The sequence below is a fragment of the Stegostoma tigrinum genome, chromosome 15 (genome assembly GCF_030684315.1).
Source record: "Stegostoma tigrinum isolate sSteTig4 chromosome 15, sSteTig4.hap1, whole genome shotgun sequence".
In the NCBI taxonomy this organism is placed as follows: Eukaryota; Metazoa; Chordata; class Chondrichthyes; order Orectolobiformes; family Stegostomatidae; genus Stegostoma; species Stegostoma tigrinum.
Genome location: NC_081368.1, coordinates 34,860,599 through 34,925,843, shown reverse-complemented (window position 1 = coordinate 34,925,843; position 65,245 = coordinate 34,860,599). Strand labels below are relative to the sequence as shown.

General features: G+C 41.2%; 2 protein-coding genes and 1 pseudogene across 4 annotated transcripts; 1 reads left to right on the top strand and 2 right to left on the bottom strand.

Moving 5' to 3' along the window:
• The first annotated feature begins 11,230 nt into the window (after positions 1-11,230).
• On the top strand, positions 11,231-28,563 carry mcts1 (MCTS1 re-initiation and release factor). The gene is made up of 6 exons (XM_048544758.1): positions 11,231-11,365; positions 13,916-14,068; positions 20,420-20,517; positions 24,143-24,276; positions 27,903-27,970; positions 28,345-28,563. The coding sequence occupies exons 1-6, from the start codon at positions 11,355-11,357 to the stop codon at positions 28,424-28,426; spliced, it is 546 nt and encodes a 181-aa protein (XP_048400715.1). The 5' UTR covers positions 11,231-11,354; the 3' UTR covers positions 28,427-28,563.
• On the bottom strand, positions 19,254-19,481 carry LOC125459080 (small nucleolar RNA U3; annotated as a pseudogene).
• Positions 28,564-37,906: 9,343 nt separating the features above from the next.
• c1galt1c1 (C1GALT1-specific chaperone 1) lies at positions 37,907-42,791 on the bottom strand. Of its 3 annotated transcripts, XM_048544815.2 has the most exons (3): positions 42,524-42,715; positions 41,451-42,437; positions 37,907-40,881 (listed from the first exon to the last, which is right to left on the bottom strand). In XM_048544815.2, exons 1-2 carry the CDS (start codon positions 42,623-42,625, stop codon positions 41,481-41,483), a joined length of 1,059 nt encoding a protein of 352 aa, XP_048400772.2. In that variant the 5' UTR covers positions 42,626-42,715; the 3' UTR covers positions 37,907-40,881; positions 41,451-41,480. The 3 variants fall into 3 exon arrangements, with proteins under 3 accessions (XP_048400772.2, XP_048400773.2, XP_048400771.2); XM_048544816.2 differs by lacking the exon at positions 42,524-42,715 and adding an exon at positions 42,730-42,791 and having other exon boundaries at positions 37,907-42,437; XM_048544814.2 differs by having other exon boundaries at positions 37,907-42,437.
• Positions 42,792-65,245: the final 22,454 nt, after the last annotated feature.

Genomic DNA, 65,245 nt, shown 5'->3' with positions numbered 1-65,245 from the left:
ATTTTTCCCCTACTAGTATTTCCTGACAAGAAAGTATACTATCACTTTGGAAAGGAATTTGCTGCTATTTGAATTGATGACACAAGAAAAAAAGATGATGATTTAGACACAAAACAATAGTCGTTAGTAAGAATCTATGCAACTATTAGAATTTTGATCTCATCGTCAAATTGTCAGCAATTGCTGCCAAAAGTCTATGCAGCTCGGATTCCTCCCACTGCAGAGCACTTCCATTTCCTTCTTCTACTCCTTCACCTTTTCAGAAAGGGAAATCATGCTTAACTAATTCACAAGAGTTCTCTGAAGAACAAAAATGGTGAATGGGAGAGGAACGTGGCTGTGAGAGCCACTCTTCGTTTTGAGGTTTCTTCAGTGCTCAACTGGATTTACTCATTCCCTTGGAGTAGTAAATGCTGTTTTTCACAAGTTTTTCCATTTTTTTAAGAATTTCATAAAACAAAAAGGGTCAGAGGTGAGCTTGCAAGATGGACAAAAAAAAAACTGGCTCAGTCATAGAAGACAGGGGTAGCAATGGGCGGGTACTTTTCTGAATGGAGGGCTGTGACCGGTGGCATTTCTCGAGGATCAATGTTGGGAACTTTGCTGTTTGGAGATAAATGATTTGGAGGAGAATGTAACTGGTCTGATAGTAAGTTTGCTGATAACACAAAGCTTGGTGGAATTGTGGTTAGCGATAAGGACTGTCAAAGGATACAGCTGGATATAGATCGGTGGGTGATTTGGGCACAGAGATGGCAGATGGAGTTTAATTTGGAAAAGTGTGAGGTAATGCATTTTGGAAGGTCTAATCCAGATGGAAAATATACTGTAAATGGCAGAATCCTTAAGTGTACTGATAGGTAGAGGGATCTGGGTGTACAAGTATGCGGGTCACTGAAAGTGGCAACACAGGTGGAAGAAGTAGTCAACAAGGCAGATGGCATGCTTGCCTTCATCAGCCAGGGCAGTGAGTTTAAAAATTGGCAGGTAATGTTGCAGCTTTATCGAAGATCAGTTTGGGCACTCTTGGAATATTGTGTTCAATTCTGGTCGCCACATTACCTGGCTTTGGAGATGGTACAGAAAATACTTACCAGGATGTTGCTTGGTATGGTGAGCATTAGCTATGAAGAGAGAGGTTGGAGGAACTTGGGTTGTTCTCACTGGAACGACAGAGGTTGAGGGGCGACCTGATAGAGGACAACAAGATTATGAAGGGCATGGGCAGACTGGATAGTCAGAAGCTTTTTCCTCAGGGTTGAAGAGTCAGTTACCAGGAGCCATGGGTTTAAGGCGTGAGGGGCAAGGTTTACAGATAATGGGCGAGGCAATTTTTTTTAAAAACAGAGGGCGTTGGGTGCCTTGAATTCACTGCTGAGGGAGGTAGTGGAAGCAGATACGATAGTTACTTTTAAATGGTGTCTCGACAAATACATGAATAGGTTGGGAATAGAGGGATATGGTCCCCAGAAAGGTAGGGGGTTTTCATAGTGACAGGCAGCATGTCATGCTGGCTTGGTGGGCTGAACCTGTTCCTGTACTGTGTTTTTGATCTTTTAAGATCAAAGAAAATTAAAGACACCTGAAATAGGAAGGAGACAGACAGTTTTTGGAGAGCGACCACCTGGCAAGGTTGGAGTCTGAGAAACTACATAATGTTTGGAGATGGGCTTTTATGAAGCGACTAACAAGTGCAGAGGGTGACGCATGTATGGAACGATCTGCCAAAGGTAGTGGTAAAAGCAGGTATAATTACAAGACTCAAAAACGTCTGAATGGGTTTACGAATAGGAAGAGTTAAGAGGGATATGGGCCAAACATTGAAGTAGGTCAGATTGAAATGTCTGGTCATTATGGGTGATTTGGATCGAAGGGTCTGTTTCCAGGATGTATGACTCAGACACTGATTAACAAGAGCTGGGGATGAAAGGGCATTTAGATTTCCAGAAGGTATTTCATTAGGCGTCATATCAAAGATTATTAGGGAAAATATTAACTCATGGCATAAGAGGTAGCATGTTAGCACAGAAAGAAGATTTGCTGACTAACTGGAAGCAGCCAGTAAGCATAAACGGGTAACTTTCTGGTTGATGGTCAAATGATGCAATAAATGGAATCTCCCAGGAAATTTTACTTGGCCTTCAACTTTTCACAACTTTGTACATAACTTGGATGGACAACCAAAGGTGCCGTTGCTAAATTTCCTAATGATACAAAGATAATTGAGGAGAGGTACTTAAGGAGGCTACAAAGGGATGTAGACAGTCTGTATGAGTGGGCAAAGATCTGGCAAATGATTTGAACAATGTGAAATTATGTAATTTCATTGGCAGATTAAAAAATATAGTATCTAAGTGGTGAGATTGTGCAGATATTTGACGTGCAGAAGGATCTAAGTGACCTTGTACATGAATCACAAAAGATTGGAAGTTTGGTAGAGAGATTTATTTATTTGTCACATATACCAAATATAAGAATACATAAGTACAGCAAAAAGTACACAATCCCCATTCACTGGCACCCACTTGGTTACAATAACTAGAATGAAAAGATTTAACAGAGCCAAAAAAGTCTCAGAGTCCCAAGCCCCATCTCCACAATGGTGCAAGTGGCACTCCAATTGCTAGGACACTCAGAAGGCCACCATTGCCAGGCAAAAGGCCCATTCTCACTGCCATTGCTACCACCTGCTGCCCCCTCACTGTGCCGCTATCACTGCCACCTCACCATCCTGCTCTCACCGCCAACTACTGCTGCTTTACCCACCCTGCTCTCGCTGTTGCCGTGGCCCACACTCAATCCGCTGTCTCTGGAGGACATGGCCCGCACATTCAGCTCCTGCCGTGTGGTTCCCAGTCATGACCAGGCTTCTTAGGTAGGTAGTTAAGGGGGCAGTGGTGTTGGCAACGTGGACAGGGGTATAGAATTATTGCAGAGAGAACAGAGAAGTAAAGGAAAGGAAAGGGAACTGGCGAGCAGATTACAGCTTCACATGAAGTGACTTTGCTGCAAACCTGAGAGAGACAACAGAATGTTGTCATTTATTGACAAGTGACTTGAGTACAAAAACAGGGAAGTTATGCTTTAGGTAAGCAGGGGATTGATGAGACCATATCTAAAGTCCAGTGTACAACTATTGGTTTCCTTATTTAAGGTCGGATATCAATGCTTTGGAAGCAGTTTGACAGCTTTACTGGAATAACACCTGGAATCACCAAGTTGTCTAAACAGGTTAGTTTGAATAGGCTTGTATCTGCTGAAGTTCAGAAGTCTTAAGAGGTGACTTGATTGAAACATGTAAATTTCTGAAGAGTTTTGGCAGGTTGGGTGTGGAGACAATGTATCCTCTTTGGGAGAATATCAAACCAGGAGGTGTTTTTTTTAAAAAAAAAATCTGGGTCACCCACTTAAGACAGAGATAACAAGGAATTGTTTTCTGGCGGACTAACATGAGCTTTGAAACTCTCTTCCTGATATAGCAGTGGAAGTACAATTTTGAATATTTTTCAGGCAGTGATAGTAACAAGGTCAGCCAAGTAGATCCACAGAATATAAGTCCCCTGATTAATCTGGTCCAATCAGGGAGCCGTTGCTGACAGATATAAACTGGAGTGTCTGACATCTTGTTCACTTGGAGATCTGGCTCTGAAGGTGCTGGATCAGTGTCAAGGACTCTTCATGTGTAAATAAAGTGTGACTTGTTGACAGGATGCTGGTCTTTGTGGAGTTATTTTAGTAGCAATGAGAGAAAAGCACATTCCTGAAGTAACTCACTTGCACCAACCTTCTTTGGATTGGGGTAAGCATTTCTGGCATCATGCAATTATTTGGGAAACTTGATTTGTTCGATCTTGCCACTGAAGACTGGGTCCAATATGTGGAAAGAATGCGTTATTTTATCCAGGAAAATGACATTAGGGCAGATGAAATGCAATAAGTAATTCTCCTGAGAGCTTGTGGACCCGCAGCCTTTTCAATTGTTAGGAGCCTAACTTGCCCTCAGACACCAGATACTAAAACCTCTCAAGAGTTGACAAATTTAGTTAAGAAGTATTACAACCAAGCCTCCTCTAATTCTGAGACATTATCACTTTTACTGGGCAATTCGAGAACTTTTAACAAGATTGAGATGACTGGCAAAGGCATATGACTTTGGGGTTTAACTCTTAACTGAGATGCTGCAAATCTGTTTAGTACTTGGGATTAATGATGTAAACATGCAAAAGTGCCTACAAGCCGAAACCAAACCAGACTTCAAACAGGCACTACAAGTGGCTTTATCTTTGGAAAATGCAGCAAATTGAGCATATGAGTTGCAGGGTATTCCAATGCAATGGATACCATCACTAGTTCAACTGACCTTGAGCAATACCATTTGAGAGAAGACAATTGCATAGTCTCAGGATATACCCTGAACAAAGACCCTAGGTCAGCCCACACCAGAACCCCAAAAGAAAGCCTAGCCTAGGCCAAATGGTTCAAAATTTCTTCAGGATACAGGCTGACAATCTATTGTAGTTGCTACTGATATGCGGACTCAAGACAAAAAAAAAAGTCCCGCTTGACCTAAACTGAGTAAGAGAACTCACAGGCCAGTATCCAAGGAAGTGCACACCTGGGAAGTCCACCTATATCTGGTTTGCAACGGTTAAATTGCTTACCAAAATCCAAATCAGAACCAAATCAAAATAAACATCTGGCTAAATGGTCACTTGGTTCTACAGTGGTACAACATTTCAGTGTTTGCAGAACCAGTCTTAACAAAATTTTGCTCTGGTCTCCAACCCTTAAAAACTTATACGAGGGACCCTTTACAGATTCAGGGAACAACTTTGGCTTTGGTCTTTTATGAAAAGCAGCTGGTTCAGCTACTGCTCATAGCAAAAGGTGGAATTGGTTGATAAAGGTTCACCTAGATTGCCTCAACGTTTTTCAATTAGGAAGTGATTTTCTGAGTGAAGTCCTAATTAAATGTCCAGGGGTTTTTCAGGAAGGTCTAGGGTCTATCAAAGGAGCCAAGGCCATCTAACATGTTGACCAGGAAGAAATTCCACAAATCTGCAAAGCCCATCCAGTGCCATTTGCATTATGGGCAAAAGAAGAGGCAGAAATCTGAAGGCTGGAATGCAAAGTAACAAATTAGTCCAGTTTGCAAAATGGGCAGCACCAGTTGTACTGCTTATGAAGCCCAATGGGTCATGTCGCCTTATGGAGATTTTAAGCAAATGGTAAACGACTTTTTGCAGCTGGATAAATACCCAATCCCTCGCATAGAGGATTTATATGCAAAGCTGGACATGAACCATGCGTACTTGTAGTTGTGGTTAGATGAAGATTCCCAGGAGTATGCCACAACTAATGCCCATAAGAGTTTGTACTAATATACAGTATTGCTATTTAGGGTATTGTCAGCCTGTGCAGTTTTTCAGCGAATGACCGGGAACAATTTACAAAGTCTATCCCAAGTTGTCTTTCATCTAGAGGACGTGCTAATAACAGAAGGTCAATTACGAGCACTTGGAGAACCTGGGCATTGTCCAAAGAAAAAAAAGTGTGTTCCAGGCACCCCAAGTGACCTACTTGGGCTACAGAGTCAACAAGACAGGGTTCCTCCCTTTGTAAGATAAAGTGAGAGAGACCAAAGGTGCCCAGGCTCCCACGTCTATACTGGAGCTTAAGTCTTTCCTTGGGCTGGTGAGTTCATACGTAACCTGGCCTTTATCCTGGCACCTTTGCATCAACTCTTTTTAAAAAAAACAGGGTCAGCCTTGAAAATGGCTGGATAATCAACTCATGGCTTTCAGGGAACTGAAGAAACAGCTATCATCCTCTAAGTTGTTGGCACACTATGATCCCAAGCAAGATCTGATATTGACAGGCGATGCCTCCCCCTATGGCATCAGGGTAGTGTTGGTTCACAGATGGTGCAGTGGAGAGGAATGCTCAAGTGTATGCTTCCTGGACTTTGGTTAATGCAGAGCGTGATTGCACTCAGGTAGAGAAGGAAGGCTTGGCAGTCACATTTGGAGTCCGGAAATTTCACCAATACCTTTATGGATGTAAATTTACAATAATAATGGATCACAAACCCCTGCTACATCTAGTTTAAGAGGACAAGATGGTGTTGCCATAGCTGCAGGCTGAATTTAGCAGTGGGCACCAGTGCTAATTGCAGGTAATTACAATTTAGAACACTGTCCAGGATACCAAGTAGCAAATGCAGATGCATTGAATTCCTTCCGGCTGGCAGACACATGACCGATGGCACCACCACTGGAAGAGTGCCTAATGATTTTAATTTTTCTGGACACGCTTCTAGTCACAGTTGACAGTATCAGACATTGGACACAAAAAGATCTGATCCTGGTAAAACTGAAACAGCTGGTGATGATGGGGGGAAACTAAAGGGCAATCACAAATAGAATAGAAACAATAGTTTCCAGTTAGGGAGCCCTGGCTGACAGATAAGAACAGGAGTGTCAGACATCCTGTTCACTCCGAGAGCTGGCTCTGAGGGAGCTGGATCAGCGTCAAGGATTCGCCACACGTAAATAAAAGGTGATGTTAGTGACAGGATACCTGCCTCTGTGGAGTTATTTCAGATAGGTTCTTGATAAGCAATTAGATTAAAAAGTTATCTGGATAGGCAGGAATGTGAAATAATCAAATCACCTATTATCTTATTGAATTGCAGAGCAGGCTTGACAGGCTGAAGGGCTTACTTTTGTTGTGAAATCATTTGTTTGAATGGTCCCCTTGAACTCCTGCTGTGATTTATGTTTTGATGAACTATGGGTGGGATTCTCACCCGATTTGCAAATCTAGCTAACAGACATGAAAAACATATCAGCTTGTTTTCTCTTGCAACATCTTTAAATGGTGTCCAAGGCAAGTAACAGATGCAATATTTCCATCGACTCCCAACTCAATTTCATAAAATGAAACGACTAAGAAGGAGGCCTTTACGCTCATTGTGTCCATACAGGTATTTTGAAAGGATTATCCTTTAATCCTATTTCTCAACTCGAGGCCGAGCTGTGTAATTTTTCCATTTCGGTTCTCCGTTGAAACTTATTTCATCAATTTTACCAAATCTTTCATGCAGTGCATTCCAGATCTTGACAATTTGTTGCATTAAATAGAGCTCCCCATTTTGTCTCTAGCTCTCCATCAAATCACCTTACATCTGGTATGTAATGGTTCCGACCCTTCCTCTGGTGGGAACAGTTTCATCACATGTACTCAATCAAAACAGTGTAAGATTTTGAAAAGTTATGTTAAATCTCTCCTTAACCTACTCTAAGAAAAACAGTCAGATTCTCTAGTCTGTCTATGTAACTGAAGTCGTTTATTCCTGAACCTTTTCATGAAATGTCCCTTGCATTATTTCTAACTTCTTAATGTTCTTCCTAAAGCATAGTGTTCAAAATAGGCCAGAATATTCCTATCATGCCTTATTTTCTGGCTTTTGTACTTTGCACCTTTATAGGTACACTGTGTTTATATGGGGAAGTGATGGCGTACTGGTTTTATCACTAGCCTATAAATCAAGAGACCCTAGCAATATTCTGGGGACCTTGGTTGAAATTCTGCCATAGCAGATGATAGAATTTGCATTCACCTGGAATTTGGAGTCTAATGCTGACCATGAAACCATTGTCAGAAAACCCTCTGTGGTTCACAAATATCTAGCCTAGACATGACTCCATAGTAATGTGACCGACACTGAAGTGCCCACCAGGCAATCAGGGATGCAAATGATTAAAAAAAAAGCCAAAGACCTTGTATGCCTCTTTAACAATATTCCCAGTTTGTCCTACCAAATTTAAAGACATGAGTGTCTAAACCCTATTTCTCCACCCCTCGAAAATTGTGTATTTTGTTTCTATTGTCACCCTCATGCCTTCTACCAGAATGAATCACTTCATGCTTCTCTATGTTAAATTTCTTGTTTCAGACCATTTCTCCAACCTGTCTATTTACTCTTGAAGTCTATCCGGCTCACTGTTAGGACATTTCCAAGTTCCAGTGTACCTTGAATACAGGTCATTAACATATAATCAAAAACATACTCACCTTGAACACCACCACCACCACCACCCACGTCATTAAAAAGTAACCATTCACTACTGTTATCTCCACACAGTGAGTGACCCTCAATCCCACCAATTTTACTTGCAAGTCTTCATTAAACCCAAATTGAAAGTCGATGGAAATATTGCATCTGTTACTTGCCATCAATTGGAAATTATATTGTCACAGTGAGTATATGAATTTTATGTGGCTATGGAAATAGTTATCGCTTGATGTTGAGCTTAACAATCAATTTAACAGCTTCAGCTGACAGTACGAAAAGCTGCAATGCCACCAGGCATGTATTCCACAGAAGTTCAGTCCATGGGCAATACTCTCATTTGTATGGCCACAATCACCAAATTTGAGCTATTCCTGTTGTTCTACTTGTAGAACAAGTAGCAATATTTTTCCTGACTCATCCTCAAGCAATTTAAAGTTCCAGATCTGGCCTGAAGGGTTGAAGCCAGTGATTTCACCACTCAAGTCAGTTATTACATTAGGTTGCAGTTTGCAGTCAGCTGGAAGGTGCATCATCAAGAATTGAGGCTGTAACCAATTTGTACAAGCCAATGGATTTCAAATGAGTACATGGACTTTCTTCTTTGCCAATGAGAATACTTTGTTGGCCATCAGGTGATGTTGTTATTTGAGAAGGTTGTTTCCCTGTTAACATCAGGAGGGTCAATGTGTGCGAGCACAGGAAGTCACTACAGCTAAAATAGTTGCAACATACATGCAATAATCCTAATAACTTCCCAGGAGGGAGGAGTCACCATGTTCATGTAGGGGCTTCTTAGCCAGGTTCAGCAACTATTCTCCACTGTTGGGTAGACCAAGATAAATAAAATAGTGTATGGTGTTCTGGTTTTCTGCAACTGACAGTTCTGTGTGCATCTCAGAATTCTCATCAGTCTCCCATGTATAACCATTAAAAGGGTCTGCATAGGGATCATTCCTCACACCAACCCTCTTAATCATATATAACAGTACCTCTTTGCGACAAAAATCACAGCTCTTCATATGCAGCATTCTGATCACTTGGTCATGACCTTTGAGGGTAAAGAACTGTCGCATATTGTGACAACAGTCACTGAAAATCTATGATCTCTCAGAGCCTGCTTCTGAAAGTGGAAACTTTGAGAAAACACTTCTTGGACTATCATTTTAGCCTTTCACTGAAAAGCTTGCAGGCCAAGAAAGAACTTCATGTCCAGTTTTGTGGCTGACCACAAAATGCCTTGGCATCATTCTTGCCCATACATTGACCTACTGGCAAAATCTCCAGAGCAGAGGAGACAAAGTGAACGTTTCCATGCTATATGACTCTATGGACCTCCAATCAAAATTGGCTCTTCAAATTTTAAGCTCATTGACTTTGTTCATCTTATACCATTACAAATAAGACAGTTCGGATCAGGAGCATTTTTAGGATTGCAATATGAAACTCATGGACTGTCACAGGGGTTGTAGTTGGGCCCACAATTATTTACAATTTATGTCAATATTTTGGATGAGGTAAGTAAATGTATTATCACCAGGTTTATAGATGACACAAAACTAAGTGGGAAGGTAAGGACGATGCAAAAAGAGTATACAAAAGAATATAAACAGTTTAAGTGTGTGGGCAAAACTTGGTTGGTTGAATATAATGTGGGAAAATGTGAGGTTATGCACTTTGACAAGTAGAGCTGAATATTATTTAAATGGAGAAAGACTGCAGAAAGCAGCAGCTCAGACAGATTTGGGGTCCTCGTGCATAAATCAAAGTTAGCATACAATTTCAGCAGGTAAAAGGGAAGGCATATGGGATGTTGGCCTTTATTTCAAAAGGGAGTGGAGTACCAAAACAGGTAAGTGAAATTACAGAATGCATCAGTTGCATTATACACAGAACACCATGAACAGTTTTGGTCTCCCTAAGGAAAGATATACAGCCATTGGAAGCATTCGAGACAATGTTCACTACATTCCTATGAATGGTGGAATTTTCTTATGAGAAGTTGATGAATCGATTAGGCCTGTATCCATTAAGAGTTTAGAAGAATGAGAGGTAACCTTATGTAAACATTATTTCAAGATATCATTCTTAGGGGGCTCAGCCGAGTGGGTGATGAGACGTTCTTTCCCCATGTGAGAGTGTAGGACCAGAGGACATTACCTCAAAGTAAGGGGTTGCCCATTCATACCATGGGCAATGAGGAATTTCTTCTCAAGGGCCAGTAAATCTGTAGAAAGTGGAATTTCGAATTTCAGGTATTGAATATCAGGAATGATCTCATTGAATGGAGTAGACTCAATAAGCTGAAATGTTTACTTCTGCTCCTCCTCCTTTATGGCCTTGTATTGAAATGGTAAGATGACCAAATGTTGTCACACAAAGAACGTTTTGGATCAGAAGCTATTTTCACACGTGGAAAATAGGTGCAAAAGGTGAGGAACTCAGTGTGGTATCATTCATGAAGATCAGTGTTTTGATGAAGATTACACTCTTTCCCATGACACATGAAGGAAAAGACAAGGTATGCTCTCGAAGATTTATGATTCAATGAGAAATCTATGATATAATGTCAGGAAGATTGATGTATGGAAGAGGGACACACTTTCTGTGGCACATTAAGCACTAGACATGACAGGATTATCAAGAATCGTGCACAGGAACATATTAAGTCACACACGAAGAATGACGCTTTGGAGAAATGAAATTTTAGAAATGCATAAGAAATCATGCTATTGCAAGAAGATGTTAGATTCTTTTACTTTCTAGTCTTGGCAACCAGATGTTTTACACCAACTGTGACCATTGGCTGGTCAGCAGGTATGGAGCAGCGTTGTCCAGACATTTCTCGGAAACAGTTTAGAACTATTACGAGCCTTCGTCTTTCTGAAGAAGGGTCTAGAATCGAAACGTCAGCTTTCCTCCTCCTGTGATGCTGCTTGTCCTGCTGTGTTCATCCAGCTCTACACCTGGTTATCTCAGATTCTCCAGCACCGACTATCTCTAAGACTATTACGAGTGGAATAGAAAACAAAATTATACACGGACGTTTCGTTCACTTTGTCGTTTTTATATGGCGATTCTAAAAAGCCGTATTTCACTTTCTGTATAAATTAGAGAATTATTCGCTCTTCTACCGCCCTCTGCAGCTGCAACTGTTTCAGACGCAAAGGATAATCCAGTTTACCGCAATTGCTGTGATTTGTTATGTAGTTGCGATTTGCCGTAAAGTGGTGTGTTTCCTGTTGGGCCTCGTGGAGCTGGAAACTGCCGAGGTTGTACAATGTTTAAGAAGTGAGTGTTTCATTTCAAATTTTTTTTTAAAATCAGCACTAATCGTTTTGTGATGTTTAGATGCCTCCTGTCTGTTGGGTTGAATTCCAGTTCGTTGCACTTGGCTTTAGTAATCGTTTTCCCACTTGCGATAAATGTGTCACTTTATTTCATGCAGTTGACTTGAAGTAACGTTCAGGATTTCAGCCCTGCCCTCCTCCTTTTGACTTTTGGTGTAGGATTTTACTGAGTTCAATATCTCTCTTCTCAGAATTTAAAAAAAAACACGGAGATACTTTTCGTCAGTTACAAGCTGTAAAGATGTTCCACAGCTTTTGCATGACCGGATTACTTACTCAATAACTCGAGACCGTTATAAGTTTTTTGACTCCCCATTTCGAACAGATCTACAGAAGCAAAATACTGTGGTTGTTGCCTGTCAATCAGAAGTAGAAGTAGAAGTAGAAAATGTGAAATACTCACTACGTCCATCGGGAGCTGTTTTGAGAGCAACTAACCTTTCAAATCGCTTCCAGTTTATCAGAACGGTGTTTCTGAATGGCTCTTAAGGGTTGCTGAGTTTATTTTAAGTACGGCAGACCATTGAGTTCCAGTTCATCCCTTAACGACAGCCTTGGTAACATGACACTTGTTAATGTGGTATCAGAGATAATGGGAACTGCAGATGCTGGAGAATTCCAAGATAATAAAATGTGAGGCTGGATGAACATAGCAGGCCAAGCAGCATCTCAGGAGCACAAAAGCTGACGTTTCGGGCCTAGACCCTTCATCAGAGAGGGGGATGGGGTGAGGGTTCTGGAATAAATAGGGAGAGAGGGGGAGGCTGACCGAAGATGGAGAGAAAAGAAGATAGGTGGAGTGAGTATAGGTGGGGAGGTAGGGAGGGGATAGGTCAGTCCAGGGAAGACGGACAGGTCAAGGAGGTGGGATGAGGTTAGTAGGTAGATGGGGGTGCGGCTTGGGGTGGGAGGAAGGGATGGGTGAGAGGAAGAACCGGTTAGGGAGGCAGAGACGGGTTGGACTGGTTTTGGGATGCAGTGGGTGGGGGGGAAGAGCTGGGCTGGTTGTGTGGTGCAGTGGGGGGAGGGGATGAACTGGGCTGGTTTAGGGATGCAGTAGGGGAAGGGGAGATTTTGAAACTGGTGAAGTCCACGTTGATACCATATGGCTGCAGGGTTCCCAAGCGGAATATGAGTTGCTGTTCCTGCAACCTTCGGGTGGCATTGTGGCAGTGCGGGAGGCCCATGATGGACATGTCATCTAGAGAATGGGAGGGGGAGTGGAAATGGTTTGTGACTGGGAGGTGCAGTTGTTTGTTGCGAACTGAGCGGAGGTGTTCTGCAAAGCGGTCCCCAAGCCTCTTGCGAACTGAGCGGAGGTGTTCTGCAAAGCGGTCCCCAAGCCTCTTGCGAACTGAGCGGAGGTCTTGGGGCTTGGGGACCGCTTTGCAGAACACCTCCGCTCAGTTCGCAACGAACAACTGCACCTCCCAGTCGCAAACCATTTCCACTCCCCCTCCCATTCTCTAGATGACTTGTCCATCATGGGCCTCCCGCACTGCCACAATGATGCCACCCGAAGGTTGCAGGAACAGCAACTCATATTCCACCTGGGAACCCTGCAGCCTAATGGTATCAATGTGGACTTCACCAGTTTCAAAATCTCCCCTTCCCCTACTGCATCCCTAAACCATCCCAGTTCGTCCCCTCCCCCCACTGCACCACACAACCAGCCCAGCTCTTCCCACCCACCCACCCACCCACTGCATCCCAAAACCAGTCCAACCCGTCTCTGCCTCCCTAACCGGTTCTTCCTCTCACCCATCCCTTCCTCCCACCCCAAGCCGCACCCCCATCTACCTACTAACCTCATCCCACCTCCTTGACCTGTCCGTCTTCCCTGGACTGACCTATCCCCTCCCTACCTCCCCACCTATACTCTCTCCACCTATCTTCTTTACACTCCATCTTCGGTCCGCCTCCCCCTCTCTCCCTATTTATTCCAGTTCCCGCTCCCCATCCCCATCTCTGATGAAGGGTCTAGGCCCGAAACGTCAGCTTTTGTGCTCCTGAGATGCTGCTTGGCCTGCTGTGTTCATCCAGCCTCACATTTTATTAACTTGTTAATGTGGTACTGTGTGGAATTGGTCATGTGATTTTTTTTAAAAAAAACATCTGATGATCACAAATAATGTGTGGGTAGTGTAGGGTTCACAAACAGAAGTTGCTGGAAAAGCTTAGCAGGTGGCCGCATCTGTGAAGGAAAAAAAAATCAGTTAACATTTCATGTCTAGTGACCTATCCTCAGAACTCGTACAAGGTTCAACTCTGGTGTGTTCTTTGGACAAAATGCCTACTGACATGTTTAACTCTGGCATAGTAGTTGAGGAATGAGGAAATGAACACCAGCAAAGTTGGCATCTATGCAAAAAGAAAGAGGATAATTTTGAAACAGTGTATGTGGTCTCCAGGGTATTTGTGTGGAGTGTTTCTATTGTGTTTTAGAAAATGTCAACAATGATCTTGATTCACTTATGTTCTATCTTAACAGATTTGATGAAAAAGAAAATGTTACAAATTGCATCCAGCTGAAGACATCTGTTATTAAAGGCATTAAGAATCAGCTGGTTGAACAGTTTCCTGTAATTGAGCCATGGTTGAACCAAATCATGCCAAAGAAGGACCCTGTAAAAATAGTAAAATGGTATAATTTACTTTGAATTTTCTTGGCATTCAAATGTAAGCAGTGATTTAAGTGATGTTGCTCTTTTCTCTTTAAGTGCCATTTCTTCTCCAGAGGTTTACCTGAGTAATTCATACTTGCAGTAAAAGTGTTTATGTTGTACCACCCATTCCATTTCCAATCACACACACTAACTGTCTTCAAATGCTTTATGATTTTCTGTTTGAGATGCACCTTTTCTGGAAGACTTCCAAATAACACTGTCATTTCCCATACTATTTTTCATGGTTCGTAGAATCATTATGGTCTACAGAACAAGAGGTCTTTCGGCCCATTGATTCTCTGCCAGTCAGAAACAACTACCGAACTATTCTTCTAATCCCATTTAGCACACAGCTGTGTATGTTTTTACATTGCAGGTACACATCTAATTATATCTTGAATGTTATGAGGGCTTCACATGCTAAGAAGGTTTAATCATTGTTACGAAGTTGTGTAGAGTAATGTGAGGTGAAGGCAGGAAGCTAAAATATGTGGTTCCTTTAAGAGATTTGTGCTTTGTCTGCGCTTAAACATTTTTGAAATGTATGTCTGTGATCGACAGCTGAAGTTGCCAGTACAGACAGCCTCAAAAAATAAAACAAGTTATCAGAAAGAAACAATGCCTTGCAGGTAGCAGGCAAAAAGGCAGTCATGTCTGATGCTGTGATGAGAAGTTTGAATTCGGACAATTAATTTAAACAAAGTACTTAGAAACAGAAAGCAAATTGAATTTAGACCTGATGGTGTTGACAACCTGAAACCTATCATATGAATTTGATTATGTCATTGTGGGTATGTAAGGTGAGAGCATTTGGAAAAGTGGGAAGAGCCAACTGCCACCTACCAGAGTTAATACCATACAGCTCTCGGAGAAAGCCTATCTAATTAATCAAAGTTACCACGGTATTTTAGCCAAAGTCCTTACAAGAGAAGTTACAGCAGAATTGACAGAAGAAAGGCGTTTCTGAAGAGAATGGAGACGACAATATTCTAGAAGAGAGTCTGTGCAAACTTGGAGAGATTGTTATAATTTATTGCTTCTTATTAATTGGGTGTATATTATCAGGACTGGTCTTTATTTAAACAGCATTCTAGTAGAATTTAGACCAGTTAGGGAGTAGTTAGTAGTCTAAGGGGAAATTGTCGGTTTGTTAGCAATTTTGTTAGTTTGTTCATTGTTGGATTAAATAAATAAATTTTGTCTTGTTACTTGTAAAGTAGATTTCAGGGATTTCTCTCTTGTGGGGAAAGGCGCACTTTTCTGGGTGTTTCAGGGGTAATTATTAGAAGGTAACTTCCAGTCCTGTCATAGCAGATTTGGGCTTATGTTTTAGTTTAATTATTTAGAGCAGTTTGGCCATTCCCTGTCGTAACAGTACCTTTCGAGGCAATGAATTCTGGACATTCGCCTTCCTCTGAGTGAAAAAGAAATTGCTCTCTAAACCTTCTGCTTTTTGCCATAAATCTGTGCTCCTTGCTTATTGATCCCTCCACCAAGGAGAACATTCCTTCCTATCAGCCCAGTCTGCTCCTCTTAGATTTATACACCTGAAACATGTGTCCCCTCAATTTTCCTCTCCTCCAGGGAAAACAACACCAGTCTATCCAATCTCTACATAACTAAAACTCTTCAGCCCAGGCAACTAAATTTCCTTTGTACCCTCTGCATCACAATCACATTTCTCCACAAATGCGGATTCAGAACTGGACACAACACTAGCTGTGTACTAACCAACCTTTTACAAAGTTCCACCATAATCTCCCTGCTCCTAAATTCAATGGCTTGGTTAATAAAGGCAAGTATTCAACATGCCTTCTTAACCACTTTCTCTACCTGACCTGCTATTTTAAGGGATTGGTGGAGATACACGCCACGATCTGTCTGATCCTTGTTGCTTCCCAGGATCCTACCATTCTTCATGTATTCTACTTTATTTGACCTACCTGAATGCATCACGTCACACTTAACCCAGATTAAATTCTGTTTGCCACTGATTAGCCTAGGGACCCAGCACAAAAGAATGACATCCCAGGTGAACAGTAAGTTAATTTGTTGGTGATAACTGCTAATTTGACCATCTTTTATCAGTTACTTTAAGACGGAAGGTAAATAAGAGAAAAATTTACAGGCTACAAGCTAAAAGACCAGAGCCAAACTATTAAAAATCAAACTAGGCACTAAGGAATTAAAGTAGACATACTGGCCAGGTGATATGTTGTAATTGCATGACGTAGGAGGGGCTCGACTGTCTTCCCTGCTAGGCCTCCTTTCCAAACAACTCTGGCCAGCCCTTCCCTCATGTCTTTTGTAGTTATCTTCACTCAATTGTAATACCATTACATCTGATTCCAGCCTCTCTCTCGCACATTGCAGGGTGAATGTTATCTTAGTATGGTCACTACCTCCTTGAGGTTTCTCTACCTTAAGCTTTCTGATAAGTCTGCATCATTACACATCACCAAATCAGAAATGCCTGTTCCCTAGTGGGCTGTATCATAAGCTGCTCCAAAAAAAATCTCATAGACATTCTACGAATTCTTTTACTTGAGATCCACTACGTACCTCACTTTCCCAGTCCTCCAGCATACTCGAACCCCCATGCTTATTGCAATAGTGTCTTTCTTACGTGCTTTTTCCATCTCCTGACTTATTTTCTTCCCTATATCCTGACTACTGCTAAGAGACCTGTACACATCTCCCATCAAGTTCGATCATTCTTTGCGGTCACTCAGCTTTACCCACACAGATTCAACACTTTCCAAATCTATAAAAACTAAAAGAACTGCGGATGCTGTAAATCAGGAACAAAAACAGAAATTGCTGGAAAAACTCAGCAGGTCTGGCAGCATCTGTGAAGAAAAAATTCAAAGTTCTGAGAAAGTGTCACTGGACTCGAAACATGAACTCTGCTGCCAGACCTGCTGAACTTTTCCAGCAACTTCTGTTTTTGTACCTTCCAACTCTATATCACTTCTTGCTAGTGATTTAATTTCATTTCTTATAACAAGTCGTCTCCACCCTTTCTGCCCATCTGGCTGTCCTTTTGACAAGATGTGACCTTGGATATTTAGTTCTCCATTCTGATCCTCTTGTAGTCATGTGTCTGTGATGCCCGTCCAATTTCAATCTGTACCACAAGCTCATTTACTTGTTTCATATACTGCGTGCCTTTACGAGAATAATCCTGGGGATGATGTCATGTGTGAGGAGTGGTTGAGGACTGGGTCTGTACTGCACAATTGCAGAATAATTCTGTTCTTTGGAATTGCTTCTAAATATTTCTTTTGCTGGTTCTTTCTTCATTCTTTTTAATGTAATTTATTGTAAATATTTACTTGTTGCACTCTAAATAAAACACTTGTAGTTCCTTTCTTCCTTCGCTTTTTTTTTGTTTTGAAGTCCGTTTTTCATATCTATCCAGACTATTGATGCTGCTAAGTCAAAATCTTTGTTTTGTAATAGTTGGTTTTATCATTCCACAGAATCATTTTCACATTTATAAATTTGATGGTTAACATGTTTGGTATTTAAATTAGTGTCTGGAAACTAAGCATTTTAGTACTACTTTATTGAAAGGAATATTACGAGATCACAAGATAAATTCAAATGAGGGAGACCCAGTCTTCTGTTTGCTTTCCCTCTTTTGGAACACCAATGAATCATGTTTCTTCTTGTAGATGTTGCTTTAAATATTGTCAATATTCTCCCCCCACCATTCCCACTTAGTTTTCTATTTATGAAACAGTGATTACACATTGTGTAAGGAGAAAATTGCTGATTTTGAACATAAGTTAATTCTTTGGTCATGCTACCATAGCATCAGTGTCCTCTACCTGTTATACTTCTTTTGGGTCCTCTTTGAGATGTCCTTTTTTTTTGAGTCTAAAGATATATACTTCTCAAAGTCATTTGTCCTGGTCAGCCTGACATTAGGAATTGCTATTGCTGCTGTTCTCTGCCTCAATTTTTTGAGATTGTCCTGTTAAACCTTGAACATGCATACTGTGCTTCAGATGTGACTTGATCTTGGAATCTCTTCCAGAGATTCAAATTTGGCATTTAAGCTAGAGTGCGTCAGTGTTATGTAATAGTCTTAATGCACCACTTTAAGTAACTTGGGCACAAAGTATGTATGTGTAACAATCACTACTTTATTTTAATCTGATATAGCTCAAAGAGCTCTTCAGATACAATGTTTGCAAGGATAAAATGTTTTGTTGTACTACTCAGATTAAGGAGGCATATTCTTCTCTCCCACTGTTACACTTTATTGAAAGCTGAGTGACAACATTATAGATTTGAATCTGCCTACTACTTAATAGAATTTATGGCCTCAAGAAGGAAAAGAAGGGGGTTCTCATCATGTGACCCCTGATCCTTGTTGTGCCCAGCCTGTGCATCAATTGGGATGCTGCTATTCACATCTTCTGGGCAGAAGAAAGGAAAATAAGCTAGAATTCCCAATCATGACCCCTAACTAGCGGTCTTCAACTAGAAAGTGTGTTTCGCAAGGTTGGGTGAAAACAAAATCGTGATATGCAACTAATCAGTTGCAAAACTTATTGACCACGCATAGTGAGAGTACATTTTATATAGTGGTATTCAAAGTAGACATGTATTGCCAAATACTAATGTTTTTAGTAATGATGAGTACAAGACTTGTGAGAAGGCACTTTATAAAAAAAAAAAGTACTGTTTGTGTTAAGTTGCAATGACTATCCGTGTCCATGGCATTTTTTCACAGTGGGAGATGGTGTCAGAAGGAGAGGAAGGAAAGCAATCTTGCATCGTGGTTTCACACAAAGGTGGAATTGAAATGACACGATCTAGGTTTATGCCTAGTTTTGTCACATAAAATGACAGAATCTGTATTCACAATTCATAATTAAATGACAAATCCTCAGAAAGAAGTTGTAATGAACTTTAAAAGATTCCCAGCTGTGTCAACTTAGTTTAGTAGGTAGCATTGTGATCTTTGGATCAAGAGATTGAGGTTTTGATTCTCATTGTGATTATCAGTCTAGATTATAGCAATGATAGATTGCTGAATTACTGAAGGTATGATTCTTGAGCTGGGATTTTAGCCCATGATTGATGCCTGCCTTCTTCCAGAGGGCCAGGTGCCATTGATAATCCCGCAACACTAGGGAGACAAAAATAGAAAGCTGTCATAATGTTCTCTTCCTCCACTTCTCTCCGTTTTTAAAAAAAACATGACAGGAACGCTCATCAATGGCCAAGAGCTGTAACTAAAAGCAACACTGTTAATATCCGCCTCCTGCTCAGAAGAGAACACTATAAATCTTCCTTGTGGTTTGTGAAATGAAACATTCTAGAAACCAGTTTCTCTTGGAAGAAGACTATAGAACTGATTGCTAAGAGTATAATGACCGGGTCAATATTCTTTCTTTACACCACCAAAAAATGCAGTGGCGGGAGCGGTCCTATTTCCTGGAATGTCGGCAGCAGCAGGAGCGGTTCCTTCCCAGGTCTTGGCATTAGCGGGTTCCTTTGAAATGGAGTTCCCAGGAGGCGGCAATGGCAGCAACCTAAGCCAGAATGAGGCACCAGCTACTTCAGCGTGGCGGGTTCAGTGTTGAGTTTGAGCCCGGTTCAGGACCCGGCAACTTCAGGCAGATGGCAGTGATGACGTTGATGGAGGCAAGATGGTACCAAAGAATGGTGGCACAGTTGTAGCGTTAGTAGCACAACTCCAGGCAATGGCTGGGTCTGGGTACTTGGTGGCCGTGTTCTGACCGCAATGATGTGCGTGGACCCAGGGCACCTGTGTGCTCTCACACTGAGGGATGAACTTTGTGGCTTTATTTTTCTGGCATTGAGGACTTGTGGAAGTGGGGGAGTGATCTGGACGAATCCTTTTGGATGTTTCTTTTATTTCCGCTTCTGTTTTTAATTCTGTCTTTTCTGTATTAAGATGGCATGAGAGCATATAACTATACACTTACACTTACACTGTACTCTCGTATTCTTGTATTTGAGTACGTGACAACAAAATCTAAATCTATCTTGCATTGTTATGATTTGTTGATGTAGAATGGCTGCCTACATGAGAAAAATCATTCCACTTCTCAAATTAGATTTGTGTTGTATTTGGGGATTCAAAACTAGATGCACAGTAATTCACTTAGAAAATTCCATTATGATGTTTATTTATGTTAAATCTTTTTCCAAGAATTTCAACTCCTTTTTGTAATGGAAAATCATGTCCAAACTGCAGAATGTTTTGAATAATCTGGTTTTTTGTTTTTAATCCGAACATGATTTTTATGACTTAATCATGATTTTTGTTCTTTCTATTCTGTTTTCAGCCATGAACATATAGAGATCCTGACTGTCAATGGAGAACTGCTATTCTTCAGACAAAGAGAGGGACCTTTTTACCCCACCTTACGATTACTTCACAAATGTAGGTTTATTGCTGTTGTGTGTATTTGGAGAACTGTAAACTCCTGAATGTTTACTTTGGCAAATGTTGCTATATTCCTCATGTTTTTGTAGTAGCCAGAGCTGTATGTTCACTGTGAAAGAACGCATGCTACTTTTTTCTTTAAGTTTTTACAAAATTGATTTAAGAAGTGCAGTCCTTTCTAAAGAACTTTATGGAATGAGTTAGTACAATTTTATTCCTGGGTTACACCTGAAGAAGAATTCTGACTTGGGTGTCAAGTCATAAGTCTAGGTTTGAGTTCATCAGTCACTCCTTGGAATCGGATGGAGAGAGTCTAATTGGCTCAAGCCTGGCATCTTTGAGGCTGCAGACCTCAGGATGAGGCTGAAATGAACCATCCCCTTAGAACTTCTGACTGAAGATGGTTGCACACTGTTCGACCTTGCCTTTTTCACTGTTGTGTTGGACACCATTGTCGAGATAGGGATATTTGTGAAGCATCCTCCTGTTAGCTGTTTAACTGTTCACCCCCATTCATAACGGAGTATGTGATACGACAGCAAAGCCTTGTTCTGCTTTGTTAATTCAGCTGTGTCCACAGCATGCTGCTTCTGCTCGCCATAGATACGTGTAGTGCTGTATAGAAGCTGGACTGTTGAAAACTTATTTTAGGCATACCTGGTGCAGTTCCTCAAATGCTCTCCTGAAGTACATTGAGCTATAGTTACTCCCCTTGTAATTCGTAAGCAAAAGGGTGGCCCACAATGCCTTGTGTTTTCTCACTTTTCAGATGCTAGATGTTGCACCACACAATGCGGAATATCCTCAACATGAAATTGGGACTTAATTTCTAAAGGAGCTGTTCAGCAGTCCAGTGCTGTCATGGACAGATGCATTTGCACCTGGCAGATTGTGAGGTCAAGAGCAAATAGTTTTGCCCCTCATGTTTGTCTCAAAATACTGTGCCTGGCAAATGTACCAATCATGGCTTTGTCAATATGGGCACAGTGGAGCCACTTCTGAAGATGGATATCTACATAGTTCAAAATACTCCCGTTTCAGTGATGTCACAGTTGCCTCTGATCAAGCATGGTTATACATGTGCACAGAATGTCATCATTGCTTGGTAGATGACAAGGTATAGTCGACCGTCCGTGCATCACACCTGACATTTTGTTCTCAGATCAGTACTTGTCATTTAATTGTGCTGCTGTTTGCAGATCACAAATCATATTTACAGTAAGTATCATGCCTGACTAAGTATGAAATCAACCTGCAAAGATACTGGGAAGTCTGTTTTCCAGATTTATCAGCACCATATTGGCTTTTAAAGTCTGGAAGGAACTTGACCATTATCAATATTTATTGAAGAATGGAGAACACAAAAGCTGAAGCATTAGTATTTGTTGCGAATGGAAAATTTTTGAATTGTTTTCTCCAGAATACTGATCATGTGCCTCAGTTACAAGATACTAGCAAATTAATTTCTGTTGTTGACAGAAATCTATAAAAACGTAAAAGTCAGTGTCGATCAAGTATTTTAAATAACATTAATTAAATCACAAATTTAAAAAATGATTTCAGTCCAATAACCAAATATACCCATAACATTTTTTGAGTCTAGAATTATGGGACTGTAAGACTACCCTATGTCTTATAATTCTGGACCCAGAAACACACACATAATAAAAAACCAATAGAACTGCAGATTTCCAGCATCAGAAACAAAAACAGAAATTGCCAGAAAAAGGCTCAGCAGATCTGGCAGAATCTGTGGAGAGAAATCAGTTGATGTTTCAGGTCCCGTGCCCCTTTCTCAGAGTTGATAACTAGGGGAAAAAGTTGATATTTATGGAGAAAGTGCCTTGGGTATAAGAGTCCGAAGAGAGAGGAAACCAGTTGGACAGACAGATGTGCAGGTAAAAGGAATGAATAGATGTGAATGGAGGCTGTTTGTATCTGACAGTGGGCTGTGTGTGGTTGCCACCCATATGATGCCAAAGCCTGGTGTGTGGGGTTTGGGGTAGGATGTGTTGTCTTTGGTTATCTGCCTGCTGAAACCTTTCCCAGACGACACGCTGAAGGTGAGACAGCCATTATGAAATTTGAAGAAAAATTTAATTCCTTAAAGGATTCGGGGACCTCATTCCTTGGACCTCTGACTAGACCAAGCTCTTCAGTTGGTTGTATCCACATGCATTTATTGTAGTAGCTGCTGCACTCATCCCACTGAACATACCAGCCTCCACAGGTACGGTCGGTCTCTTCTGGATTAGGGTTGTAGGTGGTCCCATTTTATGGGCTCTGTACACTAAAAAGACATGGAGACATCCTAGTTCAGAATAAGACATGGCATATTCAGTTAAATCCCTTTTTCCAACTCTTCTGCCAGAGTTACAGAGAAAGCCTTGTGAAGTGGCCTTGTAAATTTGACTCTTTCGTACATCAACAGAAATCATATAACCTGATGACAAGCTCAATATTCTTCTATTTTATTTCCTGACTTTTTTAGATAATTTTTGCTGGCAAAAGTCTCTTTTGCAGCTCATCGAAACAATATCGCATATAACTTAGCATAAGTCTCAACATTACAGCAGAAGATCAGCTGAGGTTAAATAATAAATGTGGAGCTGGAAAAGCATATTCGGTAGGCTTGTACATACATTATAATTCAGAATTCGGCCCAAAACATTGACTTTCCTGTTCCATGGATGCTATCTGACCTGTTGTGCTTTTTCAGCTCCACATTTCGACTTCCAGCATCTGCAGTCCTTACTGTCTCCTGAGGTTAAATACTTCTGCCTTGATGTGTAGTTTAAACACATGCCCTTCCTACCCAGGTCAATGCTTTATGAATTGGGCAAAGCTAATGCAAATTTTGAAAAAAGATTGTTTTACTTGTCAGTTTGTTGTTTCTTCATTGATCTGATGTGTGACAGCTTTGTGTTGCGCAAAACAATGGCTCTTTTTGTTTTTGGTCAAATCTCTCCCATCACATCAGTTGATCTTTCTCTGCACCTCCTCTGTAGCTGTAACACTGTATTTTGCATTTTGTTTGAATACCCCGGTATACTTGTTTATACCTGGATAGCCTGCAAAACAAGCCTTTTTCATTGTATTTTGGTACATGTGTAAACAATAAATCAAATCAAATCAGATGAAACCAGGTGCAGTAACCTAAGTAGATATGCCTCTCAAACAAATGACACTCAAATAAAATCTCAGAAAACTATACCAGTACACACTAAAATGTACACTTTCAAGGTGGTTCCTCCTCACTGCTAGCCTGAAACACCTGGGAAGCAGTACAAATGTGAATGTTGGATGTGAGCAGGGTAAACCTGAGCTGTAGTGCCACCACTGTTCTGCGGCAGCATCGTGCAGGCACACTCAATATTCAAAGGAATGAAAAATGGCCAGTTGGACAATTTCCTAAAATCAGGATGGGTGGAGGCAAATGGAAAGGATTTGACTGTAGGAGTTTACTTTTGGAATGAGTTTATAGTGGACCTTGAGCGTTATTAATCTTAATTGCAATTTATGTACAAACATGACTTGAGACATGTATTTTATAATGAAAATGTTTTATTTGAAATAATTGGTATAACTTTAACATTAATGATTTCCCAATTCTTCATCACAGATCCTTCTATCTTGCCACATCAACAGGTTGATAAAGGGGCCATCAAGTTTGTGCTTAGTGGGGCCAATATTATGTGTCCTGGACTAACTTCCCCTGGAGCTAAGCTAAATCCAGCCGACACTGACACTATAGTTGTATCCTTGATGAGACTCATCTGTGTGAAACCAAAAAGTATTTTTATTTACGGGAGTTCTAGTTATAAGGATGTTTTGTACAATGAATTGTTTTATTAGCTCATCAGTGCAATTTGTAATTTAATGCATTTACATAGTAGTTCTTGAAGTCGATACAAATTTGGTCAGATTTCTTGTCATTCGCACACTGTTGTTTAGCACATTTTTAAGGGCTCCTAATGTGTTTTTTATATCCCCTACTCTCTCTTGAGCGCCTTCATCCTTGAAAGGGCAGTCAGCCATCCACTACTGCACTTAAGTTAACATTATTTATGTCTTAAGCTTGAGCATGAGAGTTGACTAAGTATATTTAATTTGGTGGACAAAACACAGCAGCCAACTCTGTCCTCACCTGATTTTTCTTTTTCATCCCAGAAGAACTGTAGCTAGTTTTAGTCATCCTACTGCTGTCCTGACTGAAGTCAAATAAGCTTTTTTTTTTGAAAATATTCTTCGCATGTGGGTCAGGCAAGCACTTATTGCCCATCTAAGTGGCCTGATAGGGTCATATTTGGCTACAGTGGATTTATCATTTATTTTATGGATTGGACATAGCTGGGCAACTTTGTGTAATATTGGGAAGATGTCAGAGTCGCAGCTATATTGGAACAGCTTAGCTGAAGCATAGCTAAATTTGGAGTATAAGTCTTGAATGTTATAGGTGGTATGTTGTCAGGGCTGTTTCAGCATTCAGAGCATTCAGCCATTTTCTCCTGGCACAGGATGAATCAAATAGACAGACTGACATATATAATTCTGGACAACTCAAAGCTGAGCTGGATCATCCACTTGGCACTTCTGCTTGAGCACCAATAGATAGGCTTCACCCTTGTACTTTGTACTGATGTGCTGGACTCCCACATCGTTGAGGACAGAAATATATGTGGTGGTTCCTCCTCTCTTTGTTAGTTGTTTAATTGTCCACCGTCATTCAGGCCTGATCAGTTAGTTGTAGAATCACTTATCTCTCTCTGTCATTTGCTGCCTTCTGTCTTTGACATGCAAGTAGTCTGTAATCGCTCCCATCAGGCTGACATGTCATTTTATGTATGCCTAGTGCTACTCCTGGTGTACTCTCCGGCATCCTCCATTGAACAAGGGTTAATCTTATGGATTGTTGGAAATGGTACTGAGGGATATACTGGGCTATTACATTATGTAATGTGACTGAATAAAGATTCTGCTGCTGCTGAAGGCTGCCAATGTCTCAGACTGCTCCATTTTAAGTTGCTGGATCTGACATAACTGCAACAGGTGAAGTGAAGTTGACTGTTTTTCCCTTTCAATAGTTCCGTCACGGTCGGCTTCAGAACCAGTCCGGCAGGTTTGCCTTTTAGGACTCAGCCTTTCAGTCATCAGTGAGGCTGCTGAGCCTGTTGGCAATGGACATTGAAGTCCACTACCCAAAGAACATTTTGCACCCTGCCCCCCCATGCTTTTTTTTCAGATGTTGTTCAGCATGGGGGATATGCGCGTCGCTGGCTTGCCCATCCCTAGTTGCCCTTGAGAAGATGGTAGTGAGCTTCCTTCTTGAACTGCTGCATTCCTCCTGCTGTGGGTTGACCCACAATGCCCTTAGGGAGGGAATTCCAGGATTTTGACCCAGTGAAAGTGAAGGAACGGTGATATATTTCCAAGTCAGGATGGTGGGCACCTGGAGGGGAATTTGGAGGTCGGTGGTGCTCCCATATGTCTGCTGTCCATGTCCATCTAGTTGGAAGTGGTCGCGGGCTTGGAAGGTGCTGTCTGAGGATCTTTGAATTTCTGCAGTACACATCACTGCTACTGAACATGGGTGGTGGAGGGATTGGATGCTTGTGGATGTTAGTGCCAAACAAGCGGGCTGCTTTGTCCTGGAGTATTGTTGGGGCTGCACTCATCCAGGCAAGTGGGGAGTATTCTGTCACACTCCTGACTTGTGCCTTTGTAAATGGTGGACAGGCTTTAAGGAGTCAGGAGGTGAGTTACTTGCCACAGTATTCCTAACTTCTGGCCTGCTGTTCTCACCAAATCAACACAGTGGCTAGTCCTGTTGAGTTCTTGGTCAATAACTCCCAGGATGTTTACAGTGGGGGATTCAATAATGGCAACACCATTGAATGTCAAGGGGTAGTAGTTATATTGTCTCTTATTGGTGATGGTCATAGCCTAACATTTGTGTGGCTCGAATGTCACTTAGCACTTGTCACCCCGAGCCTGGATATTGTCCTGATCTTGTTGCATGTGAATGTGTACTGCTTCAGTAACTTTGGAGTCACGAATGGTGCTGAGCATTGGCAAACATCCCCAGTTCTGACCTTCTGATAGAGGAAAGGTCATTGATGAAGCAGCTAAAGATGGTTGGGCCTAGGACACTACCCTGAGGAACTCCTGCAGAGATAGCCTGGAGCTGAGATGACTGATCTTCAACAACCATGACTGTCTTCCCATATGTCAGGTATGACTTGACTACTGGAGAGTTTGCCCCCTGATACCCATTGATTCCAGCTTTGCTAGCGATCCTTGATGCCACACTTGGTTGAATGCATCATTGATGTCAAAGGCTGTCACTCTCACCTCACCTCTAGAATTCAACTGTTTTGTCCATGTTTGAAGCAAGGATGTAATGAGATCAGGAGCTGAGCGGCTCCTGACTGTCTCCGACGACGGCTGCTTTCTGACTATACCATTGTACTGCAGCCACCTCCTATGTCTTTCTTGCCACTTGGACATGGGCATACCCATTGAAGGTGATGTTGAAATCTGGGAATTGTTTGTCAGGTAGGCTTTCCTGAAGATTACAATGTCAGGCTGTTACTTTGAATGTCTGTCAGACTGCTGTTCCAGTTTTGGCAATATTGGCATGGAGGAACTTGCAAGGTGGACATGGCTTTCCATTATTGATTCTAGTCCTTAGGTCGATGCCATGTGGTCTGTGTGTTTTATCTTTTTAGCAGTTTGGTACAACTGAATGGCGTGTAATGCCATTTCATTGGACAGTTAGTAATCAACTACTTTTCTACAGGTCTGGAGTGAAACGTAGGCCAGACCAGATAAGGACATTAGTGTATCGGATAGTGAACTCAATAAGCCTCTTTTAGTTTCATAGTTCAGAAAATTTATAAAGTGTTTTGTTATCCCAGTTACACAAATTGTCTTTCTTTATTGAAAAGAGTAAAAAAAATTACTCAACCCTAAAACAAAATCAACATTTAGTCAAAAAAGCACCTGAATGCACCTTTCAATTCTTCCTGTTATAAATGCCATCCTACCACTGATACTATAAGTGTAGTTACACCTTCTTATCTTCAATGTTGGTAAAACATGATCCATTCTGCCTTATTATTTTTCTGTCCTGTCCTCCCTGGTCAAGCCACATGTTCCTCCACAGTTTGACAACATTTCCATTGGGAACGTTTATAGTAATCTTCAGTATTCCTTTATTAGAATTATAGAAATTTAATATTAAATTTTCATGTGGTTATATTTGAAGGTTTCATATTTCTATGAGAAGACAAGTATTTATCTTTTCTTAGTTGCTGTTCAAATGCAAGTACTTTGCTTTATTCCTCAGTTGCTGGAAGCTTCCTTAACTGACCATTCTTAAGGCTATTACAGCAGAGGGCAAGCAACATGCCCTCTCTGTGGGAGTTATGAAGATGCCAGCAGATAAAATGTAAATACATCTTGACATTTTGCTGTTTTATTGGTTTAAGGAGGACTGAGTTGTGCAGTCATGCGGAAATGCAGATGCAGATGAAAGCAAAACACGCTTGCAAGTCTTGATCCATATCCGAGTAATAATGGGCCCATAAAATAAGTATCCTTGATTTGATGTATATTGTAGTCTCAATCAGACTGTGAGAAGTCAAGTGGAACACAATAATGAGTGCTCCTGTTGTCTTGAAACATGTGGAAAATCTTTTTTAAAAAAAGAAACAAAACAGAAGCTGGGATCACCTAGAGTTATTCTAATTTTAAAATAAATTAGATTAAAGAAATACATTTGTTCATATCCAAACAGTCAAATACTTTTTGTTGTTTCCACAGTGAACAAGTCAATAAAGGTATTGGAATTGAAAACATGCATTACTTAAATGATGGTCTCTGGCACATGAAGACATACAAATAACGCACATACCAATGATGTGAGAACTGTTGGAAGAGAAATGGATATACCAACTGCAAGACATGTAGACATTTGTAATGTTGGATTTTGAGTTGTATTTTTTTTATTTTGTTTCAAATAAACCCAACATTTCAGCGGAATGGATAACACTTTGTTCATTGCTTCTGGATACAACCCTCCCTATTTAAGTGTCCAAATTACAAAAGAACTTGTAATTATTTATGAATGCACAACAGAAACAATAAGAATTTATTGATAATCTGACTGCTGTTAAATCAAGTATCACAGTGGAGCTGCCTTTTGTTTATACAGTGGTTTGTACAACATTATTGCAAAGTTAATTTCTCTTTGCGCAATCTTCAGTATTTATTGAACAATGTTTATCTTATTATAGAAACTTACAGACCATTGCGTAATGTAATTCCACAATTGGAAGGCCTTGTTACATTTTTAGTCTTCAGTGGTTTTCTTCAATGCTTGTAAATGTCTTGCTCCAGGTGCACTGGTGTTATTTTACCCACATATTTAACATAGCGTTTAAAAGTATTTGGGGGAAACAACAACCTGTCAATATTGAAGCTTACGGGATTAGATGAGTCCCTCTGGTCATAACCTATACTTCAGAAAATAGCAGAGTGAACATAACTTGGCTATATAATAGTTTTATTGAAATGTTAGATAGAAAGTAGTAATTGGGGATTGCAAGTCACTGTCTGGGGCAGCATTTTTTGCCTGAGAGAAGATGCTGGTGAGTTATTCTTTTGGTTGCTGCAGTACATTTGCTGTCAGTAAAGCCACAATGTTAAATGCACAAAGTTATCCCTGAATGATTCAGTAGCTCTCACTATTGCTTCCTGCCTTCATTTAAAAATAATGCGATGAACCAATTTGTCAATATTAATACTGAATCTGGGGTCTTCATCAGAATCATTAAACAATGTCATATTTTTCCAGTCTTGTTTGAGTTCCATGGACGGCTCTGTTCTCTTAAGTATCGTCTGTGCTTTCAGCATGTTTTATTTGTGGGATCTTTTTGCATCCTTATAACAATGAAAATCATTCACTGTGTAATAGTGTAAGTAACTTGTTTACACGTAGCATCTTGAACGTAGTAAACTATCATCTGATACAATGACACTACTATGGGGATCTGAGCAAAAATCTTGGGCAAAGCAGCACCATGAAGGAGTGCCTTTTTAAGGAAAGGCATGGTGTGAAGTTTCAGGGAAAGAATTTAACAGCTTATGATGTGGACATCTTAAGTCATGGACACTGGTCCTGGGACAGTTAAAATAAATTGGAATGTAAGCAGCACAGAAATGAATGCAAGGGCACAATGGCATCCAAACAGAACAATTTAAAATGTGTGTGAATTTAAAATAAATGTGTTGCCTCATCGGGATTCAATGCAGATCAGTAAGCACAATTGTAATGGGAAAATAGGAGTTGACATGCGTTAGGAGAAGACATTTGGATTATCTGCACGATGCCGCAGATTGACTTGTGAAGATGCAAAAGTACCTTGTTATTCCACAAGACTTCGGAGCTGAAGTAAGCCATTTGGCCCATGTAGTCTGCTCACCATTCACTGATATGGCTCATCTGATAATGCTCAACAATGCTTTTTGACTTTTCCTTCAAAATTCTTGATTCCCTTAGAAGATCTTTATCAACCTTGAATTTTCTTAAAGAATTCCATAGATTAACCATCCTCAGAGAAGAAATTCCTCCATAATCACTGTCTTGAATGGCTGATCCCTAACCTGACTTCAATAATGTTTTCTGCAAAGGTATTTCATTCAATTTGCTCAGACATTATTGCACACCTTTAGAACAGGTGAGATCTGAAGACAGGCCTCCTCACTCAGAGGACTTCAGAGCTAATTTTCTAGAAGAGTTCAGTGAAAGAAGGGATGTCAATGTCATGAGATGTGCAGGAAAAGCTTTTGGCAAGTTCCTTAAAGCACCAGAGAGGTATAAGGCAAATTATAGAAACCATGTTTATGACCTAAGCAAGACCTCAGGGAACTGTTTTTCATTAAGAATTGTTTTGCTAGATCTAAATTGTGTTCAATGAAAAGAAGATCCTAAATGTTTTTTGACACCAAAAAGGGAAACATTAAGGCATTTTTTAATGCATATTAATGATTTCTTCTAAAGGTGACACTGGAATGTGGGAATGTTATTATTAATAAGGTTAAAATGGAATAAAAAATTGGAAGTCAGTCCTCAAGGTATCGGTTCAAACAAAGCAGACCGGACTGGTGTAAGAAAAACAGAAATTGCAAGAGAAACTAAGCAGGTCTGGCAGCATCTGTGGAGAGAAAGCAGAGTTAATGTTTTGAGTCCAGTGACACTTCTTCACAGCTGAAAATTTCAAGTCTGGAATAATTCTGAATGAACAGTCTTATCACACAATGTTACTTCTATCCTGGTTAATTGTTCTAGGACATCACAAAGTTTGAATAGCCTTTTTATTTTAATTTGTCCATGACATGCAGGCATCACTGGTTAAACTGGTATTTATTGTCTATTCCTAATTGTGCTAGAGAAAGTGTTTGTGATCTGCTGCCTTGAGCTGCTACAGTCTTTAGTGTGTATGGACATCCACAGAGCTATTAGCACAGGATTTGGCCTAGTGATAGTTCCAAGTCAGGATGGGATGTGGCTTGGAGGGAGAATGGGTAGGTAGTGGTGTTGCTACACATGTAATGCCCTTTTTGTTTCTAGCTGGTAGAAGTTGCAGTTTCGATGGTCCTGTCAGAGGTAATTAGTAAGTTATTGCAGTGCATCTTGGAGATGGTAAACAATGCTGTCACTTTGCATCAGTTTTGGAATAAAAACTGAAGGTGGTGGATGGTGCCAACCAAAGAACTGCTGGTTTCTGGAGAATTATTTGATGACATATCTGATGTGCCTTGCACTTGGTGGACAGACTGGTGAGAACAGAATGTGAATAACAATGATATAGTTCCTCACCTGTGTCCTGCTTTTGGAACCAAATTACATAAAGGGCCGACCCAGTTTAGTTTCTGGTCAATGGTAATCCAAAGGATGTGATTGTGGGAAATCAAATGGCTATCCTGAGGTCATTGATAGTGGAAATTCAGCAAAAATGGTGTCATTGAATGTCAAAGGGTGATGGTTAGATTCTCATTTGGTGAAGTTCACCATTGCCTGGTTTGGATTTTGCTTGCCACTTATTAGCACAAGCCTGAATATTGTTCAGATCTTGCTGTTTATGGACATGGATTGCTTCAGTGTCTGTTTAATTCCTTTCCTTTGTAGCAGTTTGATACAACCAAGTGGTTTGCTAGCTCATTTCAGAATGTAGTTCAGAGTCAACCACATTCTTGAGGGTATGGAGTCTCGTGTGAGCCCCAGTATGTTATTAAGATAGATTTTCTTCACCAAAGGACATTAATGAACCAAATGGGTTTTTTTTTGCACTAACTGATGATGGTTGTGTGATCGCCACTACACTCGATTTTAATTCCAGATTTGTATTGACTTAAAATTTCACTATCTTCCAAGATAGGTTTTGAACACCTGACTCCCAGAGCATTTGGCCTGGGATTCTGAGATAACAAGGTGTGGAGATGGAGGAACACAGCAGGGCCAGGCAGCATCAGAGGAACAGGAAAGCTGACGTTTTGAGTTGGGACCCTTCTTCAGAAATGTGCTTTTTCTGAAGAAGAGTCCCAAGCCGAAACATCAGCTATCCTGCTCCTCTGATGCTGCCTGGCCTGCCCTGTTCCTCCAGCTCCACATCTCACTATCTCTGACTCCAGCATCGGCAGTTCCTACTATCTCCCAGCCTGGGGTTCTCGGTGTTCAAGCCAGTAACATTACCAGTAGACCACATCTTCTCCAAAGCAATCAATTATCCCTTCAGACAAAACTGGATATCAATTTTGATAAATTGGCACAAAGTACAATGATGATGCTGGCATGATGGGCTGAATGGCTTCCTTCTGCACTGTAACAATTCTATGAAGCACCCAAAGATGTAAGATGTTTAAGGGTACTGAAACTTCACTACGGAGCTTCAGCACCCTAAGCCGAGCCATTTTGCAGAAATCCCACTGTGCCATTCCACGCTGTACCAAAGGGTTTCTTATTTTGAGTGCTGCTGCTCATTCCCCTGCCTAATTTTTGCAACCATCTGGAAATGCCACAATTGAGAGGTGGGGGTGCCTATTGAAGGGGTCTCCTTTTTCCCCATTAGTGATTTAGCAGGGAGAGTATTGCATGCAGCAGTCCTTTCTAAGAGGATTAAGTAGGGACAATGACACCCAAAACAGCCTCATTTTATGCCATTTTACCCAGGTCTGTTATGAAAATGTGATGTTGAAGCCAGTTAACATTTTAGGATGTTGCTTCAAAAGTTTTGGTTGCACTTCAGCCCCACTCTCAGAAGGGTGAGACTTGTGGATCAGAAGATCTTGTCAATTTACTTGGGTTTGTTCAAGATGCACAGTAACAGGTCCAGCTAATAGGCAATCTGGAGAATGGGTGCATGCTGATCATCCTGACCACCTACTCTTCTTTTGTAAGTACTTCATGTTCTGCCGTCCTTGAATGTGGAATACACAGTGGCCAATAGCTTGCTTGTGCCCTTGTATGACTGCCGGTTTCGGAATGCGTCATCTCCACCAATGTAGATATTTTAATTTACAAAATTTCCATCTTGTTACTTAATGTTAGGGTTACTTTAAGATGTAGTTCTTCAGTGAACTTTGTTTTACTCAGAGTATAGAGAGCATTTATTGATATTGTTGGTGGCTTTTTATTTGTAAGATTGTGAATAAATCTAAGTAAAGATTGTGTTCTATTTTCTACCTTCGATTGCTGGTAAATTTCTCAATTGTAATTGCCTTAGAATTTTGTTACCTTCTAGTTTGACAAACAATCAATTGTGATACAAGATACATGTACTTAATTGTTACACTTCACTGCAATAGTATGCTGGGACTTAAGCCCCACTATTCCTGGAGTCATCACCAAAGTTTAAACATTTTTAAAAGTACATAGAATTCCTTAATTTACCTGGTATTTTAGACTCACATAGACAGAAAACACGGACCAAGTTTCTGTACTTAATAAGAATTACTATTCGTTACAAATAAGTAGGCTTTAGCTACAGGTTAAACCATTATGAATCATAGACATTTAACACTACTAGTTAAATTCCTAACCGATTAAAAAAACTCCCCACCTAAATAGAGGTGCAGACGTAGTAAAAAAAAACTCCAGTCTTATGGGCAGAAGGAAGACTGGGAATGCAGTTCGGTGGTTCATGCCTTGTACAGTTTGGTGAAATGATCCTTGTGCTCATCAGAACTATTGCTCAACTCTCCTCTTGATATTTGAGCTTGTTTGCAGAATGCACAAGGTGATTAGTTCACATTTTTAATAAATCAGATACCTTTACAAGTTGCAGCTTGGAGCAACTGATGAGGGAAAATAAACAAGCCATCTTCAGTCTTGAGATCCTTCCTACTGACAAGCAAAAACAGCTCCTTTCCTTCCAGAGGTCCAATGGCTTCTGATCCAAACATTCATACCTTGAAACCGTTCAGCAACCCGGGAGTCGATCACATTGTCGTGGGCAGGCAGGAGGCCTTTGTCATCATCAACTCATCAACATTTCACAGGCTAATCAGCTGCCTGTGTTAAATAAATGTCCATTTACATACTGGCCCCTTATTCAGGTTTATTTGTAACTTGGCTTTTCCCACTGCTTGAGCCAACAGCTATGTAAATGGAGCTTACAAAGAGTGTCAACTAACTTGTTTTTAAAAGCGAGAACTGATCCTTTACCAATCCTTGTCTTTTAAAACCATTCTTTACTCATTTCAGTCCACCATCAAAAATACATTTAAGGAAAAGATCTTTATATTCTGGAATTTGGAGTTTAAAATACAAGCAGATAGATGATTTTCTGAAGAAGGGTCTAGGCCCGAAATGTCAGCCTTCCTGCTCGTCTGATGTTGCTTGGGGCCTGCTATGTTCATCCAGCTCTACACATTCTTTTAAAAGAAAAACCTTCACAAAACTGTCCCACATCCATCTGAGGTAACAAAGTAAAGTCATTAGAAACACTGCCCTTATAGCATGAATACCAGGAAAGCACATTACTGCGATCAAGTGTTCAGGTGGTGTTAATGGAGATAAATTTGAGATTGCTGAGTTTACAGAGCAGAAAGCCCTTAGTTTTTGTTTTGACTCCAGAAGGTTCAGGATCTCAGAAGAACCAGAAGTTTAGCTCAGAGATAGTAAGAACTGCTGATGCTGGAGTCTGAGATTACACAGCATATAGCTGGAGGAATACAACAGGCCAGGTAGCATCAGAGGAGCAGGAAAGCTGATGTTTCAGGTGGGGACCCTTCTTCAGAAATGGGAGAGGGGAAGGGGGCTCAAATAAAGAGAGGGGCAGTGAGAACAGGTAGATAGTGGAGCAGATAGGCTGGGAGAGAAGAGGGACAGGTCAAGGAGGTGGGGACAAAGCTAGTAAAAGGTGAGTGTAGCTAGTTGATGGCAGCGATTCATCAGTGAGGTGGGAGGAACGGATAGTTGGGAGAGAAGACGAACAGGTCAAATGAGGTGAGGATGAGGGGTGGGGCTGCTCTTGGGATAAGGTTGGGGGCAAGGAGATTTTGAAGCAAGTAAAGTCGCCATTGGGTTGTCGGCTTCCAAGGCAGAATATGAGGTTCTGTTTAGCTCAGGAGGGTAAAACATTTCTCATCGGAAGAATCAAGCTTTTTGTTCAGGAAGCAAGTCCCATTATCCAAAGAGTTGTAATTTGTGGAGCTTCCAAGCCAAGAGAATTTGGGTAAAAATCTTCAAAGTTTTTGAACTAAAAATGCCTCAACCATCCAAACTCTGGAAGGTTCACATCAGCAAGCTTAGGAGGACCTTTAAACCTCTCTCCAGAGTCCAAGGTAAAGAAACCGAGAGAATTCAGTTATGTAAAAACTTGAAAAGTTGATTTGGTGTTGTGAAATATGTAGAAACTTGTTTTATTTGTGTAATAAACTGGGATTCTATTGTTAAAATTGCCAATATCATATGTTTTAGTGACTAATTGGCATGTTATCCAATTTGCAAAACTTAAGCACATGATCTATCAAGCCAGATTTTGTTTTGTATTCTGACATGAACAGTAATATCACCAGCTGGGATCAGAATAGTTGTACTTAACAATTTTGCCCACAGGAGAAAAAGCTCTCAAAAATAATCAGTTGTAGACTTCCACCCATTTTATCTAACAATTTTAAGAAAAGGAAACACATTCAGGCAGAGCATGTTAACTTGAAATAATGCTGATGATGTAATAGAACCTTGGGTTACAGGGATCACAAGTGCCTGAATACCTGGTAACATGAGTGTAAAAAGGAGGTGATGGCCTAGTGGCATTATTGCTAGACTATTAGAGACCCAGGTTTGAATCCCACCATCGTAGAACATTCAAGGAACATTCAAGGAACAATGTGGAGAAAACCGAGGAAGTTGCACAAAAGAATCACAGGACCGCAAGACCATAAGACATAAGAGCAGAAATTAAGCCATTCTGCCCATCGATCATTCCGGCATCAATCATGGCTCAACCACATTTTCCCACTTTCTCCCTGTAATCTTTGATCCCCTTGATAATCAAGAACCTAACTATCTCAGTCTTAAACGTTAACAAAGAGCCAGCCTCCACAGACTTCTGTGGCAGTAAATTCCATAGATTCATCACTCTCTGACTGTAGAGATTTGTCCTTATCTCTGTTCTAAAAGGTCTTCCCTTTACTCTAAGGCTGTGCCCTCAGCTCCTAGACTCTTCTACCAAGGGAGGCATCTTCCCAACATCCACTCTGCCTAGGCCATTCAATATTCTGTAAGTTTCAATTAGATCCTCCCTCATTCTTCTAAAACTCCAATGAGTATCATTCCTGGGACCATTCTCGTGAATTTCCTCTGAACCCAGTCCAGGCCCAGTATATCCTTCCTGAGATATAGGGCCCAAAACAGCCCACAATACTGCAAAAGTTGCCTGACTAGAGCCTTATAAAGACTCCGTAGTACATCCCTGCTTTTATATTAAACTCTTTTCAAAATAAATGCCAACATTTCATTTGCCTTCCTGACTACTGACTCAACCTGCAAGTTTACACCTTAAGAGAATCTTGGTCTAGAACTCCCAAGTCTCTTTGCACTTCAGACTTCTGAATTTTCTCCCTAATTATAAAATTGTCCATGCTTTTATTCTGCTTACCCAAGTGCACAACAAGGATTGGTGTGAGATGGCAGATGTCAGTAGTAATGATAGATTGCAAAATCTTGGGCTGTTCTCTTAAGTATGTTAAGAGAAGACTTAAGAGTTCAAAATTATGTCCTGTCTGGAAGTAGTAGAAAATTTGAGAACTAGAGAACACCAATTTCGTGTGACTATTAAAAGATCCAGCAGCAATGCAAGAAAAAAAGTACTTAATGTGAGAAGTGGAAGTAGCCAAGTTGTTATAATAGAACTCCAGCATGGAACAAACAAAAACAGTGTGAGCAGCCTCCTTCTGTGCCATTGCTTGAAATTTATCAAAAACTTGTTTGTTAATTGTCAGTCATCATTAACTGGCATTATCTTCCTGGCAACACCTCTATTAAAGTCCACTTGCCAACCTATCAACATCCTCCTCCAATCCAGTAAAGAGGTGTTTTCTTTTAAATTTCCACAAATATCCTGATGCATGCAAGATGAAAACTTCAACAAAATGTGCTTTTTCACAAATATTGTGTCATTTGGTAGTACAAAAGTAACAATTTTTAAATTCATAAAAGTCATTCACAAAATTCAGGTTCTAAAGAAACTTGGGACATATGATGTATCATTGCATCAATATGATCTTGTGATTAATTTCAAAATAACCTGTACAATGTGCCAACATAATGGATTTAGACATGCAAAAGTCTCAATCAAGAATACTAAATTACTATACATTGGATATTAGCAACTCAGGCTGGTGTAGGTGTACTTAATTGCCCATTAAACAAATTATTTCAACAAGAGGATTTTTTTTGCCTTTTGTCCTTTCCCTTTTCAAGGCTAAGGATCACATTTTTAAGGTGAGAGGAGAAAGATTTAAAAAAGACTTGTGTGGCAACTACTTTTTTAATAACAGCAGGAGGTCAGGGGTGGAATGAACTTGCATAGGAAGTGGCAGGGGCAGGTAGAGTTACAATATTAAAATACACTTATTTAAGTACCTGAGTAAGAAATGTTTGGAGGGATATGGACCAAGTGCAGGCAGGTGGGAGTAGTTTAGTTTGAAATTATGGTCATCATGGACTGGTTGGACCGAAGGGTTTCCTTCCATGCTTTATGACTCTGACTTTATTCAATTTTGAAGAGTGTATAGTTCAGAGTTTAGCATTCAGACATTAAAAAAAACACTCAAAAAGGTGCTCATATTAGATTTATTATTTTCAAAATGACTCAATATTTACACAATTAAATTATTTAATAGAAAACAAGGTGGATTTCTCAATACAAATGCATACGAACACAAAAGTCAGGGCAAGAAAGGAAAATTAGACTCTCAAGGATTATTTAAAGTGTTGATAACAACAATCTACAAGAAAACACATCACATGATGTCAAAATGTGATACTTAAATCAAATGACTCGCATCAATACCAACACCACCAGCTGCAGTCATAGTACTTCACTCTCGTTGTGCTGATCAAGATGATCTCTCTAGACACAATCCACAGTCAGACAGGCAAATACATTTTTATGACTGGTTCTACATACAGTTTGAAAATTCTACATGCACTTTGCTGAAATCAGAGTAACAGATGAAAAACATCAAAGGATGTTATTAATGGTGTAATAATGTGGTCCACAGACCAAGTCCAATATTTACAAACACACTGCATTCAACGATTGCACACCAACACATATGCAGATTGGCTATAATTACCTCACGTCATACTTGGCAAATATCTGCTTAGGAGAAACCATTCCTCAAAATCATGGAAAGAAAAATAGCTGCTAAATCACATTAGAATTTATGACTGAATCTCAGTTAATCCATAAATAATGTAGAGAAGAAATATTCAATTGATATTCACAATATGCTAAAGTGCTTTAATCTCAGCAACATTGCTTCCCCTTCTATAGCCATACTTTAATATAGATGTTTAAATTAAAACTCTGTATACACTTCCTTTCTATATACCCTACAACAAAATTTCATCCAAAGATTTTCCATTACAAATTTCTCTGTCCAGGTATATAATGAAAACTGCTGATATAAACTTGGCGTATTGTAATTACACCCTTCTCCGTCCCAGAATATTGACGGAGAGTCTCGGTTTTGTGTCCCCAACTGCAGTTTGCAATGCTGATAAATCGGTATGCTCCACTCAATTAAACATTTATTTCCAAATTTCCAACTTTGCTGTTTAACTGTGAATAATGATGATATAGATAGGGCAAAATGGTTGACTTTAAACTAAGCTCACATTCATAAAACTTGATAAACTCTTTTAGCCTGGTCCTTTTGTGGACTGCACAACACCATGACAGTGACTAACAAAATATGAAAAGGTATCTTGAATGTGCACACTACCTGTACCACACTAGCTTTTTCTAACAGTTTGCTGGATTGCCTTAAGTTTATTCATATACTAAGTATTATCTTTGATTGTGGCCTTGGTTCTCCAAAATGCATGATGTCTACCTGACTTATTGTAGTTTCTTCTAGACCACCCCTATCACCATTGGACCACTTTTAGGGGAAGGAAATACAGGTTTGAGGGAAGGGGGAGAAACAAGAGGTGGGGATGGATAAAAATGAGATAGGCAGGTAAGTGAAGAGAGAAGTTTGAGAGAACAATGGCAGAGAAGGAAAATGAATAAGTGGTGCTTTAATTTGTTTTGTCTGTGATTGTGCCTTTGGACTTCTTCAATGTGTAGTAAAATAAAACAATGAACTGTGGATGTTGGCGATCTGAAACTAAAACAGAAATTGCTGGAGAAACTCAATAGATCCAGCAGCATCTTTGGAGACAAAGCAGAGTTGATGTTTCAAGTCCAGTGCCTCTTTGTTAGAATGCTGCCATACCTGCTGAGTTTCTCCAGCAATTTCTGTTTCAATGTAAAGTGTATGTTTATTTTGGAGACTTCAATAATTCAGTATTTAATGACTGTACGAACAAGTGATTCAATTTCTATGCGGTAATTTGCAGTTCACCTCTGACACATGCAGAGTCCTCAACTAAATAAGATTGGATATCCTGGTTAACTAACCTGAGGAAAAGCTACATAATCACATTTGTAGTTAAAGTCAGTAATTGTGCATGGTTATGTTTGAATAGCTAATACTTGAATAAAATGTGCAGCTTAGAACATTGTAGGAGGCACAGAAGTGATCTCAACCCTCATTCACTTGAACTCAGAGATCAAGTAAAGGAAAATTACAATACAAAAACTAGGAAAGTTTGAACAGATGCTATTTCATAACTACATTTTAGTATATTCTTATCAATATAACTTTTTGCTGGTGATACAAATTTACTGGAAAATAAAAGTATGTCCAATGTGATCAATATCATACCTGTGCAATAAACCTGGGAATTTACCGGGTTTTTTTATCCACTAACATCACAGCAAGTGCAGTGAAAATCCATCTTTGGTAAAAATAAAATTCCCTTGCTCAGACAAACACGAAATTGTATAAATAATATTACTCAATATCACCAAGCCCCACCACCCCCCCAAAACCACGCACAAGTGATTATATCAAAAGATCTTTTCAAAGCTACTGCTCAGTTGATCCCCAGAGAATTGGTCCCAATAGGCACATCCTGAGATCAAAGGAGGTACATTCCTGTTGTTAAGTGAATCTTCTACATTACATTCCTGAAGTGTCTTCCAATATTTTACTAATAATACAGAAGCTATTATAAACACCAAGTGTTTTAGTTTGTCAGATATTTGTAAGTGTACAGTTATTTCTCAAGTAATGAATGTTACCAAGGTCAAAAAACCCACATAAAATTAGATATTTCCTCACAAGAACATCATTCTGCTTAATAATTATTACTGTCTAGAATAAGGGGCAAGTACAATGCACAATGTGTGATGAAAGTTGACACAGACAAGTGACAGAACCACACCAGCTGCAAAATATATGCATAAAAAATAAATCGAAGTCCTGAGACATTAATCAAAGTTACTGACATCACATTTAAAGAAAATTACTTTTGAAAAATAGCAGTAAATTTACACAGATCAATTGGCAGATTAAATTGATGAAGCAAGTTTGCAGGTTAGAACTTTAAATTGCACTTACCAATATGCGAACACCAATCAACACTAGTGATTAAACTCTATCTGTCCTCAGCATTGCACTTTTTTTTAAAAAACGAACAGTAATAGATTGTAACTTCAACGTACAGGCCAGATCCACCTTAAGAAAAACTTGAGTCACATTATACAATACTCAGTATCCAAACTAACATAAATAACAATGGCAGATCCACACATATGAACGACTGAAGTTTTTCTTGAACTTCTGCAGTTCAACATTCAGTCAGTACGGTTCTTGCACGATGCTCAGAAATCATCACCTCAACTACCAGTGGCATGCCTGTAACTAATCAGCACTAACCCTAACTCTTGTAATGCACAATAACAACTCAGGTCTGAGATAATAAACAATTGTACAACTGAGTGCTTTTTCAAAGCTCTCATAAGCATTTTATAAAAATGTTTGATGCTTGTTAAAATGTTTCACTGAATCCAAGCACCATCTATTTTGCCATTTAGCAACTGAAACTGGTTCCGGTTAACCTTGCTCTTTAAGCAAACCTTAAATGGTGTATAATCATGAATGTTTTTGGCAAAGTCGTTAGTTACTTCATTTTAGGCTTGACATTGAAGGCACATTTTTAGTTAGAAACAGTAAGAGATTTTACAAAACTACAAGAGCACTCTAAACAACAGGAGTGTTTCCTTTTCAGATTTCATACTTCATACCTTGCAATGTCTCTATAGTAGAAGAGGCGTTTAATCATTGTCAGAGTCTACAGGTGGCATGAAAATCAGTGCATCGTTAAATATATGCCCGTAAGGTCGTAGTCTGTAAACACCATACATCAGAACATGCATGTGATTAGGTGAATGTCCATGAAAAGTGATGGCTACATCAGAGCAACATCCTTCCACAACTTCACTCGGGTGATTAGACATTGCCTCCACAACAAGGGTATTTATATTTTTTGAATTAAACAGTTCTTTTCCTTCATTATCTTCTGCATTATCAGCAACAATTCCTGTGTACTTCAGACATACTGCAAGTTCCTTTTCTTCAGACATCTTCCACAGCAAACTCCCCTTTTCTGGGCATTTCACAGGATCATCAAGAACCCGATAGAGTCTTTCTAATGCTTCTATACTTAGGACCACTCCTGAAGAAAATTCCACGTACTCCAAATCACCAGACTTGACTGAATGACCAATATAGAAAGGCTGTTCTGGATCTTTATTCAGCAAAAAGAATTTAAGGTTTTCAATAATTGCAAACGTAGTTGATTCTGCCAGGAAAAACCAATTATACTCATCTTTGAAGTTCTCATATGCATGCTTGAAAGCTTTTCTGGTCTGGATCCATTTATCTTCCGTTGCAAGGCTGACTGATTCAAAGACTTTTATGGTTTCCGGGCTGTAAAAGACAGCTTTATCACAATGTTTGCTCCATGTTTGTACTACAGAGGCCCAGTAGCCAATTTCTTTGGGTGTAACCGTGATCAAACAAAGAACACGGATAGTGAGACTGAGTTCCATCCGCTTCGCCTCGGGCAGCTTGAGCAGTTCTTCTTTGTCGGGAGCTTTGAGGCTGTGTTGTTCGCGTCTTTGCGATTCTCCACCTAGCTTCGCGTTACTAAAAAGGGTGAAGACCAAACAAAATATTCCACCCAACATCACGCCCTTCATGAATGAACTGCCTTCTTTTATCATCTTTGCCTTTAATTATGAAGGAAAAACATAAAGTCACTAAAAACAAATTGTCAACATATATATTTTTAAGTTGTATCTAAATGTAAAGAAACCTTTGGTTTAAAGAGCCAGGCGGAGGTGAAAAGCCAGCCCCAAGCTCCGGGTGAGAACGAGTCCCGAGGATGACACAGTGACCAAGATAGCGCTGGGTCCATCACCAGGGCAACAAACTGGCCAGAACAGGGCACCGCCTCCTTCCCATAAAAGCAGCGTCAGCTACTGCAGCCCCCAGTCCCTTCCCCAAATCCCAGTCACTCACCTCCGCCTCAAACCAACCGCAAACACACGTCAACCTTCCACGTGCCTACTTCCGGGTCAGGCCCAAACGAATACTTCCGCCAGTACCAAAGATGGCCGCTGCCAATTGGGACTCGGCTGGCCATGAAATCTAAGGGCCACAGACAGACAGACAGACAGAGAGAGAGACACACACACACACACACAATAAATTGTTCTCTTCTACCCACCTTGCCCCTCTCTCCCTATTTATTTCAGAATCCTCTCTCCATCCCCTTTTCTGATGAAGGGTCTAGGCCCGAAACGTCAGCTTTTGTGCTCTTAAGATGCTGCTTGGCCTGCTGTGTTCATCCAGTTCCACACTTTGTTATCTCGGATTCTCCAGCATCTGCAGTTCTCATTATCTCTGATCACAATTTTAACCTTCGTAGCCATATCATTTCCAATTCTTTTGTCTGTCCAACTGTTCTTCCTTCTTCGAAAACTGAAAGAACTGCGGATGTTGTAAATCAGGAACAAAAACAGATTTGCTGAGCTTTCCCAGCAACTTGTGTTTTTGTTCCTTTTTTCATTCCCTTGTCCAGTCACTTCCCACTTACATCCACGATTCCTCTGTTGTGTTATGTCAGTTTCAGAATTTCCCGTTTGCCGACTGCAGCCACTTCATCTTTACCATGGCTGTGCAATTGCGTCATGTATCCATCAGGATGGTCTCAGGCCTCTCTGCTTCTTCCTGATGCAAAAGCTTGAACCATCCCCAACCATCACCAACCTCCTTCGCCTACCCAAGCTTGTACTCACCCTAAAAAGCTTCTCTTTTAACTCCTCTCACTTTCTTCAGATCAGAGTGGTGCCCCAACTATCCCTGTCTCTTTGTGGGTCACATGGAGCACCCACAACAGTTTCTCTGGTATACCAATGATATCATTGGTGCAGCTTCTCCCTCTCGTCCAGAATTGAAAAAGTTTCAGTTTTGCCTCCAATTTTCACCCTGCTCTCAACTTCACTTGGTTCATTTCTGACTCCTCCCTTCATTTACTTGACATTTCCATTTCCATTTCCTGGGAGATGCTGGTCACTAATATTCACCACACAAACCCGCTGATTCCCACAGTTACCTTGGCTATATATCCTCTTGTCCGGCTTCCTATAAAGACTGTTCCATTCTCTCAGTTCCTTCGTCTTTGTCACATCTGTTCCGATGATGCCAACTTCAACAAGGGATCCTTTGAGATGCCCACTAACTTCATCAACCAAGGATTCCCCAGCATCATAGTTGACAAAGCCTGCATGTCCTCTCTTTCCTCCCAAAATAGCGATAGGTCCCGCCTTGTTCTCACCTACCAACCCACCAGCATTCACAACCAGATCATTAGCTGCCACTTCCAGTCGAATGCCACCATCAGACACATATTTCCCTCCCTTCCCTTGACAGCCTTCCACAAGGACTGTTCCCTCCACGACACCCTGCTCCACTCTTCGTTCACTCTCAACAGCCCCCATACCCAGCTCCGTAGCATCTTCGCGTGCACTTCACTCAATCTAGACTACTGTATTCGCTGCTCACAATGTGATTCCCTCTAGATTTGAAGAAACAAAGCATAGACTCGGTGATGCTTTGTCACCATTGAGAGAAACAGTCCCTGCTCACAAATTCAGCCTGAGACAAGGCCTTGGAAACAAGACAATTTTATTCTGTACGATCTTGCAAGAAAGGGTGTCTGCTAGACAGGCACGCCTTACAAAGAATGTTAAACGTTCTTATACAGTTTACGAGTTGCAGAATCACACCTCCCTGCTCCCATTGGTCTTATCCTATCATTCCCCATCCTGTCGGACAGCCCTTGTTTATTGTTCCCTTTTCTGCCGGCCGAAGGCCCCATTCCCTTTTTTTCATTGCAATCCTTATTTGGCTATCCTAAAGAGCACTAGACATGCTGTATGTGCGAATCGTCAGGTTTGCAGAAATAAGCCTCTGCTACAACACCCTTATCTCTACCATGTCCTTGTCTCCAGAAAGAATGTTTCTGGTCGTGCTAACTGCCATCTTTGCAGAACCTAATCTCTGGTTAATGATAAACTTCTGCTACAAAATCTTGTGACTTTCTGCTATAAAATCTTGTGACTATAATGGTCTGCTTTTGCAAGACGCCACCATTCATCCTTATCTGCAGAAACAACATTTCTAATCTCTAACAACCATTCTGTCCTTAACAAAGACTCTGAGCTCTCAGTTGCCACTTCAGTACACCAATGTGTTATCTGGCCAAAGTCTGTCTCCAGCTTGCTGCAGTGCAAGGCTTCACCTGGAAGATCTGTTTGGGCTCTTGGATACTGGGGAGGGAGGAAGTAAACACGCAGATGTTACACCTTCTGTGGTTGCAGGGGAAGGTGCCATGAGGATGTGGGAGGTTGTTGGGAGTGAAGGCAGAGTGGACTAGGATGACTTGGAGAGAATGGTCCCAGCAGAAGGCAAATGAGGGATGGGAGGGGAATGTTTGTCTAGTGGTGGCATCTTGCTGGAGGTGGCAAAAGTAGCAGCTAATGATTTTCTGGATGTGGATGCTGGTGGGATGGTAGGTAAGGACAAGGGGAGCCCTATCGCTGTTGTGGGAGGGAAGAGAGGAGTGAGGCCAAAGTGCAGGAGATGGGTTGGACCTGAGGGCCTTGTCAACAACAGTGCGGGAGAATCCACAGTTGATGAAGGAAGTGGACATTGTGGAGGCTCCCTTTTCGAAGTCAGCTTCATTGGAACAGATGCACTGGAGATGGAGGAACTGGGAGAATGGAATAGAGACTTTACAGGAAGCAGGATGTGAGGATATATAGTCAAGGTAACTGTGGGAATCAGTGGGTTTCCAGTGGATATTCGTGGCCAGCCTAACCCCAGATATGGAAACAGATGCCACAGCAGGGAAGGGTGACAATGAGGACAGGGTAGAAATTGGAAACAAAAATCAATAAATGTTTCCTCAATGATGTCATTGGTACATTGGAGAAAGAGTTGTGGGTGGTGGCAAGAAAAGGATTGGAACAAGGTATGTTCCAGTTACATCACAAAGAGACATGCACAACTGGGGCCGATGCAGGTACCCATGGCCTCCCCTCTGACTTGAAGAAAATGAGAGGAGTTGTTTAGGGTGAAAATATTATGTTATCTAATAGCAGACTATTACACACAACCCATTGTTAGCCACTAACAGATCCCATTAATAGCTATTCATTTTCCTAACTTGATTATTATTCACTCCTTTGTCCATTCTTTTCTCTCTTTTTGGGCTCTATCACCAGGAATAATTGACTCCTTCACCCCTCCCCTACTCTATCTTCTGCATAAAAAACAAACATTTTCCTGGCTACCATCAGTTCTGAGGAAGGGTTACCAGACCCGAAACATTAAGTCTAATTTTTCTCCATAGATACTGCCAGACTTGCTGAGCTTTTCCAACAATTTCTGTTTTTGTCACTGTTTTTCCCCATTTGACTCAATATCCAGTTTGCTGAAAGTTTGGATTATGTAAAGAGCCTCCCTGGACTGACCTATCCCCTCCCTAAATCCCCACCCACACTCACCATTACTAGCTCCATCCCCACCTCTATGACCTGTCTGTCTCCTCTCCAGCTATCTTCTCCTTTATCCATCTTCTATCCGCCTTCCCCCTCTCCCGATTTATTTCAGAATCCACCCCTCGCCCCATTTCTGAAGAAAGGTCCAGACCCGAAAAGTCCGCTTTCCTGCTCCTTTGATGCTGCTTGGCCTGCTGTGTTCATCCAGCTCTACACCGTATTATCTCAAGATTCTCCAGCATCTGCAGTTCCTACTACCTCTGCAGTTCTTGGTGTTTATTTTAGCAGTCAAATGCTCATTGCTGATGTTAATTGAAACAAAAAGGACTGAACTGTGTCACTGGGGGGCTGGTACCAACTTCAAAATTGTCGTCTGTTGAAATCCTCCTTTACTCACATACCCTCAAACAACACACATAGACACACGGATATACTACTCATAAGTAATCAAAAGAGTGAGAGAACATTGTGACCAAATCTACATAATTGTTTCTCCTTGCTTCATTTTTGCTGACATTACGTCTAATTTTAGGGTGCAGTTATATTGAGAGATTATTGTATTATATTGTTATATTTGCCATGTTCAAAATCACCTTATAGCCAATGATAACACTTCTGTAAATCTCAGAGTTTACAGCAGACTGTACTGTTCATGTAAATTAATCTGAATTTCATCAACACAAGTGTACTTTGTTGTTGCTTTGCATAGAGCTAGTGGTGGTGCAATCCTGCCCTGCATAACACCTGCTTTAAAATTTGTTCCATTTTCTGTTCCAGAACTATCTGTTGCTCCATATCAGGGCTTTCATTCGCTCACTGTCTGCTGTTGTCCAGTGACCCCAGCATGCTGCAAGGAGATGCTAAGAATTTCCTTTAGAGTAGTGGCCTCCTGTTCTCTGCTAGCTGGGCCTTGTTCATGGTGCCAGTACGTGTGGTGTCTGCTTGTTTGCAGCTGGCAGTAGTTCCCAGTCATGAGCCATCACCCCACAGTTTTAGGTTGCCTCAGTTCCAGTTCACCAATCACATACCTGTGATTGGACAAAGCTTCTTCACGTTACCAGCCAGCCAAAGGCTTTTGCTGCAGATCAATCGATTTCCAGAAATTGAAAGAGAATCTACACTTTAAAAATATTGGACCATAAGATCATAACATATTGGAGCAGAATGAGGCCGCTCAGCCCATGGGGTCTGCTCCACCTTTCGATCATGACTGGTGTAGCTGATATTATGTTTAACTTTCTTAGCCATGCCATTAAATGTATGAGAAATCAAACATGAGGGAACGGTTAAAGGCAGGGTCCTTGGTGGTACAGGAAAACCAAACATGTGAGTAATCTGTGAAGAAACTGTTAGGACCCTGGGATGCTGAGAATCAAACATGGATGGTATGCACAATACCAGGTTGTCTAGTCATCCTAGAAATGTAGCATTTTATCATTTCACCAGCTTCATGAGGAATAGAAAGAAAAGTACACATGAAGCTCCAGTATTTTGAGTCTAAAGTACAGTTATTTCTAACGTTTAGGAACCTGGAAATGTAACATAGTGGTGACAGGATGCCTGAGGGAAAAAAATCTTAAATTTCATCCTGAGTTAGACTGAAAAATCAACTGAGACTAGTTATAAAGAGAGTGAAAATCTGATTCTGCATGATTCATTCAGAATGGTCACCAACAGCAATAAACAAAGTTCCAGCCTGTGATAAATTAGGAGACTGTTAATGTTTTTAAGACATTTGAGAAGTTGAAACAAAAATGCAGACTTCCATTCAATATGCAAGTGAAGAGATTGGTGTCAGTTACATCATTTTGTGGGCAGGAGAGAAAGGGTGCAATTTGGTTAAGAGAGGGGAGCAGAGTGACCATAGATCATAGAATCCCTACAGTGTGGAAACAGGCCCTTCAGCCCAACAAGTCCACACAGACCCTCGGACATCCCACACAGATCCATCCCCCTCCAACCCATCTAATGTACAGAGCGCTGAACACTAGGGTCAATTTAGGATGGCCAATCCACCTAGTCTGCACGTCTTTTGGACTATGGGAGGAAACCCACAGATACAGAGAGAATGTGCAAACTCCACACGGACGGTCACCTGAGAGTGGAATCAGACCTGAATTCCTGGTGCTGTGAGGCAGTAGTGCTAACCACTGAGCCACCGTGCCGCCCAAAATGTGGAGGTGATAACACAAAACCAGACACAATGTTTGAAAAATTCAGCATACTTCTCAGGTCTACTGATATGAATTTGTAGGCCTGAAGCAGGAATCAGGTGAATAAGTTGACAGTTTAATAATGTTATTGAAAAGTCCAGCCCCAGAAAATGTAAATCTAAGGAAACAAAATAAATGTGGGCCAATCATCCCATGTAGGGCTCTACACAACCTCAAGTACAAACGGATTTGATTGGAATGGCCAATCTCACAATATTGTGGGCTGTAGGAACTGCCACAGCAGATTAAGTTATGCATAGAGAGATGAAGAGACTGAGTTTCTAAATGGCCATCTTTTGGATGGCAGCTAGAGTTGATGGAATGAAACACAAAGAAAGAATGCACAAAAACAGAAGTTGCTGGAAAATCTCAGCAGGTCTGGCAGCGCCTGTGAAGAAAAGAATCAGAGTTAACGTTTCAGGTCTGGTGACCCTTCCTCAGAACAAAAACGAGAACAACCATACCTTGGAAGATGACAAAAGAGTTTGAGGACACAATAATCACAAGAGCCATACAACTGTGTGGAATGTTGGGATGAGGCAGTTCCCAGAGAAAAGAAATTCTCACGACCATTCAGATCAGGAAGAGGGTGAGAAATAAGTCTACATTTGTAAATCTGAAACTGAAGCTTGTTATCAGAAAACAGAGTATCATTCCCTCAGAGTACAGCAGAAACTTTTTTTCTGTAAATTTGAAAGGAAACAGTCAAGTAAAGGTGCTGAGGTTTACCAAACCAAGTCAAAAGAAAATACAAAGGGAAAGATATTAACTGCATGTTATACGTCACTGAAGCAGATGGTTTCGTTGTCCTAGGGTTGAGCACTTTGTGAAGAGCTGCAGCTGATCTCAGGAAACCATGAGATCAAAGACCGAGGCACAAATAGCTAGCATCTTGTAAATGTAATACTGTGGGGTCTCAGCCAAATTAGAGATGAGACAAGCAAAGACAGCATAAATGCCCTCTCAGCAAGTGATCTAGGGGTAGCACAGCCAGCAATAAAGCACTTCTGGTGTATCAGAGATGACATTTCATTAAAAAAAAGGTGCTCTGCCACTGATCCACATTAACCGTACCCAAAATGATGCCAGAAGAACCTCTTCGGAAAACACGTGAAGGGCACAAGGGAATGGAGAACTGTACATTCAGAGAAAGACATGAAAAGAACTATGTCTGCATGCATTGTATGCCCAACATACAGAAACACAAAACAGAAAGAGGAGATGATAGTTAGGAGGTCCCACTCTGACTGTGGTCCAGTGTAACAGCTATTCACACACAATCAAGAATGGTTACTCATAGTCACAGTCATCGTATTTGAAAGGTGAAATATTTGGGATGTATATTATTCACTGAGCAAGGGATTCCTGAAAGAATAATATGTAACAATGAAACACAGTTTATCTCCAGAGAACTTAACAAATCAACTGAACAGATTTGATTTACCATCATCACCCTATCACCACATCACACAGAGGACACAGGTTTATTGAATAGACCAGACCCAATGGTGAACAGGACACTCACAAACTACTGTAAGGCAAAGAAAGAAAGAACCAGAACATGCCTTATACTAACTCCAACTTATCATTGCTTGCAGAGCTGTTGTATGGGAGCAAGTACAAGTTAACCCTGCCAAACAAGAGTCTCCCTCCAAGTGACTTGAAGATAATAGGGGGAGGTGATCATTCAGTGGTATTATCATTAGACTATTAATCCAGAAACCCAGGTAATGTTCTGGGGACCCAGGTTCAAATCCTGCTGTGGCAGATGGTGGAATTTGAATATCATAAACATCTGGAGTTAACAGTCTAATGATGACCATGAATCCATTGTCAGTTGTCAGAAAAACCCATCTGGCTCATTAATCTTCTTTAGGGAGGGGAAACTGCCATGCTCACCTAGTCTGGCCTACATGTGACTGTCGACCCGCAGCAATGTGGTTGATTCTCAACTATCCTCTGGACGTTTAGGGGTGGGCCATAAATGCTGGCCTAGCCAGTGACATCCTCATTCCCGTGAATGAACAGAAAAAAAGAGTAAGATGATAATACTCTGATACACAGGTCGAAGAGGATCAACTCTTCAACGAACATGATAAGCCCCTGCCTGAATTGTTAAAAAGGTTAAACTGCATGTGCATAAGATGGCACTTTAAGTGGCAACTTATCAACTTTTCACTGTCTGCGTTTGAGTACACGTGACAATTGACCTAATTTGATTCATTTGAAACTGCACATGAATAGGGTCCAATTATGAAAACCTGGAACCCAGCAAAAATTTGCAGTGAAGCCAAGTTCTGTCATTAAGACCAAAACCACTAAACAAATATGAAGGAGCAGGGTCCATAAACAACCTAAAACTCAGCTAGGAACGGAGGAAGGTTAGGTCAACAGTATCAGAAACATTACTGACCAGTGAGACAACATCAACAGCACCATTAATAAGAGATGCACCATCAAAAGTATCATCAGTATTTGCCACCAAACACTTGTAGTTGTTGGTCCAACATCACTTGCAAGTGTACCAACTCATCTCTGAAAGATGAATGCCAGATCCACAAGATAGAAGCACAGCATTCTACCACCTGAGCAAGGTAAGGAACACTTTCTCTAAACAGAAGAAAAATGATTAAAGAAGATTTTTAGGGTGTTAGTTTATTCATTTAGGTTACTTGTTGATCATCACTTAGAATTAAATGTGAATAACTATAACAGTATGTGGTTTTGGAGGTGATATATTAGCTTGGATAGAGAATTAGCAAACTAACAGAAGACAGAAAATTAGGATTAAAGGGGCATTTTCAGCATGGCAAGCTGCAACTAGTGAGGCCATTTTTAGAATATTGCATTCAATTCTGGTGTCCCTGCTATAGGAAACATTTAAAAAGGCCAGAAAAGATTTACAAGAATGTTGCCAGGTTTAGAGGGTTGAGCTATAGGCAGAGGCAAAGTAGGCTGGGACTATTTTCCCTGGAGCACTGGAGTCTGAGGGGTGGCCTTATCGAGGTTTATATAATATTGAGGCGCATGTATAGGGTGAACAGCCAAAGATTTTTTCTGATCAAGTGGGGTCCAAAACCGAAGACGTAGGCTGAAGGCAAGAGGGGAAAGATTTAAGAGAGACTTGGTGGTAATTATTTCACATGGAGGGTGGTGTGTGTGTATGGAACAAGCTGCCAGAGGAAATGGTGGAGGCAGGTACAATTACAACATTTTAAAGGCAGCTGGATGGGCACATGAAAAGGAAGGAATTAAAGAGATATAGGCCAAATGTTGGCAAATGGGACCAGATCTGTTTAGTGGAGCGAAGGGTCTGTTTCCATGCTGTATATCTCTGTGACTCTATGGCACTGTGAGTACCGCAGAGATCTGTGCTAGGGCCACAATTATTTGCATGACTTGACTAAATAAATTCATGACTTGACTAAAATAAATGTTGTCCTTTAGTCACCATTGTGACACAAAAATAGTTGGAAAGGCAAGTAGTCAGGATGATGTAGAGTCTGCAGAGGGATTTGGGCATGTTAAGTTACTGGACACAAATTTGGGAAAATGTGAGGTTATCCACTTTTGCAGGAAGAATGACGGAATAGAGTATTATTTAAAAGAAGAAAGACTGCAGAAAGCTATGGAACAGCAGGATTTGGTAGTTATCAGGCATAAATCACAAGAGATAGCATATAAGTCCAGCAGATAATGGGAACGGCAACTGGTACCTTGGTTTTTATTTCAAAGGGAATGGAGTATAAAAATAGGAAGATTTTGTTATAACAATACAAGGAATCAGTCATACTACAGCGGGAATACTTGTGAACACCGAGGTTGTAGAAACGCTCACCGAGCTGGTGGGTTTGGTTGCAAACATTTCATTTCCCTAGAGGGTAACACCATCAGTGTGCCTCCGGTCAAGTGTTGATGTTCTGTCCAGATTGTGATTTAATACCTCAGTTTGTTGGGGTGTTTGGTACCACTTCCAGTTCTGTTTTTCAGTGGTTTGTACACAGGATAAGCGTTCTGGTAGTACCTGCTTTCTGAGGCAATCGTGCAGGGAGTCTTGTTGTTCCCAGGTCATGCTCAGTCAGATGGCATTTGTTCTCCATGTGCAGGCCAGTGGCTCGACGAGCATGTCTACAACCTCATCCACAACCCGAGCTACAAATCTTCTCTCAAAACTTTAAACACCCAAGGATGCAACACCCTCAAACTGGCCCGCAGATGGGAAACAAATGCCATCTGACGGAGCGCAATCTGCGAACAACTGTATTTCCTGCACAAATGCCTCAGAAAGCAGGTATGGCCACAAATTTTATCCTGTGTACAAATCATTGAAAAACAGAACTGGAAGTGGTTCCAAACACCCTAACAGACAGAGGCATATATATAATAAGCAGGACAGGACACCAACACCTGCACTGATGATGTTATCTAGCAGGGTGACAAAATGCTTGCAACCAAACCCAGCAGCTCTGCGAGAATGTTTACAACCTGATCCACAACCCGAGCCACAAATATTCTTGAAAACTTTATACTGTGAACGCTTTTGGACTCCTTATTGCAGGAAACATATACTGGCATTGAATGTCATCCTGATACCAAGAGTCAAGGGGCTATCTTACGAGGAGAGGTTGAGTAATTTGGGCCTGTACTCATTGGAGTTTAGAAGAATGAAAGGTGAAGTTAATGAACCATGGATGACTTGATAGGGTAGATGCAGAAAGGCTGTTTCCCCTTTTGGAGAGTCTAAAGATCAGTCAGCATAATCTCAGAATTGATTTTGAGGTGAGAGATGAGGAGCAATATTTCTCAGAGACCTGCTCAGCCTCTCCAGCAATTTTGTTATTGTTCCTGATTTACAGCATCAACAGTTCTTTTGGTTTTTATTTAGTACACATCTTATGGTCTATTGATGTAGAGGCATCTTATCATCTATTGAAGGAAGTGCAATGCTAAATTACTATACGATTCGTAAAAAGTTAGGAACTAATTGTTTTATGAATATGTATACCAAGAAACCAGATTCACTGCTACACTACAGTCATGTGGCAAGCAATAATGTTATCAGCCAAACACCCAAATGGAGAGCATCAAGAAATACACCTGATTAAACATTTGTATTTTGAATCTGAAGTGCGATTATTTCTAACTTATGGAAAAGATAAACAAAAATATGCAAAAGATGACAAAGTGTGAAGCTGGATGAACGCAGGAGGCCAAGCAGCATCTCAGGAGCACAAAAGCTGACGTTTCAGGCCTAGACCCTTCAGACAGGGGTATGGGGAGAGGGTTCTGAAATAAATAGGGAGAGGGGGGAGGCGGACCGAAGATGGATAGAGGAGCAGATAGGTGGAGAGGAGAGTATAGGGGGCGGAGGTGTGGAGGGGACAGGTCGAGGAGGCGGGATGAGGTTAGTAGGTGGGAAATGGAGGTGCGGCTTGAGGTGGGAGGAGGGGATAGGTAAGAGGAAGAACAAAAGGCAAAAGATGAGATGTAGTTTCATTGAAATTGATTTGCAGATAAATTAGCACTTCTTTAGCTTATCTCTCTAGCAAATTTAAGAAGAATCCTGTAATTATCCCTGGCTCTGTCTCATACTTTATTCTTGATCTTTCAAAATGTATTGCAAATATAAGAGTCATGGTCTTGAAATTGTTATCTTGCACTAATCAGGAAAGACACAAAAATGCCAAAGTTCAAATGGAACAACAATTTATATTACACGAGGAAAGGCGATTGACTGATTGGCAATATGACCCTGATTGTTGGGCAATATGATCCAGATTGGTCAAGGTGTTGCAATGGTCTTCTATGCTTTCGTTTAATTTTTAAAAAGGTGCGATTCCTGGGCATGTTCCTTTTGCCTGCAAAGGACATGTCCCTGCATGTGCTTGCATCTAGGAATCATAAATAAGACATATTGTGAGTCTGACTACTAATCTTAAATTGTCCTGTTATTCTTAGTGCATTCAATATTATTTAGCATTACGCCTTTTCTGAACCACAATAAATAACACCCAACTGGAATTGATTAGCAAATTCTGCTATCTTGGGTTCAAGGTGACAGACAATCTGTTCCTTGATACACGTATATGGAAAGCTGCTACCACCTTCAGCCTACTCAGGAAAAGTGCATGGAGTAACCAGGGGACAGATGCTGGTTTGGCATTGTGTTTTCAGCACCTTGTCTGACTGTGAAACATGAATGACTGACAGTGTTCAGGAAAGCAAAAGCAACAACTTTCATCTTTACTGTTTACGTTGCATGCTGGGGATCTCACGAAAGGATAAAATCCTGAATGTAGTAGTTCTCTTAAAAGACAGATCTCCCAAGTAGGTTGGCATTTAGCCAAAAGAACAGTTATTAGCCAGATATGTTTATAAGTTGAAGGATGGATTATTTGTGTGCTGGGGCAGCCAGAGTTAGAAGGCCGACAAGGCATGCAGAACATCACATGAAGACTTTAAACATTGATTTGCACACCTAACAGACACGAGCTAAAACCAGAGGAACATTGGTGATATCACCAATGAGCAGGCATTCACCACAATGATCATCAGTGGCTGCAACAGCTTGGTAACATGAGACCAAACTGAAAATAACTACCTACAGTAACATCAGATGGCCACATCATGTGCGATAAGTCTGTGAATTCATTTCTTTGATGAAAGTTAATTGTATGAAGCTATTCCAACCTGAATAAGCAATTGTATGTCCATATGTAGATGGAAAAATGGCAAAAAAGATAATTTGGTGCCTTCAGTAAAATTGCTGTTATGTTTGTTACAATACAGGAGTACTTAATTGACTATAAAGCACTTTGTGAAGTGTGAAGCCATGTGAAGTGTGACATGAGTTCACTTTTTTCTTTTTGTCTTTCATTCCCAGCTGTTTAATATAACATGACTTCCAATGGTGAAGAAGGGCACTGAACAGGGTAGCTTGTGTAGTTGTGCCGGTACCTCCAGCAGCTGATAGGAACAGTGAAGAAGCACAGCTGTAGCAGTTGATCAGGCACTGGTGAAAATATAGTGTCTCTGGGGAAGGTGGGCTGATGGGAAGAAAGAGCAGATAGACAAAGGTTTCCTTTAAACCACAGACTTCATTCCATCTAAATATTGCAATTACTTCTTTGTTTTACCCTCCATGCTTGTACTGACCTAATATAAGTGGAATAAAGATTCCTTGCTTCATGATCTTTGAACCGTCCTGTTGTTCAAATCCCATGTTACATTTTGGTGTCATCTGCAACATTCCACATCACAGACATCAAGTCAGGCCAAACAAGGTTGAAAGATGCTTGGCCGAGATGGTGTAGGAGTTGAAACAAGCAATGTCTGTAATGGAGGCTGCTGCGGAGACATTGGATGCTGAGCTATTGGTGTATTAATCAGTGAGAATTGAACCTTAAGGCCAAACATGCAGAAATTCTCCATGTGTGTTTATTTGATGCTTTGGAGGAAGCAAACCGGACTCCTGGTTAGATATTCAATTTGCTGATGAATAGGAAGCTGAACAGATTTCAGGGAAGACAGGAAACACCCAAAGATCTGGTGATTGAAACCCGGATTAAGGATGCATAGCTGGTTATGGCATCCAGAGGTCTCAATGCAAGTGAGCTGGTGGCATCTGTATGGGAAAGTCCATTGAAATACACTGAGAAAATGTTCAAAAGAATTCTGCAGTGCATCTTTGTGGCACTGACAAGCCTTTTGGGGACAGCAGGAGTCTAATACACAGATACAGAGGTTTTATGAGGACAGAGAAAGCAAAAAGGAGGACCAGTTTTGTGTGTCCCTGGAGCTGAAGTTGTTGAATCACGTTGTCCTCTTTTAAATCAGCTAGCAATAGGCAGCTGAAGGACTGCCTTGCAGAAGAGTATTGGGGATGTCCAGATGGAGTTTAGGAAACACATTTTTCTTTCTTCAAGGCACAGGATCACATCAACCAGGTCATAGTGAGAAAAACCAGAAGAACTGTGGATGCTGTAAATCAGGAACAATCACAAAAACAGAAGTTGCTGGAAAAGCTCAGCAGGTCTGCAGTATCTGTGAAGAAAAAAAATTGGGATAACCCTTCCTCAGAACTGGAGTTCTGAAGGTGCTGAGGGTGATGGGGTTAGTGTGGAGTGTGGAACGGACAAGGGAGTCGTGGAGAGAGCAGTCCCTACGAAAGGGGTAGGGAGGCAAATATCTCTTTGGTTGTGGGGTTGGATTGTAGTTGGCAGAAGTGGCGGAGAATGATACATTGGATGCAGACGTTGATGGGGTGATATGTGAGGACAAGGGGAATTCTGTCTTTGTTTTTGTTGATGAGATGGAACACGAGGCCAGACATGCAGGAAATGCAAGAGACACGGTTGAGGGTATTTTCGACCACCAAAGTGGGGGGTGGGTTATGGCCCTTCCTTAAAACTGCAAGAAGTGCTACATCTGTCCCTACGCCTCCACCCCGCGCCCCCACCCCGCCTCACTTCCATTCAGGTTCAGTGTCTCAACATTGAAGAAACTAAAGAATTGATCATTGACTTAAGAAAGAAGACAGGAGAACATGCCACCATCTTAATCAACAGAACTGAGGTTGAGAGGGTGAAGAGCACAAGTTCCTCAGAGTGATGATAGCAATGACCTGTCCTGGACTTCCCACATAGTCGAGAAGGCACAACAATGCTGCTTCTTCCTAAGGCGGCTCAGGAAACTTGGCCCGTCCATAAGGTCCCTCACCAACTTCTACAGATGCACCATCGAAAGCATACTGTCCAGATGCATAATGGCCTAGTATGGCAACTGCTCTGCACGGTACCATAAGAAACTAAAGAAGGGCGTGTGCACAGCCTAGGCCATCACAGAAGCCAACCTTCCCTCCTAATTATATGGCTTACTGCTGCAGAAAGGCGGCCTAACATCAAAGACTCATCACACCCTGGTAATGACCTCCTACAACCTCTTCCATCGGGCAGAAGATACAGAAGCCTGAACACACACACAAGCAGGTTCAGCAACAGCTTCTTTGGCTGTTATCCGACTATTGAATGGACTCTAGCCTCAAATAATATAACCTGTAAGGTAGCCTCTATACCTCTAAGTCTTCTTGATCTGTACATCCGTTGCTTGCTATGATCTGCTTGTACTACTTATAAACAAAGTGTTTTACTAAATTTCAGTACACGTGATAATAAAATCAAACAAGTTTATATGAACATTGTCCAGGTTCTGCTGTAATTGTTTCCTGCAGCATTCCAATGTTCTGGGCTGAAGCTTCGAGGATGAAATACCATTCCATCACTTTGGATCTCTGATGAACTCCAATTTTGCCATTCTTATAAGTATGAACAGCAATTGAATCTTCTTCATTCCCAGGGAAATACTGTCAGCAATGTATCTTTTGATTCACTATCATTCAAGCTACTTCTGGGTTTTACTTACCTGCCACGTCTTAAAACTTGGACAACAGTTTCATCAATGCTCCATGTCAACTCTATCCATCATGTGTCAAATCTATTCCATCATAGTACCTCTGCCTTTAGCTCTGGGCTCCCTACTATTGTCTCCTCTCTAATTCATTTGTTGACAAGTACATATGTTTATATCCTAATTTTGTTTTCATAACTGAGCCTAACAGTGCAGGTCAGCACAGTAGTGAAATATGATCTTGGGTTAGAAGACTAAGATGTAGAATAAATTTCCACTAATTTTGTACTTTTGACCGAGGCAGAGGAAAAGTGAGTTGGTGGAGAGACCCAGTGTGAAAGACCAAGGGGTTACTAATTGTGGTGAAAAGAAAGAAAGACCTGTAAAATGGATGGAAGTGAAAGAATTAAAATGAGAAACTGGGTTGTCCCTGCTAACGGAAAAGTGAACAGGACATGGCCACGGTGGGTGGACTGGGGGTGGTGGTGGTGTGTGCATAAGCTTTATGAGTCTTATACTCAAATCCGAATATTAATTTATTCATTTGAGACTTTAATTTGGCAACAGGAGGTAGTCTAGTGCCGTAACTCAGGAAACTTTAATTTCTGTTATAAATAATACCTATTGAAACAGGGCGGGAATTTTACAGGGATAATGGGAACTGCAGATGCTGGAGAATTCCAAGATGATAAAATGTGAGGCTGGATGAGCACAGCAGGCCAAGCAGCATCTCAGGAGCACAAAAGCTGACGTTTCGGGCCTAGACCCTTCATCAGAGAGGGGGATGGGGAGAGGGAACTGGAATAAATAGGGAGAGAGGGGGAGGCAGACCGAAGATGGACAGAAAAGAAGATAGGTGGAGAGAGTATAGGTGGGGAGGTAGGGAGGGGGTAGGTCAGTCCAGGGAAGGCGGACAGGTCAAGGAGGTGGGATGAGGTTAGTAGGTAGATGGGGGTGCGGCTTGGGGTGGGAGGAAGGGATGGGTGAGAGCAAGAACCGGTTAGGGAGGCAGAGACAGGTTGGACTGGTTTTGGGATGCAGTGGGTAGGGGGGGAAGAGCTGGGCTGGTTGTGTGGTGCAGTGGGGGGAGGGGACGAACTGGGCTGGTTTAGGGATGCAGTTGGGGAAGGGGAGATTTTGAAACTGGTGAAGTCCACATTGATACCATTAGGCTGCAGGGTTCCCAGGCGGAATATGAGTTGCTGTTCCTGCAACCTTCGGGTGGCATCATTGTGGCACTGCAGGAGGCCCATGATGGACATGTCATCTAGAGAATGGGAGGGGGAGTGGAAATGGTTTGCGACTGGGAGGTGCGGTTGTTTGTTGCGAACTGAGCGGAGGTGTTCTGCAAAGCGGTCCCCAAGCCTCCGCTTGGTTTCCCCAATGTAGATGAAGCCGCACCGGGTACAGTGGATGCAGTATACCACATTGGCAGATGTGCAGGTGAACCTCTGCTTAATGTGGAACGCCATCTTGGGGCCTGGGATGGGGGTGAGGGAGGAGGTGTGGGGACAAGTGTAGCATTTCCTGCGGTTGCAGGGGAAGGTGCCGGGTGTGGTGGGGTTGGAGGGCAGTGTGGAGCGAACAAGGGAGTCACGGAGAGAGTGGTCTCTCCGGAAAGCAGACAGGGGAGGGGATGGAAAAATGTCTTGGGTGGTGGGGTCGGATTGTAAATGGCGGAAGTGTCGGAGGATAATGCGTTGTATCCGGAGCTTGGTAGGGTGGTGTGTGAGAACGAGGGGGATCCTCTTGGGGCGGTTGTGAGGGATGTGTTGCGGGAAATATGGGAGACGCGGTCAAGGGCGTTCTCGATCACTGTGGGGGGAAAGTTGCGGTCCTTAAAGAACTTGGACATCTGGGATGTGCGAGAGTGGAATGTCTTATCGTGGGAGCAGATGCGGCGGAGGCGGCTGTTGTTGCCTTTTGGTTCAGGTCAGAAATCAGACAACCCCAGGTTATCGTCCAACAGGTTGGACTATGAGAGATAATGGGAACTGCAGATGCTGGAGATTCCAAGATAATAAAATGTGAGGCTGGATGAACACAGCAGGCCAAGCAGCATCTCAGGAGCACAAAAGCTGACGTTTCGGGCCTAGACCCTTCATCATCTGATGAAGGGTCTAGGCCCGAAACGTCAGCTTTTGTGCTCCTGAGATGCTGCTTGGCCTGCTGTGTTCATCCAGCCTCACATTTTATTATATTAGGTTGGACTATGACCTGGTGTTGTATGATTTCTGACCTTGTCTAACCCTATCCAACACTGGCACCTCCACATTTTTGGTTTGGCTTAGAGGGTAGGTTATAAACAATTTCTCTGTCTCTCTCTAGTGCCTCAAGGACTGCCTATTCCCAAATGAAAATAGGATAACTTCAAACTTTTGTCACAAGCATTGGTTGCTGAAAGCTGCCGATTACTAGCTGTACTAACCCACAGCATGATCAATGACATCTTAACATTTTGTTAGGCTGAGGCTAAGCCAAGCTTGTTGCTAATTGGCTTAAGGGATACATGAGCAATCACTAATTAGACCTGAAGGGTGATGGACAGTGACTGATGTCATCTCCCACTATCTTGTGACTGATTCCTTAAGTTGTCAGTTATCTACGAGACCCTGCTCTTCATTAAGTTTTGTATTATAACTTTACTAAGGTAAATATTCTTGAATAAAAATGGAAGCAAATGCAGCCAGGACTCAAAAGCTCATGTCTGAATCCCTGCTAATTGGAGAAGTTCCCATCAGATCAAACACTTTACTAATCTGTAACAATTTGTTTTTCCCTAGATAACAAAGTGTGGAGCTGGATGAACATATCAAGCCAAGCATCCCTAGCTTTGCTTCTGCTGCATTGAATGTTCAGTAACGGTTTAAGTTATCTTAGTACAGAATATAGAAAATATGTTAATTTCTACAAATTGATAGAACATGTTAAAATCTAATGTTAATAAATTATAAAATTAAACACAGTGTTGCAAATTTAACTCTAATGCACAGGCTTCATTTAGTTAATTGCTGAACTTTTTAAAAAAACAAAGGGTGCTGCTGTGGTTATGATTCCTTGTTAAGTGCTAACAAACTAGGGAATGTCCCATGTCTGTTTTATTCAACCTTGGAAGTCTGGATCTTTTAGTAGTCAGATCTCTCTCAGTCTTACGGCGCTAAGTCTAAACATTAAATTGTCTTACCCTGTTCACATTCCAATGATGCAGTTCTTTGCCAAATGAACCTAAGTAGAGTCACATGATATTAGACTGCTAAGCTCTAATTTGGCTATACTTAAGCAGAATCATAACCTTAGATTGATCAATGAATATTACTTTGTGCGATTATAACCAAATCAACCTAACTTTATGTATTTCCAACCACTTTGAATGGATGTCCACAATGACTAGGAACATTAAGCTCTTGAAAGGACCAGCAAGAGTTGAAATGTAACCAAGTCCAGAGTTTATCCGGCCATTCCCATGAATGTGGGGGTGCCTCTTGTGGCAGTTTTTGTGCTTGTTGGCACTCTGGGCATTGCCCCACCACCACTAGTATGTTGGCATCCAACCCTGGCCACTATACATAGCTTCTTGCTAACTATTTCATCTTGGAAACTCCACCACTATCTGGTGGTGACCTTTACTAAGGACAATCACTCTTGCTCCATGGTGATCTGATCTGGTCAGGTCCAAAAATGTTTCAATCCTGGTTGCGATGGCCCTTTTGTTTTCCCCCATTACCACCAGCTGTTTCAGTTTTGTGAGGACACATCCTTTTGTGCTCACTGTTGGTATTGTCCGTGGTGACTGGGAGGGTGTCCAGAAAGTTTAAAGCCAAAACGAATTCTTCCGGGGAGGCACTACCAGTGGAATTTTTTGCCAGTGGGAGACAGCTCAGGGCATCTGCATTAGTCGCTTGGCTTGCTGGACAGTGTTCTAACTTGTACACACTAAGAATAAAGGCCCTAATGCTGAACTCTACAGGAAACTATGGGTGGCACTGCCTCGTTTTCCTTCAGTAGCCCTAGCAAGGGTTTGTAATCTGTTACTGTGTCAAATTTCCATCTATAAATGTACGGGTGGAACTTCCTCATGCCAAATATGACTGCCAAACGTTCCTTCCATATCTTGCGTATATTTGCGCTTGGCATCAGCTAAAGTCTGGGAAACATATGCTTGTGGGTGTTCCTCTCTGTTGGACTACCAGTGAGCGAACATTACCCCAATACCAAACAGCGAGGCATTGTATGTCAGCACAACCTTTCACTTTGGATCATAATGGACCAACACCTTAGATGACAATAACTGCTTTTTCACTTTTCTAAAAGCTACTTCTTGGTTAATTGACTAGTTGTGAGACTGATCATTTTTCAATAGCAGGTGTAGGGACGCTGAGATGGGGGCCAGGTTACGTTTGAAGTTTCCATAATAATTCAGACATTTAAGGAAAGACCTAAACTACAGAACAGACTTGAGAGCCAGGGCTCCTTTGATCGCCCTCATTCCATCTTCCAACGGGTGTAACCTGGTTTTGTTGACTTGTAACCCAAGTAGGTCATGTGGAGTGCACACATTTTTCACTTCTAAGGGCACTGGGGAGAACATTTAAGTGCTCTGTCCAAGTTTTCCAAGCTTTCCTTATTGGTCTTCCTGGTTCTTAGCCTGTCATCCGGATAAATGGCAACCTGGGGTATCCCTTGTAAAATGTTCTCCATTGTCTGTTGGAAAAGGGTGCAAGCTGATGATACCCCAAATGGCAGTCTTGTATATTGGTATAAGCCCTTATAGGTGTTAATTGTGGTGTAATTCTGGGACTCCTCATTCAGTTGCAATTGCAGGTAGGCATGGCTTATGTTCAGCTTTGTAAAGGACAATCCCTCCCCAACAGCTTTGCGTACAAGTCCTCTAGGAAAGTTAAGCCCCTCATAACTGAAAATGCTATGGGTGCTGCAGTCAGAAGGAATACTTGTTGCCCCTTTTCATATACCCCAATGTCATTTGCCCAGAAAAAATCTTGCATTCTTTACTCATATTGGGCCCAGTCTTCAACAGCAGGATTGAACGAATCAAGCTTCCCAAATAAAGGCATGATGCCAAAATGCTTACCTCAACTCCAAGATGACTGTTGCAAGCAAATAGTCTTCAGGCATCTACTGTTTTCTCCTCTTGCCACTTAGGCTGGTATCCTGTCACCAAATCACCCTTTATTTATTTGTGCAAAGTACACTGACTATTGCTAGCCAGCTCAGAGTCAGTTCTCTGCATTGAGGAAATTTTAAATCCTCTGTTGATATTGTCAGCCAGTGCTTCCTGATTGGCCAGGTTAACAATCCCATTCAAAGATCTCAAAATCAACAAGATCCATGTGGTTCCAATCACCAATTGAAATGGTGAGCAATTGGAAGGCAGAGTAATTCCTAAAGACAGAGTGGAGGCGTCCTGCAAAGTTTGGCTTTGCCAGTGTAGAAAAGACTGCATTATAAGCAGAAAATACAGTGGATTAAATTGAATGAAGTTTAAGTAAAACACTGTTTCACCTAAAAGGTCTGTTTCAGATCTTGGATGTTGTGGAGAAAGGAGTTAAGTGGGCAAGGGTTACAACTTCTGCAGTTGGAAAGGAAGGTGCCCTAGGGAAATGAGGAAGTGTCATGTGTGATTGAGGAATGGACTGGGGTATCATAGATGAAATGGATATTGTGGAACGCTGACAATTGCTGTGGGGGGAAGATGTGCTTGATGGGGGCATCCTGTTGGAGTTGGTGGAAATGTTAGAGGATGATTCTTTGAATGCGGAGATTTGTGGGGTGAAAAGTGAGATCAGCGGAAACACTTTATTTTGTAATGGGCAGGAGGGAAGGGGTGAGGACAGAGTGCAGGAGATGGATGAGAATTCATTGAGACCCCTGTCAACCACAATGGAGGAGGGAATATTCATTTGAGGAAAAAAAAAGAGATCATGTTAAAGGCACACTGGTGGAAGGTGGCAAAATCAGAACAGATATGAAAGAGTTGGAGAAACTGGAAGAGTGAATTGCAGGAAACAGGATGTGGTGAAGTGTAGTTGGCCTAACCATGGTATTAGTGAGCTTGTAATGGATATCAATGGATAGTTCAGCCCTAGAATGGGAATAGAGAAGTAAAGGAAGAATTGGTAAGAATCAAAGATTGACCAGGTGAAGGTGAGAGGATGTAAATAAGAAGTAGAACTGATTAATTTTCCTGGATAAGAGCAGGAGGCAGGACTGAGGACACCATCCATGTATTGGAGAAATAGTGTGGGTGAGGACCCGAGTACCAGTTCTATTGCAATACCCCTCAAACCCAACCCTCCAGGGCTAGGTCATATTTGTGTCTTGTTTATTTGCCTCTCAGCAAATATTTTGCAGTAGCTGCAGTAATTTTGCTTTTATAAAAGTAAGGACAGTATATTTTATTTTTGCAGGGAATACATCATGAATACTATGTGCAGGTTTGGTCTTTGTATTTGAGAAATGATATAAATGCATTGGAGACAGTTCAAGGAAGTTTTACAAGATTGGTAGCTGGAATACACCAGTTGACTTTGCGTTCAGGTTAAACAGGCTAGTCTTGTTTCCTCTGCGGTTGAGAAAAGTGTTGGTTGACTTGAGTGTACTAGATGCCTTGCATAACTGAAGGGTAATGTCCCCACGACACAGCACTTATTACATCTAAAAAAGACCCTTTTATGCCTATTCTCTGCTGTTAGTCAGTCAATCTTCTCCCCACGCCAATATACTACCACTTGCATGTCAGTTTTTATTTTCCATAATAATAATAATAACCTTTGATGTGGCATTATCAATTGCTTTCTGGCAATCACAGTACATTCACCACTCCCCATTAAATGGGCCACATTTACTTCCTCAAAGGATGCCAATAGATTGATCAATAGATTGGCCCCTGTAAGATCAGTAAGGAAATGGGATTGATAGTACAATTCCAATGGGGTGATCGTCTCTTTCTTATTTCTCAGTTCCAACCAAATAACTCCCCTGGGAAGTACTCCCAGGGAATATCCTGCCAAAATACAGCATTATGTTATCTCTTATCAAAAATGCCACTTCCCCTTCTCTCTTGTTCTGCTTTTGATCCTTCCTATAGCATGAAGCTGCCAGTCCTGTCCATCCCTGAACCACATCTCTGTACTTGCTATGATATCCCAGTCCCATGTTCCTAACTATGCCCTGAGTTCATCTGTCTTGCTTGTTAGGCTTCTTGCATTGAAATATGAAATTTACTTTATTAGTCCTACCTCATTCTCTTCTTTCTTCCTGCCTGCCCTGACTTCCTCCTTTTCCCAACTGTACCCATCTCAGACTGATCTCTTTTCTCACTTTTCCCTGGGTCTC

Coding starts and splice junctions, on each gene's coding strand:
- mcts1 (XM_048544758.1), top strand. Junction 14,069..20,419: donor CCTGTAAAAATAGTAAAATG/GTATAATTTACT, acceptor TTCTGTTTTCAG/CCATGAACATATAGAGATCC. Junction 27,971..28,344: donor AAGATGCCAGCAGATAAAAT/GTAAATACATCT, acceptor TTGTTTCCACAG/TGAACAAGTCAATAAAGGTA.
- c1galt1c1 (XM_048544814.2), bottom strand. CDS start 42,625: ATGGACCCAGCGCTATCTTGGTCACTGTGTCATCCTCGGGACTCGTTC. Junction 42,438..42,523: donor CCTGGCTCTTTAAACCAAAG/GTTTCTTTACAT, acceptor TCATAATTAAAG/GCAAAGATGATAAAAGAAGG.